Here is a 72,089-nt window from a genome sequence, read left to right on the forward strand (position 1 = left end):
CAATCTCAGGAGCAGCTGAGGGAGCATTCTGAAGATCTGTTTATACTTGCTTCATCCGCGTCAGTGTGAGGGTTCGCTGAATGCACATGATCTAAATTTCATGAGCAATCACGGCGCATGGACCCTCATGTTGGTCATCGTGTACCTCCAGAATTTTGTGAACTGCACAGTCCTATGTGCACCTGTGCTCATTGCCTGCACAAGTGCTAGACAAGAAAACATGGGCTCATTTGAGAAGCAGTAGTGCGAAGTGAGTCGTTACTATATGCACTTAAACAATCCAATATGAAAAACACACAGAAATAGCCAAATGTGCACAAATTCAGTAATCGTCCAGACCCTGAGCAACCATGAAAGTTTATGCAGGAAGAAATGGAAATATTTCCTAGATGGATATGCAAAGGCAAAGAAAAAAACTTCTGTATCCACGCAGCATCTGTATGTTTGTACTAAAAACAGATTAGGGTGTGCATCGTCTGTACACAACCCTGTTTGCAACCATTTGCACCTGACTATAAATGAGCCTCTAGGAGTCTCTAAAGGAGCATCCATTACACAAGTAGGGATTTATTACTTCAAAACCAAATAGGAAATGGTTCACTGCCCACATTGTGACCTTGTACCTTGTCTGTTTATGTGAATATGACGGCAAATGGAGTTAATGTAGTTACAAAGAGATTTCCTGGACCACCTGTTTCTATATATGTAAACCAAAAACTTAAAGCTGAAAGTTAATGTAAGGAGGTTGAGTATAATTAATCCATTCAGATGTACTGTATATAATATCCAGCGTCTGTCAGTCTGTATGTATGTATGTACAGTATGCATGTATGTATGTCCACTTTTCACGAGAGAACTACTTAATGGACTTAGATCAGGTTTTTCTCTACAATTTGCTTTAATATTTCATTTGATTTTGTGACTTCTCTCATTGCACTAAGAATCATAGTTCGCTTGCAGGAGTGATATATCATGCTAATTCGAGACAGAGGCTGCAGGCCGAGGGGAGGGGGAAGAGTGATGTCAGGAGTAAGGAGCCAGGCGGGGCCCTCCTCACTACTGAAGTTTGTCCTTTTCCACTACTATGTGGATGAAGCCGCGGTACTAGTTTTTGATAAAAAGAAATATTCAGCCTATCTGCCTAAGAATGGCAGCAACACTTCATTTGTTCTAACCTCAAAACATTTTGTTCCATCTGTAAACGTTTGCTGTGAATATAGCACAAAAATGCCACACAGTGATCTAATCCTTAATACATATGAAGCAAATATAACCATTGTCTCCTGTTCACGAAGGTGAGTATTGAGGTTATAATGAATTACATTTTTTTGAAGACTAGTTACAGAATTTTGTGTTACAGGCAGTATCTCAGAGTTCATATTTATCGTTTCCATAACTTTGTTCAAATATATCAACCTATGACGAGTTATGAGGCTGTGGAGCAAATTACCATTAGCAGATTAGAAACAGGAACTCATAACTGTGATAAATATATTTTGTCAAGTCTCGACTTAAATTTAACAGCTTCTTTACCAGTAAGTGTTGGGTTCCTTGTTATTTGACTTTTGTTCCATGATTTTGTTCTCACATTTTTCTCTGAAAATAATTCAGAGTTAAATTTAGCCTTTGGCTTTTTTCACACCTGTTTAATCCCCTCAGAGAGTCACACCTCATTCCATCTCATAACTATTGATCTGCAAATGTTTATGCAATTGTATAACACTCTTTAGGACTTCAAAACTGATAAACTTGCCAAGAGTAATCTAAAACATGTTAGGGGATTTTCTCAGAACACATGCCTGTAGTCATAGCCATTATTCTCCATGTACTGTATTTACACAATTGTTATTTCGGTTTCTGTATAGAGTTTTAAGTTTGCTAGTTAAACCTTGCCTGATCTCTCCTATCGAAAGCATTAATGATGAAAAGATAAGACTCTTTTTCCCCGTGTCCACATGTTGGAAATTCAACCTCTGAAGTTCACAGTCTGAATATTCATAATCGGTGAATATCCAGTTTATAATTAGGCTTTACATTAAATTTAACAAACAGCAAGTTAAGCTGCCTAGCCGCTGAGGTTTTATTGTGAAACACACACTGAGGAATAGTGCGTAGCTCCGAAGATTGCATGTGAACTATTTTTCATGCCACACATGCTAAGAAAGATGTTTAGCCTCTGAGGTTTCTTTATCTGCCAAACGCATGTTTATACATAGCTTATGAGGTTATACATAACAAGTGATTATTAGTCATGGTCATTATTTCTAAGGATTGTGGGTGTCCAGAAGAGAGGACAGGCATTCCAGACAGGATAACTAAAGATTTCATACCCAGCCAATAAGCCATAATTGAAGGACTGGGAGAATGGGCATACCAGGAGTGGGTCATTCCCCCATTCAGCAGGTAGCAGTGTTTCTCAGGGTTAAACCCAATTAAGACAACTGCAGGTTGGCATGGGAAATGCAGCCCTGAGCAGCCAGAGGGAGCTGCTGTGGGAGGACTGCCCTGGTTCCCACACAACCCAGAAGTACTCCAGACGACTTGGAGAGCAGACCGGAAGCAGTTCCTGGGTGAACTTCAAATGAAAGTCCACTGCCTCAGTTTGATTAGTCAGAGTTGGGAGGCAGTGGGTGACACTCATTGGAGGAGAGAAGGACAAAGACAAAAAGAGACAAAGCAATTAAATCTGTTTATTGGCTGTGATCATTATTGTATTTGAGTTGGGTAGATTGAAAATCATTTAGTTTGAAAAGGAGTAGTGTTGTGTCTTGTGTGTCTGGGGTTTGTGGAGTTAATGGCGCCCCTTGCTTTCACAGGGTATATAACTCAAAGCTTTGCAAAACATAGTAAGATTCACTGTTCAGTACCCATGGCAGAAAAAAGTTGCTGCTAGCATCTTAGAAGTCAGAGAAGCAGAGAAATGCCAACCTACTAAAAGCACTGGGTACAACACTAGCCAGGAGAGGCAGCACAGTAAAGGGGTCCAGATTTACATATTTACTAATTACGTGCTTGAGATCAAAAGAATACAGTTTCCTGCAAAAACTGTATGTCCAATGACCATCAAAAAAGGCAATATCAGTCACTAGGAAAAGCAAGAATTGATCTATCGCTCAAATATTTCACTTTTGGCCAGTTTTATGTAGTATATTTAAGAGTAAAGAGTTCCAGTGTACTAATAATATTAGCCAATGGTTAAAAAAAAAAAAAAACTAATATTGCATACAGAATAGTACTCAATTAGTTACCTAATACTTTTGGTAAATCTGATTAACCAATAGAACTATTTTCTGAGGACATTTCACAAGTGAAGCCAGGTCCCACAGCTAGAATAAATATAAAATAGCTATTCTATTTGCAATCAGTCTTCATATTATTCAAACATTTCATTTAAGTGTCTGAGCTGTAATATTATGCCCTTTTGGAGTACTTTAAAACTGAATATGAGGGCTAATTGTCCTAGAGAGTGCTTCTTCTTCTTCTTTTGGCTGCTCCTGTTAGGGGTTGCCACAGTGGATCATCTTCTTCCATATCTTTCTGTCCTCTACATCTTGTTCTGTTACACCCATTACCTGCATGTCCTCTCTCACCACATCCATAAACCTTGCCTTAGGCCTTCCTCTTTTCCTCCTAACTCTTTTACTCACCATCCTCGTCACACCCAATGCAAATCTTAGCATCTTTAACTCTGCTACCTCCAGCTCTGTCTTCTGTTTTTTGGTCAGTACCACCATCTCCAACCCATATAACATAGCTGGTTTCACTACCGTCCTGTAGACCTTCCCTTTCTCTCTTGCTGATAACCGTCTGTCACAAATTACTACTGACACTCTTCTCCACCCATTCCACCCTGCCTCATGACTTCAGCTGAAAATTGTAAAAATACGTCATTTAGCTAGTGTGCTAGAAACACATGGTAAACAAAAAAAAAACAACTGTGATACCTTTTTTTCCCACATGTGGGCAGATTGCTGAGCCCCACTACCACATACATATCTCTGCCCAAAGCAAAGAATCTGAAGGTGAAACCAAAATGTCTACGTACATAACATTTGTTGATGGTTTGAACCTTAAAGCTGCTTAATAATGTTCATGTTTACATTTTACGTTTTTTACTGCAAGCAGAAACTCTGCTGTCCAGAACAGTGCAGTCAATTGGGAGATGCCTGTTCAAATGAGGTGCTTTATTTGGAGGTAGCAAGTACAGTGGAACCTCGGTTTGCGAGCATAATTCATTCCGGAAACGTGCTCGCAATCCAAAGCACTCGTATATCAAAGTGAATTTCCCCATAAGAAATAATGGAAACTCAGATGATTCGTTCCATAACCCAAAACTATTCATATAAAAATGATTAATACAAAATATAAAGTAAAATACATAATACAAATTAACCTGCACTTTACCTTTATATAGAATCATGTCTGGTGTGAGTATCTAAACTCATGTAGGATTCCACCCAACGGGACAACACGCGGAAGAGCACCCCAAAGCAAACGCAGTCTCCCAGCGCTGTAGCAGTTCGCCGTATAAGCGCATCCAAAAAGATCACAGACATGCTATAAGCGCCTGCCGTCAATGGGTCATACAAGGAACATTATAAAGATCCTGGTACAATAAATAACAGCGCTGTTGCTGTTTCAAGCTGAATAAGGCTGGTGTTAAAGTACTGAGACTCAGCTTCGTGTTTTGGGGAGCAAGATGGAGACTCGCACTTCACAGCGCGCACACACACACAGTCACAATGCTGTAGTAAACAGATGTTGACTATATGAGTAAGGCACACAGACTCAGACGGAGAATAGGAGACGATTGCCAGAGAGAGAGAGAGAGAGAGAGAGAAAAAACGCGCTGGGCGGGCGAGAGAGATAGATAAGGAGAGAGAGATGTGCTGGGCGAGCAAGCGAGTGAGATAAGAGAGAGAGAGAGAGAGAGAGAGTGCTGGGCGAGCAAGATAAGGAGAGAAAAAGAGAGACATGCTGGGCGGGGGAGATGAGAGAGAGAGAGACGCGCTGGGCGAGCGAGATAAGGAGAGAGAGAGAGAAGAACCATCAGCTCAGTTGTGATCACATAACGCTCAGCAGACAAAGTGTATCCATACTACTCATATTGCAAGACATCGCTCGTTTATCAAGTCAAAATGTATTAAAAATTTTTGCTCGTCTTGCAAAACACTCGTAAACCAAGTTACTCGTTAACCAAGTTACTCGTAAACCAAGTTACTCATAAACCGAGGTTCCACTGTACTTATTTGAAGAATGAGACTGGCAGTAGCAGATGCTGAGGCCAACCTATTAGTGATCCATTTGAAGAAAATATATTTACATTTTGTTAAGCATTACATAATGATGACATTAAATTAAACTTTATGGTTTTTTCATCTTTAAATTTACAGCTTTCCTATGTACTATACTAGATGGACTGAATGACCACACAGAGCACATTATCTATGTATAAGATGAAACTCTTACTCAAGGAGACTTTTTGACCTTGCAAAGAGATATAGAAACCATGATATAAAGATTGTAATGATTTCTAACAAATGATATCAAATGTATTCAAATTCATCATTTATATTTGTATTTATTTACTAAGGGGTTACTCCATGCTCACTTCGCACACCAAACCCCCAACCCCTTGGGACTGTGCTACGCGCCAGCCACTTCGCATCTCTGATACTCTCGTTGTGAAGAGGGGGGCTGAACACACCCTAAGGAGATGCGGTCGCTCTTCCGAAACTCCCTTTTAAACGGTGATACAATGAGAAACAAATATAGTGGGTTTTTTTACCTCCTCTTTGCTCGATCAGCTGCTGGCTTGCTCCGGCTGCTGTGCCATGTGATTTGCATCTTGCATGGTGCTTTGAGCATTTTAAAGCCTGTACAGCAGCTGTCCTACTCTTTGTCTTTTATTTCTGGCCCCGGGTGTGGTTGAATCTTTTGGCACAGAGTCTCGTCTCGCGGGACATGAGTTCTTGATATTTTTCTAGTTTATTATTTAAACATGGAATAAGAATCTGAAAATCTAACAACATCACATTACAGTTCGATAAATTCTGAAAAGAATGATACCAAACATATATATGTAGGTTTTAAAATAAGCCCAATTTAAAGCGTGGCAAAAAAGTGACATAAAATCATTGTACAAAATCTTTGCACTTTTAGGCTTAGGATTTTATATATAGAGAGAGTAGATTTACTTATTTGTTATTGATACTGAAATCAATCAATTAATCAAATGGCAATCTTTCCTCTCTCACTCTCAGAAGTGTGAAGGATTTTTTTTATATATATTTAGCAAATTTTTAGCATATACAGTAGGTAAAATGGTAAATAACAGTTAAATATTGGCAATTACCTATGTAACGGCTTAACATACATATTCATGTAAAGTATTAAATACCTCTTATTATATGCACACTGTGGACTGTGCCTGGCAGTTTATCCCGGCCAAGTCCCCCAAACCGCCAAATGGAGCCCTCTCTGCAGTATGGAGGTGCCCTGAAGACCAGCAGGGAGTCATGGACTTTGTAGTTTTTATCCTCAGCCCTGCTGGATACCACAGGAGCCACAAGAGGGAGCTGCAGGGAGAACCAAAGACTTCTTTTTGCCCTATGCCCCTATGTGAAAAAAAAGGACTTTTATATGACCCGGAAGTGATATGGAATTATGGACTGAAGGATGAGAAACGCTTCCGGGTCAGGAACTATAAAAGGATTGTGGGAGCTCCCAGACAGCGAGCTAAGCTGGGTGGTAGGAGGGCAACGCGGCTGGGAGTGGAAGATTGATTTATTGGATTATTGATTGTGTTTGTTTATGAATAGTGTGGAGTGGAGGGTGCTTAGTGCACATTATTATAATAAAAAGAATAATTGTAGCACTTTTACCAGGTGTTTGGCGTGGTACCTGAGGGTTCAAGGGAGCGCTAGTGACCCCAACTGCGACAACACATATACAGTATGTATAGTGTCTCTATAGAGATTGATTGTAGAGCTGAGTACTCTATAGCCTAGAAGCATACATTTCTTCCTTTTCACATACCACAATACACAGATAATAAAGTAAAAAATGTCTTTGCAACCTCATGTAACAGCTGTATCAGGTATGGAATGCAGCCTGAGGAATCACGATTAAATAAATGGTGCCTTATTACCTCGGCTTCAGACCAGGTTGATAAACTGTGTAGAAATCTGTTAAATATCTGCACTGTGATATTAATTGCAGGGTCCGATTATGCAGCCATGTGCGGTAGGTCTGCTTTTTGGTGAGATGAGCGTGATTGCTTTGGTTTGGGAGGAGTAAAGGAAAAGAGAACAATAAAAAAGGTTTTGAGGTTGTTGCACTTACCAGCTGTCAGCGTCTCTTTTTCTTAGACATTAAACATAAAGTTTTCCCTTTCGCCACCGCCTCCCTTCCTGCTTTTACCCGGTGAGCCTCCGATTGCGTGGACTGGTTGGCTACAATCCTTTGGAGTCTATCTTACTTACTTGGGGCTTGAGGATGTTTCGGCAGCTCGCAAAAGGGCGCTACTCGTTCATTGCATGGGAGCGGAAAGGCAGTGAGTGCTTGGGACTTTGGGACCAGCTGACACATACGATAGTGCAGATACACTTTTGAATGCCCACTTCTTTGCACCACAAAGTGCTCTACTACTGAGATTTATTTTCAGACAGCGCCGCCAGCTTCCTGAGGAGACTGTGCATCAGTATGTCGCAAACTTAAGAGGACTAGCTAGCTCATGCAAGTTTGGGGCATTACAAGAGGAAATGATCCGCGACCAGCTAATCGAATGCACCAATGATTAAGTTCGCGAAAGACTTTTGCTTGAAAAGGATGATTTGACATTACCAAATGCAGTCGCAATAACATTTAGTGTGGATTCTGCAGCTGTTTGTGCGGCGGAGCTTTCGAAACGCTTTGCTTCTGCCTCCACATCAGACAGTTACACTCAGCACTCGCAGACGGACGATTCCGTAGCATCAGAAGTCAACGCAACAGACCGAGAACAGACAGTGCAGTTTGTGCAGCCCGCAGGCGTTCAGGACAACTTCAGCAGCACTGTGGAAAATGTGGATCACGATCACACGCGACCAGAGCTCAAAGCTGCCCAGCACGCGGTAAGACCTGTCGCAGCTGTGGTAAACAGAACCACTTTGCTAAGGTATGTCTTTCTTCTCCAATCAGTACGCACAGACAGACCACAACTATAATTCACAACGTGATTTCAGGACCAGCAGCTTTCAAGTCATGCACAGTCATTTTAAATGGTGTGAACATTTCCCTCTTGTTGGACACTGGTGCTACAATGTCCCTCTTAAATATACTGTACACACATATAAACAGTTTTTCAGTTCTATGGCCTTGTCTCCACCTACCACTACTGCCAATGGTTATGTGGACTCTCAGATCTCCCCGATGGGTTCAGTCTGTTCAGTATGGCAAAGGTGGTCTGCCTAATGTTTGTTTTCATGTTACAAAAAAATGGGCAAATCTGATGAGTTTAGATCTGTTTCTTGCCCTGGGATTTTCTGTCTTAGATAAAAGGGGCATGCAAATCTTACAGGTAACCTCACTACAACAACAAAAATGGCCAGGACTCTTTACAGGTTTGGGTTGCCTCACTGCCTACACTCACAAACCTTTACTCAACCCCACTGTCACACCAGTTATACAGCCACTCTGCCATATCCCGCTGGCTTTCCGAGATGGGGTGTTCACTGAGCTGCAGCAGCTACTAGCAGCTGGCATCATTGAACCAGCCAACACCCCTCCATGGGTCTCCAACATAATAGTAGCTAAGAAGAAGTCTGGTGGCTTGCGCATCTGCGTCAGTCTTCGTGCAGTAAATAAAGCAATAATTCCAGACAAATATCCACTTCCCTCTTCAGAAGAACTCACAGCACAGTTTTATGATTCTATCTTATTTTCCTAATTGGATCTTAGGCAAGGCTATTTGCAAATGACCCACCACCCCAGCAGTAGAGACCTCACAGCTTTTGTGACACATGATGGCATGTTTCGTTATACAAGAGTACCGTTTGGGTTATGTTCAGTACCAAGCAGCTTTCAAAAAGTCATGTCCTCAGTGTTTGCTGGCATCCCTGGAGTGGTCATATACTTCGATGACATTGTTGTACATGGGCCCACCGCTGCTGTTCATGACAAACGTCTTCACATGGTCTTTTCAGCTCTGTCTAAACACAAACTCACATTGAATGTGGAGAAGTGTGTCTTTGCAGTGCCAGAGATAGAATTTGTTGGATTTCAAGTATAGCTGCTGGCATATCTCCACTCCAATCAAATGTTGATGCAATCCATGCCATTCCGAAGCCTACAACTGCAGCTCAGGTGGCTTCCTTTCTGGGCATGGCCAGTTACTATTTGAAGTTTTTGCCCCAGTATTCTGTTACTACAGCACCATTGCACCAGCTCCTGCAGAAGGATGAGCCATGGGTGTGGTCTCTTGCTTGTACCAAGGCTGTTCACCTCCTGAAATCACATCTTACTTCCCCTCCAATTCGAGCCTACTTTGACATCTCTAGTCCCACGTTTGTCACCTGTGATGCATCTGCTATAGCAGTGGGGGCCGTGCTGTCACAAAGTCAGGGTCAAGTGGAGAAGCCCATAGCTTTTGCTTCTCGTGCCCTCATTGAAACAGAGCGGAAATACTCGGTGGGTGAACGTGAGGCACTGGCATGTGTCTGGGCATGTGAAAGATGGCACCTTTACCTGTATGGCCAACATTTCACACTAAGAATAGACCATCAAGCTCTCACTACCCTGTTGTCGGCATCTGGCACTGGACACTGCCCATTGAGGTTACATCGTTGGTCTGACCGTCTTCACCAGTACCACTTTACTCTCCAGTTCACTCCGGGGCATGAAAATGTTATTGCAGACCTTCAGTATCGCTCAGTTATGGCTTCAGCCCAGCCTCCTGACTATAACCAAATGGAACATGAGATTGTCCAGATGATGCACATGCCTCTTCAGGCCACTATATCTCTCCAAGAACTCAAGGAGTCCTCTGCACATGACCCAGTACTATACCAGGTATGCCACTTTATCAGGAATGGTTGGCCTAGCATGGCACCTGAGGATCTGTTACCTTTTGCTAAAGTGAAAGAAGAACTCTCCTGCTGGAATGGTTCTTGTGTGGCACGAGGGTTTCGTACTGTGGTTCCAAATGTGCTCCGTACACGTGTGTTGCCACTTAGGTATAGTGAAATTAAAACAGAGATATCGTGACTTGGTGTGGTGGCCTGGCATAGACAGGGACATTGAGACTCTGGTTAAAGATTGTGTGGCCTGTCTGGTAAGTGGCAAGACAGGTCTCCAGGCCCCTCCCCCTTTGCAGCCTATTGCCTGGCCCACCCAACCCTGGGAACATATACAGATGGACATCTCGGGAGAAATCCATGGTGTCCCTCACCATCAGTGACATTTGGTTGTTGTGTATGACTTACACTCAAAATGGCCAGAGGTTACTGCAACTGGCACAGTAACATCCTGTGTCGTCATTAACATTCTGGAATCACTGTTTTCTCGCTGGGGTCTCCCTAAGACCATTATTACGGATAATGGGCCTCAGTTCACAAGTAATCAATTTGCTTCATTTCTGGAATCAAAAGGCATTAAACATGTTCGCACTGCATATTACCATCCACAGTCTAATGGAGAGGTGGAACGTTTCAACCAAACACTAAAAAATGGCCTTAGTGCACACCAGGCACAAGGGTGTTCTTTTGATCAGGCTCTGCTTAATACCCTCTTGCACTACAGATCATCTCAGCATAGCACAACTGGAGTCTCGCCTGCCTTCCTCATGCTAGGTCATGAGTTTACCCTACCTCTCGACATACTTCGCCCTTTTTTCGGTCAGAGTATTCCCTGTGCCCTCCCTTCAATTCCTCACGTTAAGCACTCTGTCACCAGACAGCAACACAGAATGAAACAAAGGTTTGATCAATCAAAATGGGTCAAGGAGGTCAGCATAGCAGTCTCAGACTGGGTAAGAGTTCGGAAGCCTCATCGCAATAACAAAATGGCCTCTTTCTGGTCCTCACCAGTACAAGTCACCCGACAGCTTGGCCCAGCCACATTTGGTCTTGCTGACGGTTCTCGGTAGCATGCCACATGTCTTCGAAAGGTGTCACCACCATCATGTTTTGTAGAATTTCTTCCTGCTGACAAAAGCAATGAAAATTCTTCTGCCATTCCAAACGCATGGCTGGGTGACTCTGTTATCCAGCCTGATGTTGCACAAAATGAAGCCGAGCCTGTTATTCAGCCCCAGGAGCCATCTCCACGTCCCACTCGGTTGCATTCTCACCCTGGACACTTGCAGGATTTTGTTACTACATTTCATGTTTAACTGTTCAGTTATATACTTAGATTTCTTTGCTGTTGGTGGGAGGAGGGAGAAATGTTATATATCTGCAATGTGATATTAATTGCAGGGTTCGATTAATGCAGCTATGTGCAGTAGGTCTGCTTTTTGGTGAGATGAGCTTGATTGCTTTGGTCTGGGAGGAGTAAAGGAAAAGAGGACAATAAAAAAAAGGTTTTGAGGTTGTTACACTTACCAGCTGTCAGTGTCTCTCTTTCTTAGACATAAAAAAATCCTAATCGGAAGAGACAGTCTCGTTCTAGGAAGAATAATCCCCTAAACCTCCCTCCATTTTACAAACAAGATAAAGGTAAGATTGGCTTTATGTTAACTGCAAAACATGCATTTCTGCCCTACCCAAATCAAACATCTGCAAGAACAATATTCAACCATAGTGTGCTGCAGGGGCATGTGACCATGCTTATTGTTTTTACAAGTGTCACAGTAAAACTGCCTCGAGGCTCTCAGAGGAATCTATGATCTATCTATTCTTTTTGAATTTAAAGAGGACGTGAAGGTGTTCTTGAAGTATGTGTTGATAAGTAAGACCTTCAGATGAACTGCATGCTCTGTGTATATGGCTAGGAGCTTTACACACCTCTAAGACATGATTGCTCCTACGTGTAAATAAATCAGCACTAAAACCATAAAATAAACCTTCTTTTCATCCTTTAAACTTTACTCTTATATTGCTTGAAGGACTTTTCCCTCCAAAGGACACCAGTTATTACATTAATATGTTACATTACAACACACGGGCTCGATTACATAAAAAAAGTTAATTGACTAAATGGAGCAATCAGTAGGGTAGCTTATGCTTATTGTAAAGTAATAGTTTTTTTTTTTTTTCATTTCTTTTTTTAGAGCAAATTAACACTTTCTAACGTGATACATTTTCCTTACATTTTTTGGCACACTAAGTGTTTTACACAGTTCCATATGAACATATACCATATTATACACATAGTTTATCTGACTAGCATAATTTTAATGTGATATGTTAATCAGGAAGACTCAAATGTCTTGCTGTTATCTCCACTGTAACTAATGAGCAAACTTTCCCAGTCCCAAATTTCAGTACTAATTTCAATAATAAAGGAGCATTCTGTGGATTATGCCTAACATTAAATAATATGTCCCAGACTAAAAGAGGTGAAGATCAGCTAAATATGGGCAGTGGCTAATGTTAAATATGTGTGAGCTGAAAAGACAGAAACAAAAAAGAGAAATGCAACATTCAATGCAATATTTTCATTAATGAAATATAGGATATAATTACTCAGGATCAATATGTCCAGTTAATGACTATTGTATACTGCACTTGCACAACTTAGGATATCAAAAATACTTGATATTGTGAATGCAATACTTCTTCAATATCATATATTTGGTCATTTTTTTCATTTGTTTTACAAATTCGTAAAAATAAATACAAATACAATAAATGACATTGATTATTTTTCCAAAACTAAATAACCATTGGCACTTAAGTACTACAGAAACCATTAGTGACATACAGAAAATAAAAATGAATGTATTTAAATGCATTATTATTATTATTATTATTATTATTATTATTTTCTGCGGTGGGCTGGCACCCTGTCCGGGGTTTGTTTCCTGCCTTGCACCCTATGTTGGCTGGGATTGGCTTCAGCAGACCCCCGTGACCCTGTAGTTGGGATAAAGCAGGTTGTTTAATGGATGGATTATTATTATTATTATTATTATTATTATTATTATTATTATTATTATAAGGTATGTACTGTGTGTACAGTTTTAATAATATTATGAACAGCTTATCAGTTTAATTTTTATTGCTCAATAAAGCTTTTCTTTACAAGCAGGTTTACTAAAAAACATTGTGTCTTACATCATAATAAAAGAAATAATTGCAATATCACAGATTTGTCAGGTAATTATTGTGCATCCAAGAAGTACACTGGATAGACTAAAACATCTGTTCTGAACAGTGCGTGTTTAATTAACTTAACATCTATCACCAGTTAACACTGTCAAATTACAAATCCTAATTCTATTTGTAAATCATAGTAGAAATACATCCTTATCAAGTGGAGACCCCTGCAGTCCCCGCATAGGATGCTTCCAGATCCAAAGTGGCCCCTTACTAGACCTCCACAAAACCAGCAACAAAAATACACATTTGATTTTTGAAAAAAGAAAAAAATATATATATATATATATATATATATGTTTAGCATTTTTAGGCTAAATGAATCAGTGAGAAACTAGTGTTTCTCGTCATGTGACATTGCAGGTAACAGACGGACAACTGTGATAACACTTGAAATCTGCACAGTAGACTATGAATCTGGCTAGTAGACAATGAAGAGATGAATCAAGATAAGAATAGAAAAAATATAAGAGATGTCCAAATCAAGCAACTGGCAAAAATCTATTGACAAACTACTGAAGATAACATTTATGTTTAAAGCATCAGTGGAAGAGGGAATTGTCAAAATGCTCTAAGTGCTATAAACTAAGTAGGTTACTGTATGGTACGTCACAGAATTTCTTTCTTTATCCTCCCTACCCACCTCTTCTTATTCCAGACAACCACAAGCTTATGTATAAAGAAGTGCTGTGCAACCTGACAGTTCCAGATCCAAGTAAAATAAGGACATACAGTATTTGAATAGAAATAAGTAAATTATAATATTGGGATCTGTAAATATGTCATATGTTAACTCTGTATCAGTTGAGACTGCAGCTACCAAAAGCCCTCTTCTGGCAGTTGCTAGCTGTGTGATAGTTGCGAACAAGGGCATGAGTGACCTCAGTGCTTCACTTCAATTCCACCAGGCGTTGTGCTGATGCTGGACTCTGGCTAAAGTGAGGGTCAGTCGGGGTACACAATTCCTATTTGAAAATTAGCATCACAAGATTAAAAACCATGGACTCCTGAATGACAGATTGGTACACCTTGAGGATGGACAGCAACCACTCACATCAGTCCTGCTGGTGCTCCACTGTGAGTTTGGAAACATCAGTGACCAGGGTGTGTAAGAATCACTCAAGAAGGCCATCACTCTAAGGGTGCAGTGGAGTGGTCCATTTGTTGTGAACTTACAGACCTCCTTCGTCACCTCTGATTCATAATTACAACACTAGTCACCATACAGTGCCCTGAATCGACAAAACATCTTCTCCAAAAGCCTTCTAGCGCAGGTACAGTAGTTATGCACTTACTGAGAAATGCAAACACCTCTTGCGGTGTGTAAAAATAGTCCATGGCCATGAAAATGAAGCAGTTTCCAGACACTCTGAAGCACTTGATTGTGAAGACTGTGGTACAACCAGTTGCCAGAGAAGCCATCAGGAATCAGATTTTCCCAGCACCGACAGAGCATGCCATCCTGTAATTCCATTAAGTCCCACTGAGAGACATATGACTTCAAGACAGGGTCAGGAGGCATGACTTCTGCCCATGAGGGACACTGCCACACCTTCAAACCCAGCTTTGAGTTTGTTCAACTCACAATCTAAGTCCTGTAGATGCTCAAACTCTTCTGGGCCAAGGCCTTGCATACTGGAGACTTCATTACGTTTGATTTTCAGTATCAGTGGCTCCCTGGCATTCTGTCCAAGCACAGTAGCAGCAAACACTTTGTAGGATGGAACAGCGATAGAGAGCATCTGCATTGGAATGGTGGGTCCCTGCCCTATGCTTGATGTTAATAATAATAATGATAATGGATTTTATTTATAGGGCACTTTACATTAGCAGTAAATCTCAAAGTGCTACATAAAAAGTTTAAACAAAGGCAAAACAAGATAAAAACAAAGATAAAACAACAATAATGATAGCATTCCTGTTAATAAACTTTCCTAAATAGAAAAGTCTTTATCTGTTTTTTAAAACAGCCCACAATCTGCTGTGTTCTTAGGCTCTCTGGTAGGGAATTTCAGGGCCATGGAGCAGCAGCTGCAAAGGCTCTGTAACCCATTGTATGAAGTTTGGTCACAAGGAGGCGAATGCGGCAGGTATTTGAAAAACTGAGGTTTCTTGCAGTGGATTGTAGTTTAAGGAGTTCCTTAAGATATTGTGGAGCATTTCCATGGATACACTGGTGAGTAAACAAACAGAATTTTTCTTCAATATGGAGATGGATAGGGAGCCAATGAAGTGACCAAAGAATTGGTGAAATATGTTCATATTTCCGCACCCTCATCAGGATTCTTGCAGCACTATTTTGAATTTGTTGGAGCTTTTGAAGGCTCTTGCTGGGGATCCCGATGAGGAGTGCATTACAATAATCCAGCCTGGATTAGACAAAGGCATGAACCAGCTTTTCAGCATCACAGATGGGAGAGGAAGGGATGGAGTTTGGCTATGTTTCGGAGATGAAGGAATGCAGTTTTACAAAGGTGATGGATATGTGTTTCAATTGACAGAGGGGAGTCCAACTTGACACCCAGATTTGTAACTGAAGGGGAGAGGGTAATGGTATGGTCAGAAAAGGAAATACAATTTACAGAGGAACGAAGTTGATGGGGGGTGCCAAAAGAGCTTCAGATTTAGTGCTGTTTAGCTTGAGGAAGTTCTTTGACATCCAGGCCTCAATCTCATCCAAGCAAGAGAAAAGAGTTGATGGAGGCGTAAAAGAAGTCAAATCCAGTCTCACATAGAGCTGCATATCATCGGCATTACAATGGAATGAAACTCCATGCTTGCGGATGATGTTGACCCAGGGGTAGCATATAGATACAGTGCATCCGGAAAGTATTCACAGCACATCACTTTTTCCACATTTTGTTATGATACAGCCTCATTCCAAAATGGAGATCACTTTGGTGCCCTAAACCTTTTTGATTTCTTTTTGTCTGTTCTTTAACAACACATTAAATCGGGGTTATACTGTAAATTTTTTATTTCGGTCCCTTTTAGATACCTTGTGAGCGTAGCCTTAAAAAATCTTTTTTTTATCTTTTTTATGTCAACAATTGCATCCAAAAAATGTTCAATTCGTGAAAATGTTAAATATGAGCATATCGCATTGGGGTTTTACTGTAAGCGTTAACATGATACAAAGTTATTGTCTGTTATACCTGCATTTTTATCACTCTTTAATATTGTTTTATTATCAGTATACTGCTGGAGTATTTGAATTTCCCCTTGGGATTAATAAAGTATCTATCTATCTATCTATCTATAAAGGTGGCTTGCATACACCGATCCTGCTCATTTGGTTAATATAGATAGTCAGTGTGTATGTATAGTTTCAGTATAGTAAAGTATAATATCTGTAGCAATATAAAAGTAAGTAAGCTTGATGTTATAGATGTTTTAGTGTCAGGCGATAGGTCTCATCAATGTCGTAACAGCCGTGATACGTTCTGCTATATCTGTGGCGAATATACACTTGTGCCCCAGAGACGTTGGATGACTGCTCTTGTGAAGAAAGCTTATCATCTGTATTTCGTCTGCAAAACTGGTGATCAAGACAAGGAATGGGTGCCTCACATTTGCTGTGCAACATGTGCTGTCAGTCTGAGAGCCTGGCTCAGAAGCACTCAAAAGACAATGCCGTTTGCTGTTCCGATGATATGGCGAGAACAGAAAGACCATGTGATGGACTGTTACTTCTGTTTCACTAATGTGTCTGGTTTCTCTGCCAAAAACAAGAAGTCAATTGAATATCCTAATCTGCCTTGAGCAATGAGATCTGTGCCATATGACGAGAGTCTTCCAATTCTGAAACCACCAGAGGATTGGACTTTAGATGAACCAGATGAAGAAACTGCAATGCAGTTGCAGTCACTGACAGTGACATTGACCCAGATTTTGAACCGTGCTCATCAGGTGAACCACATCTGACAACACAGTCCGAATTGAACGATTTGGTCAGAGATTTGGGTCTGTCAAAAGCAAAAGCTGAGCTGCTGGGTTCGAGACTGCAGGAATGGTGTTTGCTGTCACTAGGTATGGAAATTTCTGTGTTTCGAGGCCAACATCATGATATAACCAAATTTTTTGCACAAGTCGACAGTCTCTATTTCTGTTGTGATATTGAAGGATTGTTTTCGGCCTTGGGTTGTGATCACAACCCGAAAGAGTGGCGTCTCTTCATTGATTCGTCAATGTTAAGCCTGATAGATGTTCTGCTACACAATGGCAATGTTTATCCTTCATTACTTGTTGGCAATGCAGCACACATGAAAGAAACGTATGAGAATATGAAACTGTTGCTGAAGCACATCCAGTATATCAGGTACAACTGGAATATCTGTGGATATCTTAAAGCCATTGCTCTGTTACTAGGACTGCAGCTCGGCTATACAAAGTACTGTTGTTTCATCTGTGAATGGGACAGTCATGCCAAGGAGTTGTACTATTCTCGACAGAACTGGCCACGGCATAAAACGTTAGTTCCAGGACAGAAAAATGTGGCACATGAATCGCTTGTCAACCCTGCAAAGATATTTTTGCCTCCTCTTCACATAAAACTGGGACTCATGAAGAATGTTGTGAAAGCACTGAACAAGGAAGGCAAAGGTTTTCATAATTTAAAACAGATATTCCCAAGAATAACTGACGCCAAGATCAAAGAAGGCATTTTCTTGGCCCCCAGATCAAACATGTTATGAGTGACCAGCAGTTTGAAGATCTGTTAGTTGGACCAGAAAAAATTGCCTGGAAAGCCTTCAAAGATGTTGTTGACAATTTTCTGGGCAATTACAGAGCCCCAAACTACATTCAGCTGGTAGACAAACTTCTTAAAGCATACAACACAATGAAATGCAACATGTCACTCAAGATTAATTTCCTCCACTCACACTTGGACTTCTTCCCTGCAAATCTTGGTGCTGTCAGTGACGAACATGGTGAAAGGTTTCACCAAGAAATTGCTACAATGGAGAAACAATACCAGGGCAACTGGAATCCGTCAATGCTTGCTGACTACTGTTGGACACTGCAGCATGATGCACCAGACATTGAATACAAAAGAAAATCAGGAGCAAAATACTTTGAATTCTGTTGAATTTAATAGCTTATCCGAAACATAAACGTGACTAAATACGTTGATGTCAGTAAACAGTTAAATGTGATTCAGTAAAACCAAAACTATATTTGTGCATACCCAGTAGGTACCTGTCACAATCAGCAAATCTTTTCAAGAAGCAAGACTTTTCAAAAAAATTGTTGTGCAGTATGAGAGGATTATGAGCTCTTTACATATGGTGAGGTGTTAAACATCAGCTGAATACATATGTGCAGAGGAGATCAATACAGATGACTTACGATTTATTGTTAGAAACATCCAGGAGTTTGTGTTGACAGTATGTGAAAACAGAATCAAGACTGTTTGAGCATTTCAGGTTTGAAAACCCTTACACTAATCTGATGCCTGGCCTTTTTGCTTTTTATTATGGTGTCATCACTATTCTTGCAGAAAGCATTTGCCTCGGAAGCCAGCACCCAAGTGAGAGCTTAACTTTTTTTTTATTTGTGAGTGTTTTTTTTAAAAAAAGGTGAAGATAAATATGACACCTGCAAAGGAAGTGGAAGGTGGACTTTGGATTAAACATGAAAGTGCACAGAGGGCCAATAAAATTCACTTTTGGAGGAGAAGAAAGGAAAGGAAAGACTGGATTGAAATGGAAAAAAAATGTCCTTTATCTGACAAAACTCTGGAAAGTAAGAAGACTCTAATACAAGGGTAACATTTTATTGATAAACGGATGTGCATTCAGAGACAAGGAGCAAGGGCTGAGGGGGGAGTGGAAAGATCTGGTATCTAAAATTAAGGAGAGAGAGAAACCCATAGTGATTAAAGAGAAATACATTTGCATTATGTTTTACATTTACTAATTTTGGCTGACGTCTTTAACCAAGGTGACATAACATTTATGATACAACCAGTAATGGCGCATTGTACGCTAACGTGCAGTGAAGACACTTGACTTGAGCATTCCTAATTTTCATACTCTTTCTCTGTACGTTTAGCATTCGTTTTCTCAGAGGTTGATGCACTTGCTGTTTCCTGAGCAGCTCTTCTTTTCTCCACCCTAGTGGCCAGCTTCTTCTCTTCTTTTGTCAGCATCTTTTCATGTTAAAACTGATTAAGTCGGTGTTTGTGTTGCAATTACTTAGTACGTTTTCTTTCATTTCTCATGTAAGCTGGTGCAATCTGCTTAAAGAACGATTTAAGATATGAAGAGGTAGAGGAAGTGAAAGAGAAGGTGGTAGGGATGAGAATGGCTCCCATACACATGCGTTGCATGGACACCCTGTGGACCTCTGCCGAGAGTTGATTCTACAATAAAATAAAATAAAAATAAAAAGAGGAATAATCTTGGAGGTCAATCATCACCCCAAAAGCGGATAGTAGACGCCATATAGTATATGTGGACCAAATTTCAGGTCAATAGCTCAAACAGTTTGCAAGCTACAGGTAGCGTATTATATATAAAGATTTGTTCCATTTCTTTTGGTTTTCCAGTTGTAGCACAGGCAGGTCAAGTGACTTGCTTATGGTCAAACAGTGTCAGAAGAGGGGTTTGAACCCACAACCTCAGGGTTTGAAATCCAAAGCCTTAACCACTACGTCACACTAAAGGAAAGAACTGACAAAGATATGGGAAGCAATTGGAGGAAATAAACTTCCAAATAAATTGGCAGATTTATCCCGACTCTCTGCTCATGTAATTTTAGACACCAACTTAAATCGGAGCCAAATACAAAGCTCCAAATGCCATTGAGTAGAATGCACACAGAAAGAATTGGAAATACATGTAATGTGGGATTGCCAATTGGTTGTAGAAATACAGGAAATGGTGAAGCAAGACTTACTGGTAAAGTCCAACCTGGATGAAAATGTTTGGAAGATCTGAGAAAGTAAAGGTGGGAATTGTTATAAAGGCTTTGTGGAAAGCCCAATGCACAGACATGGACAAATGTGTTGGTACCATTATAGCTCATTGAAAAAGTGCTGCAACCATCCTGTAAAGTGAAATGAAAAGCAGTTGTCCTTTGTACCCCTGTTTGCCTTTGATAGTAAAACACAGCAAGTGTGAAAAGAGATCAAGTGTTGCTTATTCTGGAAAAGATATTTTAAAATGGCCTGAACAAATTTGTTTGTACCCCTAGATTTTTTTAAACTGTGGTGGGCTGGTGCCCTGCCCAGGGTTTGTTTCCTGCCTTGCGCCCTGTGCTGGCTAGGATTGGTTCCAGCAGACCCCCGTGACCCTGTAGTTAGGATATAGCGGGTTGGGTAATGGATGGATTTTAAACTAGCTGTATTCATTAATTAGTGTTACACATGTCTCTAATTTAACAGTCACTCATTCTACCTATTTAAATGGAGAAAGGTAGTCACTCTTCTGTTTGGTTACAACATGTATCCCACACTGAGCATGGATTGAAAAAAGCAAAGGTGAGACTTGTCTGAGGAGATCAGAAAGAAAATTAAATATAAGCAAGTTAAAGGCAAAGACTAGAACACCATCTCCAAGCATCTTGGTGTTCCTGTGACAACAGTAGCAAATATTATTAAAAAGTTTAAGGTCCAAGAGACTGTAGCCAACCTCCCTGGAGGTGACAGCAAGAGGAAAATCAACCCCAGAATGAGCATAATGATAATAAGAATGGTAGGCAAAAAGCCAAGGACAACTTCCAAAGAGATATAAATTGAACTCCAGTGTCAAGGTGGGCGGCATGGTGGTGCAGTGGTAGTGCTGCTGCCTTGCAGTTAGGAGACCCGGGTTCGCTTCCCGGGTCCTCCCTGCGTGGAGTTTGCATGTTCTCCCTGTGTCTGCATGGGTTTCCTCCGGGCGCTCCGGTTTCCTCCCACATTCCAAAGACATGCAGGTTAGGTGGATTGGCGATTCTAAATTGGCCCTAGTGTGTGCTTGGTGTTTGTGTGTGTCCTGTGGTGGGTTGGCACCCTGCCCAGGATTGGTTCCTGCCTTGTGCCCTGTGTTGGCTAGGATTGGCTCCAGCAGACCCCCGTGACCCTGTATTTGGATTCAGCGGGTTAGAAAATGGATGGATGGATGGTGTCAAGGTCCATCAGTGTCTGAGCATCACTTCTTGAGTGACAGTGGTTTCAATGGAAGTAGACCTAGAAGGAATCCACTGTTGAAAGAAAAACATTAAAAAAGGCAAACTGGAAATGGCTAAAATGCACATTGATAAGCCACAATGCTTCTGGGAGAAAGTCCTTTACACAGATTGACAAAACTGGAGCATTTTGGCAAGTCACATCAGCTCTATGTCAGAATAAAATGAAGTGCTCATAGAAAAGAGCACAATACCTACTATGTAACATGGAAGAGGCTTGGTTTTGTTTTAGGGCTGCTTTGCTGCATCTGGCATAGGGTGCCTTGAGTCTGTACAGGGAACAATGAAATCTCTGGAGTGAAACATACTGCCCAATGTCAGAAAGCTTTTTTTTTCTCAGTCGCGGGTCATAGATCATGCAACAGGATAATCAGCCAAAACACACAGCTAAAAGCACACAAGAATGGCTAAGAACAAAACTGGACTATTGGACTATTATGAAATGGCCTTCTATGAGCCCTGTGATTTGAATCCTATTGAACATCCATGGAAAGAACTGAAACATGCAATTGTGGAGAAGACCCCCATCAAACCCGACACAGCTGAAGCAGTTTGCTCAGGAAGAGTGTGCCAGACTACTTGTGGACGGGCACAAAAGTCTCATTGAGAGATCCAAGAATCATCTGTTTGCAATGATAGTGCAACAAAATATTTGGTTAAGGGTCCCATTTTTTTTTGTACATGTCATTTTCATTTATATTATTATTTGAACTATTCTGTAGAAAGCTCTGTACTGGTGGTGCCCCAATCCCAAGCCATGAATAAAGAATGGTACCAAAACATCCTCTGAGAGCAACTTCTCCCGACCAGGCGCAAATTAATGCACAGGCTGTCCTAGACCAAACTATTTTTAATTATTTTTTTAATTTACTAAAAGAAAACTGCCTCCCTGATGCCCATTGGCCAATAAGAAACATTTTAAATTTAAACAGCTGATTGGGTAGATGTGACCTGGTTAAAGTTAATTTTGTTTTGAGTTCATACCACACCGCTGTGTTATTCTGTTAACTGGACAGCATATTGGCAAAATGCCTGAAAGAAAATATGATAGCGAAGCACAAAAATGAAAAGCACCACGACTGAAAGAACAGTGTAACCAAGAACTGCTAAAGAAAATCCATAAATTGACTGGATATTTCAAGGCTGTCGACTCTTCATCCAGTCAGCAACAAAATGCTGATCCACAGGATAGAGGCTTTGAAAGGCTTTTCAGACACTAGACGGTCAGCACACGCACTAGCAATAAAAGCACTGCATCAGAACTATGCCAGATTTCAAGAGTCACTGCAAAAGTTAGCTGATTACCCGAACCAAACCCTTACTACTCGCGATGAAGCCAGGACACTCTACGCGAAGATGGAAAAGCTAGAGATTTCCTTTTTGTGTAACATGTGGCACCGCATACTGCAATGCCTTTACAAGACTAGCACTACTCTGCAGGCAGTTGATTTGGATTTATGTAACGCTGTTGATCTCATTAGCAAATTGAGGAATTATGTAGCCAGCCTGCAAGATGATTTTGACAACTTTGAGAGCAGTGCAAAGAACATGTCAACAACTGTGTTCCAACACTTACACACTAGACATACAGAGGCACAGAAAAAGATAAAAAACAAGCAGATGAATCCACTGAATCTGACTGTGAGTGATCAGGCCAAGACAAATTCAAAACAACAGTTTATATCGCTGTCATAAACTGACTCGTTGTCGAACTGGATCAGAGGTATCACTCCTACAAAGACACCAAGCAGATGTTTGGATGTTTTGAACAATATTCCCTCCATCTCTGTAGAAGATCTTCGAACTGGATCAGCTAATCTTCAGAAGAAATATGCGGACACTGGAGGAAGATTTTGTGGACGAAATTGGACAATTCAGAGAAGTTATTAAAGAAAACAAGGACATCTCAGCAAGGTCACTGCGGCAACTTATACGAGGAAGAAAATTACAGTCAGTTTTTCCAAATGGTGATATGGCTCTCTGGATATTTATGATTTTGCCTGTAACGAATGCTAGCGGGGAGCGTTCATTTTCAAAACGGGAACTAGTTAAAAATGGACTAAGATCCACAATGGGCCAAAACGAACTGAATCACATGTCTCTGTTGTCCATTGAAAGTGATATTTTGTACAAACTGGATTTTACCAGCCTCATCAAGAACTTCTCTTTCAGGAAAACAAGGATGAAAATCTTCTAAAGGTAGGAAAATGCATATTTGCCATATGATTGTAATGCTGTTGGGTTATTACTTTGTGTTACTGTATTATATTTTTATTTGATATTTGTGATTTTGCCTCAATAATATAGTGTGGCCTGTATACTACTGCCATTATTGCACATGTTGGTTTAGAAAGCTAAAAGCGGTTATTAACTTGCAGATCCACTGTAAATGCCTTTTATTTGAGGAGTTGCTATTTATAGTAAAGGTGGTTCTGCGCATGTTTGTTTGTGATAGTGCACCTTGAGTGGGTGAATTTCAGCTATGTAATATTACCAGCATGTGGCATTAAATATATTTTTTTTCTGGTAAAGCATTATAAGTAAGTGGGGCTGTCTATATCCTCTGCAACAGGGGACCCACACAAAGGGTAGCCTAGGGGCCCATCACCACCTTAATTCGCCTCTACTCTCAACCATCCAAGAACAATTTGGTGACGAACAATGCCCTTTCCAGCACGAAAAGTGATAACTAAGTGGCTCAGGAACAAAACATCGACATTTTGGGTCCATGGCCAGTAAACTCCCCAGACACATTAAGAACTTGTGTTCAAACATCAAGAGGCGGGTGGACAAAGAAAATCCCTCAAATTCTGACAAACTCCAAGCATTTATTATGTTAGAATGGGCTGCCATCAGTCAGGATATGGCCCAGAAGTTGATTGACAGCCTGCCAGGGTGAACTACAGAGGTCTTGAAAAAAAAAAGAAGGGTCAACACTGTAAATATCGACTCTTTGCATAAACAAAATTGTCAATGAAAGCCTTTGAAACTTATGAAATGCTTATACTTCAGTATATCACAGAAACATCTGACAAAAAGATCTAAACATTGAAGCAGCAAACTTTGTGAAAACAAATATTTGTGTCATTCTCAAGCAAAGTCTGATTTTTGTTAAATTCAGAATAAACAATGATGGGTACCAATTGCTTTTGTCAGTTTCAAGTTAGTTAAGAGACAGTTGTGGGTTTTTCTTTTTTCATGGAGGTGTACCAACATATTTTTCTAAGATAAAAAGTTTTATGTTCACAGAGTTTTATTCAAATGATTAACGACAGCATCTTATTTTATGCAAAAGATTCCACCTTTGTTAATAGAACCAATAGAACTCTCATTTCAAGTTAAGATTTTTGCAGTCGGTAAACTTTGTGTCTCCAAGGAATTCTACTGGAGAGAAAGAAAGAAAAGCTGACTAGATTTTAGTTTCAGAATTGCTTTATAAGGTATAAATAAAATAAAATCAGAACAATAAAAATAGTATATATTTAATATATAATAAACAAATATATATATAATAATAATAATATATATATATAATGTAATTGAACCACTTCACTCTTAATAAATAGAACAGTATTGATATCGTTTGTGATGAATTGTCTAAAAACACGAGAATGTTCTTAAACAGCAGTTTTTATTTTATTATTCTGTTAACAAGAGTCAAAAAAGAAAAAAAAAAAAACACTCGGATGTAAATCCAGCCACAAAGCCACTTTACAAAACACAAGTATGACGGCTCCAATCCCTTCATTTTCTTTTTTTTTGGCCAGCACTCCAGATAAACAGAAACCAAAAATGTTGCTGACTGTATGTTTGCTTTTGTACCTGCCAATTACTGTTCTCAACAGTCTGAATATCAGATACACTTGAAATGCATGTATTCTTGATTAACTTCAACCTAGCAAATTAAAGTTATTTGAATGTGAGTATTTTAATGAAGTTCAACATAATAGAATAAATTAAGTGAAATTTAAGATTACTGCCTAAGCATAATCAACCCAATAAACTATTGTAATTGTTACTTGGTTATTTTTTATTTTTACCATGTCTCATTTATTCAAGTTATTTTTGTGGAACTACTCAAAGAAAGAGTTTTAGGTTAATCCAACGAGCTTGTATTGCCATCTCTGCTTGTTTCTACAATCCTTTAACCATTTAGACTGAAATGAAGTAGCACATTTCAGAAAACTATAATGGATAGATTCAATATAGGATGATTAAATTACCAAATGCTTAGTTTACAATACAGCACTTTATCCAACACAACACATAATGCGGATAATTACAGATAAATAGAATTATTCATTTGAATGTAATAATAAAGGTTAACTCAAATACACAAATATCGATTGTTATAAAACTATCCGGGAACAAAACATTCTCAAATCCACTTAATCCAGTCGAGGGTCCTCTGAGGCACACTGGGCACAAGACAATGAAGAGGGCAGGGCATCAGTCCATCAGAACTATCACTAATACAAAAATAAATTTGGAGGAACCTGCCACCTGTTAAAACAGTAATCTTATTCTGGAGTCATTTCTTCATTATGTCTTTTATAATTGGGCTTTCAGAAATACAGAGAGCTACATTCTGCCATACATACCAGGAGAGGAAGACCGGACGTTTATGCATTTGAGCAATGTTTGGTGGGCTGTGGACTCTGGTCTGGTAAGTTTCATGAAATAAATTTTATGTACTGGTTACTATTTGATATTTTTCCCAGAAGGGATTGGGCGGTCTCATGGTCTGGAATCCCTACAGATTTTATTTTTTTTTTCTCCAGCCATCTGGAGTTTTTTGTTTGTTTTTTCTGTCCACCCTGGCCATCGGACCTTACTTAATTAATTTTCTAAACTGCTAAATATTATCTGTCCAGTACTGCAATTCATATAGTCCTATATAATATACTGTATTACGTCATCAAGTTGTTTTAGCTGTCAGTACACAATGCTGCAGCGAAACATTTGGTCAACACTGCCTTTTGTCAGTTTCTGTTTCGATACCGGGTGGCACGGTGGCGCAGTGGGTAGCGCTGCTGCCTCGCAGTTAGGAGACCTGGTTTCGCTTCCCTGGTCCTCCCTGCGTGGAGTTTGCATGTTCTCCCCGTGTCTGCGTGGGTTTCCTCTTTGTGTTCTGGTTTCCTCCCACAGTCCAAAGACATGCAGGTTAGTTGCATTGGCGATCCTAAATTGTCCCTGGTGTGTGTGTGTGCCCTGTGAGGGACTGGCTCCCTGCCCGGAGTTTGTTTCCTGCCTTGTGCCCTGTGTTAGCTGGGATTGGCTCTAGCAGACCCCCGTGACCCTGTAGTTAGAATATAATGGATGGATGGATGTTTTGATACCACTACATCATTGCAATTTATTTTATCTCATATCTAGTATTTAAATTCTTCGGTACTAATACCGGTAATTAGTTTAGATTATGTATTATGCATTTTATTGTGCTCTGGTCGTCGGCGTGAGCAACAATTAATGATTTTCAGCTGTGATTATTAGATGAAATAAAGCACAGGACAGGAATTTTTCATATTAAGACTGAACATTTATAGTTTAAGTTAATGGAACATTTCAATCATGTGAGGTTTTCATTATAACCTCGGTTATAATTTATTCCATTGCAAATGAGCAGCTACTAGCCTGCTAGGGTACTGGCACTTGGACATGACATTGACATTTGACATGTACTCCAATAACGTGTAAGCAGTGTTACAAAATTTTTATTTTTCATTAAATTTTATTTCTAAGCATGTTGTCAAATTTTAAGTTGTGTCTGTACAACAGTGTACAGATTAAGTTTGGCAACAGTTTAGATACAGTTCATATCATAGGCCAGCGGTTCTCAAACTTTCGTATTTCGCGCCGCCTACCCCCCTTTTTCTGCCTGGAATAATTCTGCTCCCCCTGTATAATAAAAGATAGATGAGAATAACCTATGATACAACTAACAAAGGTATGATATTCGTGCGGTGTCGCGGTATCATATCATTTTTACTTCCATAAGATTTGCATGTGTTCAGCTAACTTCGATGAAATATTTGCAATTTGTTATTTTTTAAGTGCTTTAATAACTGTTAAAATGCCTTGTGTGGTTTTTGGTAGTAATTCTAATCCCAAAAACAAATAATACATTATTTATTCTTATTTAATTTTTTTTTTATGTAAAGAAACAATTAAATATGTTTTAATTTTTTAAAATCTCGTAAACGAGGACACCGATGAAGTCAATCTGCGCGAGACGAACGTATCTTCGTCTGACAAATATCATACCGCTGTTGTATCATGAAAATAACCCAATACGCAGTAAATTATTTAACTCAAGTTGGCAATATTAGCTACGCTGCCAATGTGGTGCAGTCGCGCCGCATTATCACCTGATCTACTGTTACCCGAATGTTCGCGACAGATACCGATACGTCTCAAACTTTCTGGATTGAAAATACGCGACAATAAAAGCAGCAGCAGCCGCGCCACTCGTCAAAGAAACAAACTTCAAATAGGAAAGGAGCTCAGAGTGTCCATCTCGAATATCAAACCAAACCTGGACAGGCTTTGTGCTTTAAAGCAGGCACATATTAGTCATTAGATCTATGCCTTAGAAATGTTTTATTTTAATTTTAGTTTGTTGTGATTATATGCTTGCAAATTTAAATTTGAAATAAAAATGTAAAAATTAATTTGATGCCTTGTTCATTTATTCGATGCCCCCAGTTTGAGAACCGCTGATAGGCTTATAGCAAGTAGCGAGCCGCGTACTCTTCACAAATTTTAAGAAAATGACAATGAATAATGAGCTGAGTAGGTCGACCTCGTTACCTCACTCGTTGAAGGATACCCGGGCCGGTTTTGAAACCCAGTCCGCTCCTGCATACCAGAAAGCTAAATGACGTGCAATCAGAGAATTTAGAGTATTTGAAGACACGGTTCCCTCCAATTTACCGAAAAGGAAGTTTTTTTTAGCCGGGATGCGATGCCCCTCTCTCCACGATACATTGATTGATATGCACTTTAATTATAAGTAGCGACGCTTGATTTTAAGCCCCGTGTGCTGATAACTCAAGGGAGTGTCCAAACACGGGACAAATGTATTGGATAACGAAACACACCCTGACTATTTAAAGTCAATCACAGGTGCAACGCAGCAGTTTGAATGCTTCACGAATCATGGAGCCAAGTGGCACGTTAGTGCTCGTCGCGATCGTCCTGATAATGCTATTTGCCTTGTTTCGGAAGGACTCCTCTCGCTATGGCAAGATGCCTCCCGGCCCGACACCGCTACCTTTGATAGGTAACCTGCTGAAAATGAACGGTAAAACGCCACACGAGAGCTTCGTCAAGGTGAGCATCTAAAGACTTTCCTGAACATACTCCTTGCTCAAACAATCGATTTTTTTCGACCCGCTAACTTGCGCATCTTTTCCCCATAGATGAGTGAAACCTACGGACCGGTAATGACGGTGATGTTCGGGCCGCAGCCTGTCGTGGTTCTGGTAGGGCACGAGGTGGTCCATGAGGCGCTGGTACAGCAAGGGGATGCGTTCTCAGGACGAGCCGCCACACCGCTCTTCATGAAAATCACCGACAGCTCGGGTGAGTGGAACATCTTTTCGGAGCTTTTCTTTCTGAGATCTTTTTTCTAAATGCTCTATCTTGTAAACCGTGAGGTTAAGTCCCGAGTGCACATTTAGTGACCGGTAAAAGTTGGAGCTTTCCACAATACCTATAATGGAAAAGTAATCGTTAAATTCAAGAGTTGTGTGGCGAGTATACCGATTTCAAACCGATCCGCTTTATAAATGTTTTTTACAGGAAATGTTCCATTTAGAAATCTGCACTCGATCTGTCCCCACAGTGATCATAACCTATCGCCGATTACTTCGAATGCGTCTATGCGTGCATTTAAGTAATTTCACTTACATTTTAATTGATGCATCATAATGATGCCATGCCAGCATGTTTGCAAAGCCATGCGGGGATTCTAAGTAATATGCAGTCTGTGAACATCCTGAAAAGAGACTTTGATCAGCTTATTCTGAATTTGCCCTGTTGCCCAGGAATCCAGTTACTTTAAGCTGCATTACATTCGGCACGCAGTCCACACTCTCGGCAAAAGGAGAGGAGAGAATGTCTCATGGCTCTAAAAAAAACCTCCTGAAAGCAAAATTCAAATTCACAAAGGATGGCAGTCTGAGGTGCATGCCTGGGAAGTACAGGAATAATCAATTTCTGTAGATCTGCTTTTAACCATCATACATTTACATTTGTAAAAGGGTGCTCTTTATGCTGATTTTTAGGTACATGACCATACTGACACTAAGTTCTGCATGCTTTCAGGGTGTTTCACACAAATTAAATCTATTGTTGATAAAATCGCTATGTACAAACCAACACTTTTTTTTTTTTTTTTTAAACGAGCATGCAAGAAACCAGCTAAGGACATTGACAATTATCCCTCTGTAAACATTCCTTGTTCATCCTTTATCCATCCTGCTATATCCCAACTACAGGGTCATGGGGGGGTCTGCTGGAGCCAGTCCCAGCCAACATGGAGCAAGGCTGGAAACAAACCCTGAGCAGGGTGTGAGCCCACTGCAGACACTATCCTTGTTCCTATGGTAAACACATTTCTTTGGATGATACCACTTGGAATAGAAGAATAAGAATATTTCTAAACCCTGTTTAATCCTTTCTAAAATATTTCTTTTTGGAAATGAATTACTTAATTGGAAAATTTGTTTGAAAATATTAATTGAACTGGATTATACCTATGAACAATTTTGAATGATCCTCTTAATGCAATACCTACCAGGAATTGCTCAAAGTTAAAACCTGAACGTGCTTTTTGTATTGCTGAAGAGGATCCTATAATGCAGGGGTGCCCAACTCCTGGAAGGCTACAGTGGCTGCATGTTTTCATTTGAATAGTTTTTTCTTAATGGACCAGTTGTGCTGCTAATTAATATAATTTTATTTGCTATTTCAGACATGCACCCTTTATATCAAAGACAAGCAATGTTGGTCCAGGATGGCTGCAGTGGCGGCTGACTTTCATTCCAGCCCAATTGCTTCAGTCCTTTTTGCTGATGAAGCACTTATTTCTCAAATGAGACTTTTGTTGCTTCATTTTAATTGCCTGATTTTTGAACCCTTAAATTGCTGGTGTTTGTCTTAAAAAAAAAAAAAAAACACTGTTGCTACTTAGAAAAGATTCCACTATTTTGGTTTAATAAAGTACTGAAGAGAAAGTACGTAACTGAATATTACTCCATTTTAGGCTTCAAATCATTTTGGGTAATATGAAAAAATGGACGGGGGTATGATTCAAGAATGCCCTGATATTGCAGAGTTAAAACACTAACAAGTTATGATATTAACTCCTATTGGCACAAATGGCTTCCTAAATAAGCAACAAGCTGGAACAAAAACCTTTGGCCCTCCAGGACCAATGTTGATCATCCTGGCTGTAGTGCATCTTTATTTGTATGTTCATGTGTGGGGTATTTTCTTGAAATTTAATGTATAACAATCACATCCTTAAAGCTCACATTTAATACAAGATAAATTTATTATACAAGGGACGTTCAAAGTTTCCGCACTCTTTTTTTTAAAAAAAATTTACTAAGGACTAGCAAAATACCTTTATAAACTGAGGGAAAATATACCAATAATTTAAGGATCTCTTTGTATACCACGTTGTCAGTTCGGCCCTCCGGTTGTATTATGACCAAGCTGTGTGCTGAGCTTACTCTTGAGCATGCAATGTACAGTTGGCCATGTGAAAAGTAATAGTGTCTGAAATCTCAAATCTTGGATTGCTGCTGTCCCTAATCGGTTTGAGTTTGTTTTTTCAATTACGACAGTATTTGCAGGACTTGTGTTGAAGTGTCATTTGGCATCTGTCAAGCGTTTGCAAGCATACAACCGGTTTCCTCTAACTTCACATCCAGCTTTTGAGAGTTTAAACATCAAAGTGTCCACTACTGAAATCGTCAGCTGTGAATCTAAGATGTTTAAGAGGCATTGGCAGTTGTCGAAAGGTGTAAAATATTTGGCCATTTTGGTACACTTGAAAGCAACAACTGAACAATTCAGCGGCAGTCATCAACTCGCATGCAGAACCATAGGTGAAGGGCTTAAGCATTTCACTCTTCTAGTGCTCCTGTATAGTATAATTTATCTCCTGTACCATCAGTCCACACCTTGAACCTGTCCCAGTAATTCAATACATAAGAACACAATATTCCTCCGGATATCAAGAGTGAGCCTGATATGGCCGTGCAATATGTAACAGAAAATGGAAAAGGCAGGTGCCATCTCCGGGCATGGAAACCACTCAGTAAGTGACAGTTCTTTGATCAATGGTGATCACCTCGATAGACATGGTAATGGGGGTTGGAATGATAAAGGAAATGGGTACCTGAACAACGTAAAGTCTAAAATACCTACATAACTATATAATCGTAATAAACAAACAATAAAACGGCGGAGAAGCCGTGGATTAAATAAAAAGGCTGCAGTTATCAGCAGGGTGACGTGAATCACGTGGTGAAGCAAGAAAGGGAATGAAGAGACCGGAGCGACGGATGGCCTTCTATAGGCAGGCAGGCAGCCAACCACATGGGAGGCGTTGGGATGGGGGACCCAATGCCGCCTCACATGGCGACCGAGCTGCAGGCCATGGACACTTGTATGTAAAGTAGGATTCAGTTAGCGTTGGGAACTCGCATACCAAATTTCTTGAAGATGGGGCCCATAAGTAACAGACCGTTGGAAAGTTCAATATGGCGGCTAACAGTGATGTCATACCACTGAAATAAGTACGTACATCGATTTTGGTTAGCGCAGGGAAGCCGCCTAACGAATTTCGTGAAGATGAGGCCATAAATAAAGTTTAACATGGCCGATGTTGTCGACAGTTATGACCGTTATGCGTATAATTTTGAAATGAAACCTGCTTAACTTAAACTAAGGAATGAGCCTGCCAAATTTTAGCTTTCTACCTACACGGGAAGTTGGAGTATTTAGTGATGAGAGAGTCAGTCAGTCGGGGTTTTGCCTTTTATTAGTATAGATTTCAAAAACGAATTGCATCACTTTCTACATAGCCACCTTTGTTTGCGATGCAATTTTCCCAGCGTCATACCAGGTTTTTAATGCCCAATTACTACTACTCCCGCCTTCAGTTCAAAAGTGCAGAAACGTTTGAATGTCCCTCATACATTAAGCCAAGTGAATGTTAATGTAGATAGCATTAGTGGAACAATTCATGTTAAGTAATTCAATAAATCAATGGTTTAATATATTCTCTTTCCAGATCTTTGTGGTGGATTTTAAATGGTATTTTTTCATACTTTTCAGACATTAAACACTAAAGCAATATTTTTGAATTATGCAAACCAATTTTGGTTGCAAGAATATTTAACTTGTCATTTCTGGATGTACAGTTTTTTAATTTTTAAAGCATTGTAAAATTTCAATGTAATATTAAAACCTTTTATAACTATGGACTGTATCCTTGTTTGGCCAACACCAATCACAACAGCTAAACAGAGTAGGAAAAATGGAGAAGGCATTAAGAATTTAATACATCAATGGTCATGCCTTACAGAAACCGACCTCTCAGGGGGCTCAAAATCCTTTCCAGGTCATCTGGGTTTGGTTTCCAAAAACTCTGTACTGGTTCTTAAATGGCACTTGACTGGGTTGAGAGGCTTCTCATAGACCTATTGCTTGATTTATACATTGGTGATTTCTGCAGCATTAGATGCAAAACGGGAACCAAATAAAGCTGGCCAGTTCACTGCAAAGGCCCTTCATGTACATCAGTGCTGACATGATGAAAGATTTCAGGTATCTATTCATGTAATATCTGGGCTGACGAATTCTCAGAAACACAGGTAGAACTTGAACTCTGCATTGAAGGATGCAAACCAAACACTGGATCCATCTATCAAAAGCAGTAACTTCTGTGCCTTCGTATTTGATGGAGGAGGGTATCCTCATTGGAGATGAATGGGATTAAGATGGACATGCTTAATCTTTTCACTGTTGCAGATGACTCTGAACTGAATGTGACTGGAAACATTTTGGTCTGCTTCACAATGTCTGGTCTGTTAATTTGAATGTTTTCTTTTTACTTGCCAGTTTAAGATATGGCTGTTTCTTTGAAACTTTGCAACAGTGACAATGACTCTGGGATGCTGACCATAAAGGCAGATGACTGTTTGGGGTGTATGTAAGGAAGAAGCCAACTGAGGGCCTGTAAGGTGTTTGCATTCTCACACTCTTCCCTCTGTCTCTTATCCTCTTATACAGTTGCCCATCTGACCCTTCATCCTTCTGTTCTGGTTAGATTTAGTTTGGCTTTTATCAAAACAGTAATGGACACCTTTTGCATGGAATCTTTCAATTCTTGGTTTTTTGACTCTAGATATACCATACCACATTCTAAGCCCCCTTAAATCCTGAGCAGGTCGCAGACATTGGGAGTCCTGGTGCCTATCCTAGCCAGTCGAGAGTGCAGGGCACAGACAATCCCTTGGCCAGGGTGCCTGGCCATTGCAGATGGTCCCTAAATATGTTCCGAGCATTTTGTTTTCTCTATTGTGTTCCACAGGTAAACTCCTATCGTGCAGAATGTCATATGGTTTGAAAATTTCTCTTTTGAACATCTTGATTTGCAGGACTTGCAATGACTAATGAAGAATGCTGGAAGGAGCTCCGGCGGTTTTCAATGACAACACTAAGGAATTTTGGGGTTGGAAAACGGAGTATTGAGGAATGCATCCAAGAGGAAGCTGAAAGCCTTGTGAAAGAGTTTCAAAAGTGTGAAGGTGAGAAATTTTGAATAATGCAGAGGTTCAAATACTGAAATTGCAAAAGTCAACCTAAGAAATTTTGAGTAATATGAGAATAAGCACGTGATCAAGGAATAAGTGTACTAGGGACCGTAAAGAAATAGTGAATGGCCTTAATACATTTCTTTAAAGTTTGTGTGTGAAAATGTTAGAAATCTAATACTACCTACATGAAATATTAATTAAATACTTAATCATTTGGAGGACAGAGTAGAATCCATTCGAACAAGTCTTATGAAACCAGGACATTTAGCCCAATAATACTCGGTGTGTCTACTGCCTTTTTTTTTTTTTTTTGAATGACTGCAACTTGATTTAGAGTCCCATTTCTATCATGTCACAGAATTTTCATTGTGCGACATCAGTAAACCACCAGCGTTTAAGATGGTAAATATAGCTAATAAACTGACCTTTTGGATTATAAGGTTTGAAAATTAAGCATCCCTGGAGCAATTTTCAAGTTAATAGCCTTGCTCAAGGGCCCAACAGAGTAAAATTCCAGCTGGCAGCAATGACATTTGAACCAACAACCTTCCAGATACCAGCACAGATCCTTGGCCTCTAGTGTCATCTGCAAATCTGGCTCAAACTTGCTCTAATGTAATAACTTTGAACTAAGGGCATGGGACATGCATGTCCTTCATGACATTTACCTTTAGACTGTCTACTGTTGCTACTTTGTCCCAGTAAAAATGGAACCTACACCTGAATTTACACAGCTACTTAACAGCTTTATACTGAGATTAACAGAGCAAACCAGTTTGACTTTAAGGCAACAGAATCCATATAGTGAGGCTTTCATGTGGATACCAGTTAAATAGAAGAGGTTAAGGCCTCCTGTTTTGGTGAGGGTTTGTTTTCACATGAAGCCTGCGAGTACATGTGCCAGATTATGGCTGCTAGTATAAAGAAACATTCTCAACCAGTTAATCCAATTCAAGATCTCCGGGCCAGAGTCTATTCCAGCAGCACAGAGGCAGTATGCAGACCTGAATAGGGTGCCATTCTATCACAGAGCTACCTGTATAATATTAGGTTGAAGATGCATTGGATGAAGATTTATTTCAAAAAATAAAGTGGATTCAAATACTTGCTGCTGAATGGAAAATTTTGCCATTGATTGAAAACACTTTTGATCAACTCCGATGTTAAGACAGATTCCACTGAAGAAGATTAAATGCTGAATATTAGCTAGAATAAAACCGTGTCGGGTAACTTTTTTTACAAGGGACAAAGTACCCAACAGCCATAATTGAATAAAAGTGGAGTTCACTTCTGGATAGGGTTCCATTCCACCATAGACCTCACTAACAGTAAGGTTAGGTTGAAGATGTATTGAATCAGTATTTAATTAAAAATAAATAAAAGTGGGTTCAAAGACTTGCGTCTGAATTAAAATTTTGCCATTGTTTGAGAACACTTTTTAGTAATCAAATCCATTACTATAATGTTAAGACAACCTACTGGGAGAAGCTTAAATGCTGAATGTTAGCATCAATAAAACCGTGTTATACAGTATACACTTTTTATGATGAGGGGACAAAGTGCCTAGCAGTCATAACTGAGTAAAGCTGGTGTTACTTTTCCAGAAAATGATTTAACGAAAAGCGAAATATGCCCCTGTGAACTAAAGTATGTAACTTGAAGCAGTGTCATTCAGCATGAGCAGACATCTTAATGGTGGTATTCTAAGTGCAACAGCCATTTTATGAAGGAAATAATCCAGTCCTGAGAGACCCTTCATACAGTTACTATTCATAACCTAATTACAATTAATTTGAATGTACAAGCATCCCTTGCCCCATTTTTTAAAAAAAAAAAAAAAATCCTTTTTTTATTGCGATAACACCAAACTACATGTTAAATGACAGTTTAATAACATTAGTAAGCATTCAGAGAAATGGCTGTTTCGCAATCCTGTTTTGGAGTCGGGTTTTCTAACATTTCACTGTCAATCCTAAGCAACACATGTAATACGGCGGATGAACCAAAGCACGTGAGTAACAAGCCCACTTTATTGCAGCCGGTGGGTCAAGTCCCACCCCATTCAGACCATGAGCACAATATCTGAGCACCGCAGCTGAGCCATGAATATAACTGAGATTGGAGATTGTGTGTCAACAACATTCAGCCCCACTGCATTGATTAGGTGCCGAGACGGTACCAGTAGAACACATCATATATTCACATTTCACAAAGCAGCTGTTTTAAAGCAAGGGAAACCCATATTTTAAATTTGTAAAACCGTGTGCTTATGTTGTGTAGTTTTGTTTTCTGGAAAAACATTTTCTGAAAAGCAATGGTTTTGCACAGAAATCAAAATAAAATGTCTGTTGCTGCATGCAGTGGCTGCCAGTTTGCTGGGGCAGCAGCAGCAGTGATCATGGTCAGATTGCATTGCAATGTGGTTTCTACCTCTCATCATTAATTGGCAGTACTAACTGGTGAATATTGTCAGTACCACGATTAGCTAGGGACCAATCGGCTGAAGCAGGAACCTTGCATTCGTTTTCGATCACTTATATCAAAATCGAAGTCTGATAAGTCATAGTCCAGTTCAGAGATAATAGGCAAAATGTCTGTGGAGTATTTTGTTTTAAGCATTCACTTTGATTTCTTGCCAGATGTCCGTCCCATTGTTGCCGTTGTTTGCGCCTTGCTCCTTGCAAGAGTGCAGGAAATATCGGTCAAATCAATTAATCTAACGTTCCTTCAGGCAACGAGAGTCCAACTAAAACAAGTTGGTTTTGTCAAAGTTTACAGTTGATTACCATCGTCCGCTCCTCCTTTTAACAAAAGTTGACATCAGCCCTGAAAGAGTTAATACTGGTGTAATGAATCCAAATATAAGTAGTAGTTGAGATTCTCGAAACCTACTCTACTCCACATTTTCACTTTACTGGACTATAAAATTCCGTCTACTTTACCCCCCCAAGTCAACGTTCAAGAAAGCAGAAATACTGTGTTATTATACTTGAAGGGACTCTGGCAGCTGTGGGTATTTTAAAGGATATCTGGTATTTTTCATAGTCTATTTCTTCATAATCATGGTATACTGTACATTAGTTTGCCACATGAAACTGTTTTTCAGAAGTAAAGCATATTTTATGACTTTTTTTTTTTAAAAAAAAAAAAAAACACTAGCCTGCTCTTGCACCTTTAACATGGCAGTGAAGAGTACCAGGGTCTAAATACGAAGAGAAGCATTAAAACATAGAATATCTACACTTTGAAGCAGCAAAGGTTTTAATTTAAGATTCCACACCTTCCACATTCATGAGGCATGCCTGTGACAACCAAAGTTAACTGGAAATTTATATTCGATTCTTAATGCTTTACATCAACCTGATTAAACTTTGGTAAATTGGCCTGTGTGTGTGTGTGTGAGAGAGATTTGGGGGGGTGACAATGTAACATTATGTAGAATAAACAAGATTTCTCATTGATACTGCAAATTGTTAAACATGATGCTTTTTTAGTCAATACTGTAAGTGTGAGGTAATGCACTAAAGTAATAAAATCAACAGTATTTACTCTAATCACATCTTGGTCAGTAATGGTTCTCAAATGTTCAACTGTCTGAATGCATGTCTGTTATGTACAGTGTGTGTGTTAGTTGTCAATAGACGATAGGAAGAGCATGTCTGGCAGTCCTTGAGGGAGGGCAGGAGAGATGGGGCAGCACAGGTCTTCTGAAGGAGGCCGAGTTCCTCAGTCTGCTAGTCTGAGATATGATTGCCCTGTATGGTTTTTCTGATTTAAAGGGTCAAGTACATGATGGCCTGGATATGTTGTGTCCCTAGCGATGGCTCTAGCCTTATTCCTCCGTTGGCTAGTGTACACATCATCCAACTTTGGTCGGACAATGTCCATGATCTGTTGGAAAGTCTTCACCTCAAAGTATGAGGTTACGATCTTCAGCTGTGCAGCTGGCATACCACACAGTTTGAACCTTACGCCAGAACGCTTTCAAACAGGGTTGTGTTAAAAATTAAGAGCTATTGGGATACACTGACCTGTTTTCAGCCTCCCGAGAAAATGCAGATGTTGAGCTTTTACAATTAAATATGTAATATTAAGACCACCATGTAAGAGCCTGTGATATGTAAACTCCCAGGAATTTTACACGCTCCACTCTTTGTTTCACCTTAAACATAAACAGATCTGCATTTCTTTTTTTTTTATTTTTATTTTTTTTTTTTATGTAATGCACAAAGATGTCCTTTTGTTCTACTTGTGTTTAGGACTAGGTTATTATCAATACACCATTTGGTGAGATAAGGAAAATCATTCCTGTAAGCTGTCTTATCTGTAATCCTGACCATATTCAAATTTCACAATCCTATTTGAAGACTATATTGGGGGCACAGTCATGCAGGAGGAGCGTGAAAAGCATTTGGCTCCACACACAACCCTGTAGTGCACCTGGGTTCAGGAAAAGAGTGGAAATACTATGGTTTATAATCCTGACACCCTGTAGACTTTGAGAAAATGTTCTGCACCCAAGAGCAGAGTGAAATGCAAAGGTCTGCTATTCAATTTAGTAACCTATTTAACGGGGAATTAATAATAGTGTTAAATGCACAACTAAAATCTGAAAATGGCATCCCCTCATCACACATAGCACTTGATTAAATAGCTGAGGGAAATCACGGTGTCTCTGCAGAGCCTCACTAACTTTTATAGATGTTCACTGCACTGTGGCAGGTTCTTAAGGCACTGCCATGTATGATTTCAAACAGCCCAGGTAACTGCTGAATCCATACTTTTCGTACATGCAGGGATTTTGACAACCCAGTCAGACAAGACTCCCCCACAAGTAGTAATCTGAATCCACTGATCTCCACTCAAGTGATCTTAATAGCCTTAAACGGCTTACTGTTCTCCCAAGGCCATAGTGTTGCATACCTGCACCTACACTAACAGTTCAGTGTCTCTGGCCATCTTTAGCTCAGTCACTCTCCTTAGTTGGTGGTTTTGTTTTTTCTGACATTTGTTTTTGGTCACATATCTTTATTTTAATTTGATGCATTGCACATTAATTTATCTGTTTTTGGTTTAGTAAATTATGGCTGCATGGTTAAACTATGTACTATTATACTGTAAATGCATGTTTGATCAGGTGGACTAGCAAGAAGGACTCTTCTACTGTAGATTATAGCGGCAGTTCCCAACCTGTGGGGCACGAAGATGTGAAAAAAGAAAACCATCAAATATGAAAAATGCATCTATTGAAACCAAAACAAATTAAACTACATTCTGATGCTAGAAAAATAAAAAATAGTTGGATAAATGTCGATTTAAAAGTTAAGTAGGTATAATTTGTAGAAGTGTATCGGCAGCAAAAAATATAGGAATAAATTTTATTAGGGTTTCAAAAAAACGTTGGTTGCGATTTAAAACTGTTACGAGTTTCGCAAATACTTAATTTTTTACTATAATCCAGCATTTCTCAACCTTTAACAGAAAAGCATTGAGTTAACAAGATTTGTTGTGTCTTCTCCTTAAGGTTCTCCTTGTGATCCCATGTACTTTCTGAGCACTGCTGTGTGTAATGTCATCTGTTCAGTTGTATGCGGAAAGCGTTTTGAATACCAGGATCAAAATTTTATAGGATTGGTGTCTGATATTAATGCCATACTTTATCATATGAGCACTCCTTTAGCACAGGTAAAATATTCTTCTTGTATGATATACTGTACTGGGAAAAATGTTCGTTCTTCAACTGAAATTTTTCTTTTGGTCTAGTTGTACAATGTCTTTCCGAATATACTAAGATTCCTGCCTGGACCTCAACACATTGTTCTTCAGAAGATAGAAGACTACAAAAAAAAGATAGCTGCAATAATTGAGAATCACATGGAGACGGTGACTGCTGGCAGCCCCCGGGATTTTATTGATAGCTACATCTTGAAAATGAAGGAGGTGAATTTTTAAGTCATTCAATCACTTGTAGCCTGTCATTCCATCACCTTGTGGTTGTGTCCTGTATTACCACTATTTGAAAGCTGCAAGGTAGCAAAAAACTCGACAGGTTGGAGTCGGAGGTTGGATCAGATTATGGGAATCCATCCCTGTTCTGACCAACTTTTTCCTATAGGGATGTAGGTGAGCCTATCTGAGTAGTCTGGTGTCCAAGCTGGAAACCAACTCTGCATGATGAGCCAGTCCGTTAAAGGAGTAAGAGGATGAGGAGGCAAAGGAGTCCCAATGAAAAGTTAGGGTGCCAGCCAAGCCACCCAGTTTTACGGATAGCTAGGATACAAAAAAAGCTAAAAAGAAATGTGTGCAGTGGCACAACCGAAAACCGGTGTAACAATTGTCATCTTAGTCTGTCTGTTTTCTTAAACGATTCAGCACTCAAGTCTGTGTTGGTGGCTCTGACTTGTGGGGCTGCTTCCCTCCATCTTCTAGGAGCATTTGGCTTTATTTGGTTACAACTGGAAGAGGTGGGGCTTCTGAGGTATTATATACTTTTATATTCGCCAGAATGTGATCCTCAGATGCCCAGATCCCCCAAACATTGGTCTAAGCCATAGCCAACTTAGTGTTTCCCAAACTCGGTCCTGGGGACCCTCTGTGGCTGCAGGTTTTTGTTCCAACCAGCTTCTGGTTTTAATTGAACTCCTGAGCTAATTAAGTGATGTGGTATTTCCCAAGTTTTGTGTTTAGGGAACAATGTAGAAAACGAAGCTTGGTAAAAAAAAATATATATTAAAATGTACCAAGCAGTTATGGGAATGTACTTTTTTTCTTTTTAACAGTATTTTCATCTTGATTTTCATTCTACTTTTCAAGATGTTTTAATTGTTTAATCCATTATTTACTAATTAGTGGGTCTGACACTAAAGTAGTTGCAGCCTTTGATTATTCAGTGCTGTTTGCCTGGGGCTCTGCTCATTTTAAATTGTCATTAAGACACAACGAAGGGGGTAAAACTGCACAGAGAAAAGGCAAAAAAGAATGAAATCAACAAAAGAGTTAAGCATTTAAATTAAACAGCAACAGCAGAAATATTTCTAAATGTCTTATAAATGTAAAAATCGCACTGCTCTGCTTTTCTGAATGTAGAATAAAAGAAAAATAATTAAATGAGCTCAATGCTATCAGGTGTTGTCACTGATTAGGAATCTGGTTGGAACAAAAACCTGCAGTCACAGGGGGTCCCCAGGACCGAGTTTGGGAAACACTGGCTTAGACAGATGCTGAGCAAGAAAAGCTGAACATCCAAATAATCCTAAGTAATCTTAGGAGACTGATTACTGCAAAAATCATGGCTGAAGGGAAATATCCAATTGAAAATAGCAAGGATCATTGGGCTTCTGAGAGAAGGAATAAAAAAAAAAAACTTGGCCAAAATGAAATAAGACATAATAACAGAACTTAAACTGACAAGACCAGGCCTATTGCAGGAGAACAGTCAACTACTGATGGTTTCCAGAAAGCAATACTTATTAACTCAGAGCAGATAGTGTCCTGATTTCTCCCTAGCATGCATCTTTTTCGTTTGTCTCGACTCATTTATGCTACTATTCGTTACTTCCTTTTCTGTAGAATCATTCTATGATTGAGCTTATGCTTCATGTTTATCAATAGTCTGCTTATACATTTTATATTTGTCTGTCAGACGCATTTTCCAAACTGTCTTACAAAAGAGGTCAACATAACTGAGTAAAATTAGGGTGTGGCTTGTTTGTTCAGCAAATGTAGTAGGACAGGTAACAAGTTTGCCACAAGTGAAAAGATGTAATAACTAATTTACAATCATTTTGATTTTAAAAACTTGTTACAGACCATGTTAGACATCACTGAACACTAAAAATAAATGACACCAGGTTGACAAGATCATTTTTCTTTCAAATAAGTCAAAATGGAATATGCAGTACAATATAAATTTAGGTGCTCCCACCCAACAACTCCAGGACCCTCAGTCCAGACCCATTTCTATTTGTATGGGTAGTTTGGCATAGGTTTTTCTTCACAACATTCTGGGTAACTTCAAGTCACAAAGTCTTTAATGACTAAAGGAAGTTGTGTTCAAGAACATACTGTGTAATGAACTGGTAATCCATTCTTGGTTGATTCCTGCCCTATACCTTTTATATTGTTTGAACTGGCTATGCCACTTCGATAAATCAAATTTAAAATCTGGAAAAATAAATTTGACTGGAATTTAACCGAACACTTTGCAAATCCATTTTTGCAGGTGCCGAGATCACAACCAAATATAGTTTTCCTGCAACCTGTAAAACTGATTGTTTCATTAAAGTGTTTAAATTGTTGAGCTCTGTTTTGGAGCAAATGTCTGTTACATGATTTTTAAATTTGGGCAACTGAGAAAATAAACTTTAAATGGCTGTGTCCCCAGTGAAGACTAAATGAGATTTTTCCCCATTTCCTTAAACCCCCTAGGATGATAATAATCCAGATGCACATTTAAACTGCAAGAACCTGCATGGAACAGTTTCGAATCTCCTTATGGGTGGAACAGAGACGACAAGCACCACACTGCGCTATGGACTTCTAATTCTCATCAAGTACCCCCACATCCAGGGTAGGTCTCAGTTTCCTAGTGAGACACTACAGAATCACTGTATGAAATTCACCAGTTAAAAGCTTTTCTGCATGAACTCTTAAGACTCAATGCAAGCGTTTTTGCCTTGGTAGGATCCTAGGGTGACCCTGTACTCGCTTTCTTTACTGTATAGACCTTAACCAAATCCCATTTATTCTAACCAGCCTGGCCACTGTCATAGTTGACTACTATTGTAGTTCAATTAATCCCCCTTCTTTGATTTCTATAACCCCAGACAATTAGAACACCATATCAAGCAAGAGAAAAAGTTGCTTTTTATTCATAAATTAAAGGTTTCCAGTTGTACCCAAAATACAAGTAAAAATGTTGGCAAAATAATACAACATGGATAGCAAGTAGTTCATGTTATTGCTTAGGCTCTCTATCTTTATTATGTTGGTTGATGTCTGGTGCAATATGGTTTGGCATAACCCTTGAATGGAATGGCTGAAACAAACAGCATGACTTTCTACAAAAATGGAGCATCGGAGAGACGGGCCATGCTTCTGCCACTAATTAATCCTTTCCTTGACACACCTCTTACACAAGTGGGAGTGTCAATGATTCAGCTCTTTAGAACAAATCTGGCCTCATTCTATCCCTATCTATCTTCATATTTGCCACAAGCTTTTTCCCAGGCTGTTCATTCTGAAAGGGGGAAAAGTGTTCATAAGACCCCACCCTCCATGGGCTTATAAATTCAGTTCCTTCCACTTCAGGCTTTTTTTTTTTCTGCTGGGATAAGCTCATTAAATTGTCCCTACACACCCACACTGGTCCACTCTTGCCCCATCTTACTGTAGATTGCCTAAAGCACTTAATAGAACTTCTGATCAGTAATAACATTCCCTAAAACTCCAGGGTGTTGGGTGAATTACACTCACTGTCAGATTTGTGGTTTGTGGGTTTTTTGTTTTGTTTTTTTTTTTTTTGATATCCTTATTAAAATGCTAAACCTTAATACCTATTGGCAAATCACAATAATTTATTTCTGTATATTCTCTAAGAAATTAACTCCCATACCCAAAAAAGACGCGCGCGCACACACACACACACTGGGTGTGAGTGGCGGCAAGGGGTATTGATGAAAGAGATTTTGGAAAAGGCAATTCAGACAGAAGACCCACTTTCAGGTAGGTTGGGTGTGCAATGGGCACCACAAATGGTGTAAATACAATGCACAAAATCATCTTCACAGAGCTCAATGGGCAGTTTATCATGGCCACATCCAATAGGGCAGGGGTCCTCAATCACGGTCCTGGAGAGCCACAGTGGCTGCAGGTTTTTGCTCCAACCCAGTTGCTTAATAAAAAGCACTTATTGCTAAAGTAACACTTCTGCTTCACTTTGGTGATTTTGAGCCCTTATTGCTTAATTTTGTCTTAAACAGCTATTTTAATTGCTCCTTATTATCAATAACATGCAAATGACAAGAGAGAGCAGCATTTCTCCATTTAGCTTATTTACATTTACACCTGTGTGTATTTATCTGCACTATTGGGTTTAATTAAATACTTGGAAGAAAAGTGAAGGACTGAGAATTACTCGTCCATTTTAGCCTTCAAATCATTTGCATGATAGAAAGGGAAAGAAAATCTAGGATATGAGAATGACCTGACATAGCAGAGTTAATTTAATTTCATAGCTTGTTAGTGCTTTATTGGCAAGAATTGCTTTCTAATTAAGCAACCAGGTCAGAACAAAAACCTGCAGCCACTGCGGCTCTCCAGGACTGGGATTGAGGACCCCTGCACTAGGGCAAACTGTTTTGTTTTTGCAAATTGCACCTCACCAAGTGCAGGCACAGAGCAGTGTGACAATTCTCAAGGCAAAATGCAAGACCCGATTATGCCACTCTCTAAATACAGATCTTTCACTTATGAGGGTAGATTTTTTTTTTTTTCCCCAAATACATCAAAACCAAAGTAGAAACTAATTAACAGAACTAGAACAGCTGTCCATCCATCAATTGTAGAATCGCTGCCAAGTTGTAGAAAAGGAGGTGGACAAGCCAGACCAAATCGGTCACAGAGACCTCTGCCAACATGACACCCAAGCCGTTCTATTTCTGAGTCTGTACTGGGCAGGACAATCAAAGTGCCCTTCTACCCTATTGTTCCAGTGCTATTTAATCTGAGATGACTTCATGGCAGGCAAACAACTTTACAGTAGAGCAGTGGTTCCAAGTGCCACATGAGGTTACGGAGAAGAGAAACCATGGTACAGGAGTGGTACAGCTAAATAAATAAAAAATAAAAAAATCTATATCATCTTGACTTTAGTACTTTGTTTTAAAGTATTTCAAAACTGTATATTCGGGTAGGGAGTTTTGGTAAAATTAAGAAACTTGGACAATCTTGCCCAAAACCAGGAGTGTATATCATCTAATCAAAGACTGAATACTTTATCTTTCAGTGAAGATCCAGCACGAGATTGACACAGTGATTGGAAGGGAGCGGTGTCCTGCCTATGAAGACCGCAAGAATATGCCCTATACAGATGCTGTGGTACACGAAATCCAGAGGTTCATTGATCTCATGCCAACAAGTTTACTGCACTCCACCACCAAGGACACAATCTTTCGAGGTTACACCATACCTTTGGTGAGACTCCCACTCCCACTTGAAATCTGCTACCATATTTAACAAAATTATGGTTACTATTTCATATTTTTCCTATAAAATTCACAAGTTACCATCTAGGTAACATGACAATCCATTCCAACTTAAACATGAAAATGTAGTAACACTTTAAAACAATGACTGTACCATTAACAATACATTAACTTTCAGTAGATCCCATTTTGGAGATATGTTATATAGGGCATTATTGTGATGCACTTACAGTATTGCCATTCTTGTCTCATAGCTCAAAAGACATATTTGACACCCATTTGTGTCCAAGTCATCCAGGAATGAGTGAGTATTGATGAGCCAAAAATCTTCAATGGGGTTTTCTCCAGTAAGAAGTTTGTGATACATGGCTGATGCTGTTGGGATGGCCTTATGCCTATGCTGGCCACAAAAGAATAAGGAATTATTTAGTTGAATTAGAAGGTATGGTGTAATCGATGGAAGCCATCATGAATATATTAATAAATTAGGTAAAATTTTCTTTTAAGTTTAGGGGCAGTTTATATGACGCATTAAGCAACAATACAGCTCTGTTTTGTTAAACCAGTAGTTTACCCTATAGCTTTAAAATGACTTAAGTGAAAAATGTATGCATTTTATGATTATTTGATTAAAAAGTACTTAATAAAATAGCATGGATTTAAGCTGACGTCTAATTAAAAGCAGCCATTAAGGAGTATAAATAAAATGCATTATTATTACTTCGTGTATCTGCCGCTCACGTTGTGAAGAGGTGGGCTGAACACACCCCAAGGAGATGCGGTTGCTCCTCTGAAACCCCCTCTTAAATTGTGATGCAATGGGAGCTCATATTGTCAATTTGAGACTGCATGATGAATAAGTTAACCAGATGAAAACATGAACTTTAAGCAGATTAAATCTATTCTGTTAAACCTAGAATTTGATCTTTTAAAAGAATAGTAAAGAGTGTAAATCGGAACATTTTTTAATTTTCCAAACAAAAGTAAAGTTGAGTTAATGCTTACATCTGATGACATTGTTGAATCAAGGTATGGGACCTCAGACTCAAGTCATTGCTGCATCTTTGTGCTCAGACTATTTGGGGCGCCATCTTGTGATGTTTGACCTTCCCTCTGCAGTGTGTTCATGTGGGTTTCTGTGTGGACCTTTTGGAGAAATGCAAGCTCGTTGTTTTTGTTACTTTGCCAAAAAGGCAATGAAAGATAAAGGCCATTTCTTGTGGAAATAAAGAGCAAAATAAAAGCATTACATGTGTAACATTTCACTCCAAATGGATTTCAACCAAAAAAGTAATTTTGGGCTGACCAGATTGTTTTATTTTAAATAGACTAGAGGGCTCTGCCCCTGCTCGCTTCACTCGCGCACACCCACGTGTTTGGTTTACTGAATATACTATACAATACAACAATTTATTTTTGTGTAGCCCAAAATCACACAAGAAGTGCCACAATGGGCTTTAAAAGGCCCTGCCTCCTGACAGCCCCCCAGCTTTGACCCTCTAAAGACCAGAAAAAACTCCCCCCAAAAAAACCCTTGAAGGGGAAAAAATGGAAGAAACCTTTGGAAAGGCAGTTCAAAGAGCCCCTTTCCAGGTAGGTTGGGTGTGCAGTGGGTGTCAAAAAGAAGGGGGACAATACAATACACAGAACAGAATAAATCCTCAATACAGAATAAAATTCTAGAAGTATGGAGTAGAATTTCACATTAGATATCACATAATATGATTTTGGATTTGTTTAGGGTCCTGGAGACTTCATTCATCAAGTGCCTCCCCTATTTTGCCATTCCACATCTGAAAAAGCACTAATCTGATGAAAGGACTACTCTTTCCCATGATTTCTCGGATCCTCCATCGGGGATGACTTTACCTTAGGCAGGCAATATACAATTTAAAGAGATTATTTTCTTGGGAATTGTTACATATGCATTATTTTTACTTTAAAAACCTTTGTAAAAACAATACTTGGCCTTTATTTTCAGCCCCGGGCGTGGTTACATCTTTCTCGCCAGACGTATAACGCTGCTCACGTTGTGAAGGTGAGGTGCGGCTGAACGTACGCTAAGGATATGTCGTCGCATCATCTGTTTTCCTGCTGCTGGCGTTTTGCTTGTCTCTTGTCATTGTTTTAAGAGCTGGGTGCACATGATACTTGTCTGCCAAAAGCAATCCAACAACTGCTAGGGTTAGATGTCTGTGGACTTGTTTTAAATGATGGCTCACTGCTTGGTCTCGCGTGAAGTTCTAAAAACAATACTTGTCCTTTATTTACGGCCCGGGGTGTGGTTAAATTTCTTGCAGGACGTAAAACGCTGCTCGTGCACGGTTAGGGGAGTTGCTGCTGTCCCGCTGACCTTCAATCTTTTTAAAGCCTTTACAGCCACTGTCCTTTTTCCTACTTTGTGTGTCTGCTGCTCGCGTTCTGATCGTTTCTCCATCATCTTAAATATACACCTGACAGAATTGTGTTTTCCAAACTTGTTCTTTTTAGCACTTTCTCTCCACTGCTTTTGGGTCTCTTTTCTCCGTGCTTTTCTTCCTCCTTCGTTTAGTCGTCAACGTTTCATTTCTACCCTTTTCATTCAATTTCCACCCTATTCATTTCTACCATATTGACCTTCTACACTTTATATGCACTGAGAGCCCTGGAGCTGTGTGTGCTGCGTGACTGCCTTTACACTACTGATTTGTTTTTTCTCTCCGTGGTCTTATTTGTTGTTGCTTGTAAGTAGGGCGTGTCTTGTAAGAATCTCGTTCTATGTTCCCGTGAGACGCACCATGGCAAGTCTTTCATCTCACGGGTCTTAAATGTCTTCCGAGAAGATCACATATCGTAGGCTTGCTTTTTCTTTCCAGGACAGGATTTCTTTTTATAATAGAGAGACAAAGGTGAAAGGGAAGTTTTACTGTATGTCATAATTCAGACAACTGGCTTTCCTTTGACTGAATTCTTGCACTTGTTGTTTTATGAGTTGGCAGTGCTTTCATGTGGAACTTCTGGCTCAGCAATTTGAATTTACCATGTCGGAGAGCGCATTTAATAGAGCATTTTTATTTTAAAGTGACTTTTTTGCGTGATACCACACATGATAGTATAATGATGAGGACATTTTAGGAACTCAAACTTTTTGAAAACACATCTTTTATCAATGCAATTTTGTTTTGTTGTCATCCAGGGTACAACAGTAATTCCTTTGCTTCACTCTTGCCTATATGACAAGAAGTACTGGGAGACTCCCCGCTCCTTCAATCCAAATCACTTCCTGGATGAAAATGGCTGCTTCAAAACGAATCCGGCTTTTGTAGCATTTTCTACAGGTAAAGGAAAGTGGTTCAATCATGCTTTTATTTTTGTCATCTTTGATAGTAAGCATTATTAATAATGAGAGATTGCAACCTCAACTAGACTCTTATCCACCTTCTAGTCCTATCATCCATTTACATTGTATATACAGAAACAAAAGTAATTTGAGAAAAAAAAATAGAAAATAGATTTCAGGTATCTATTGTCTAGATGTGTGATTATAAAAAGGCATGATATCTTAAGATAATTTTTGTCCATTGCAACATGTATTACTACTTTACAAATGACTTTCAGCAAGTAGATGTACAATTGACATACAGTCTATATCAGTGGGGAACTGCATTAAAAGTTACTGCGTTCATGAGTTGCTCTGCTTTCTTCGGCAGTCTTCTGGAGCAGATGTGAGAGGCCTGTCATATAACTAGTAACATGGAGCTGGCAGCATTTTAACATTGCTGTCCGTCCACTCCAGTATCCAGTGTGCTTTTTTTTAAATATCTATTTTTCTTGTAGTATCCTAAATATATGCAGCTTTAGTTGATTGTAAATTACGCTGTGTGAATGTGCCATGAAGTGGACTGGAACACCATGTTTCCAACACCAGTTAAAAAAATTTAATAAATGTGAAAAAATCAGTATGTGTTTTATTGTGGGTGGCATGGTGGCGCATTGGGTAGTGCTTCTGCCTCGCAGTTAGGAGACCCGGGTTCACTTCCCGGGTCCTCCCTGCGTGGAGTTTGCATGTTCTTTTCTTGCATGTGTTTCCTCCCTCAGTCCAAAGACATGCAGGTTAGGTGCATTGGCGATTCTAAATTGCCCCTGGCAGGTGGTGTGTGTGTGTGCTGCGGTAGGCTGGCGCCCTGCCTGGGGTTTGTTTCCTGCCTTGCACCCTGTGTTGGCTGATATTGGCTCCAGTAGACCCCCGTGACCATGTAGTAAGGATATAGCAGGTTGGATACTGCATGAGTGAATGGATGGATCATTGGGAAGGACCCATAGTAGTAATGCAGTTGCATATGGGAGAGTGGTTAAGGGTTTATTACTAGTTCAGTTCCACTTCCCCTTCTAAATCTTTAGACTCCATGTTGGCGAGATGTAGCAACAATAAAGGTAGGGGAGAGGGTTTAAACTTTTTACTCCTTTAGAGTTTTAACATTCTTAATGTCTGAAAGCAGAAGCAAAGATGTGTGACAATCTCTCTATAATCCTGCATGTTTAACAGCTATTCCTGACAGACACACCCAATGCGCAACTGTGTTCAGGTGACACTCTCAGTTCTTTCTTTTCTGTTGTTTGTCTAACAGCAGGGTCATTCTGAGCCTTTTTCAGTGTTCCTACTTTCACTTGAAGCTATTGACCTTTTAAAGTTTTGTTGGCACGCACAGAGAGAACCTATAGTTTTACTCACTGTCCAGTACCATTTTGTTAGATAAGTACTTGTGTTCAATCAGTGGGGATGCACATACTGTATATAGCCAATCTGTCCATATTCATGTCGCTTGCATGCATGCTGATGTCCAATGGTTTGATAAACTTGCCCGAAGTACTGAAAGTCCAGAAATTACCGTTTTTAATTAATGACTGACATTTTGCTTGTCTACTTCAATACTTTGCAAGTACTTCCTCTTATGCGTGGTTTAGACTAGTTGCCGCTGCAAAGATTTGAAAGTTCAAATAAGGGTATACAGTCTTATAATTCTTATCATGAACTCTTCTCTATAATACTTTAACAACTTAACATCTGCAATAAACTGTATTATTGCTTCTAGGATGTCTATCACCCTAGTTCTGTTAAGTCATAATTTTTTTTTTTTTCCCCAGGAAAGAGAGTGTGCATAGGAGAGGGCCTGGCCCGCATGAGCCTGTTCCTGTTTTTCTCAATTCTCCTACAGAATTTGTCTTTCTGCTCCACTGGAAACCCTGAAGAAATTAATCTTGCTTCAGATGAAAGTTGCTTTGTTAAAGTCCCGCAACCCTACAAGCTCCTAGTTTGTCCTCGGTAGCTAACAAAGAATATATGAACAGACTATATTTTGAGGGCATAATCTTTTTATTATGGCGGTGATGTAAAAAATTTTGAAGGTCTTTTAGCAATCTATTTCTGGGATTAATCAATTCATCTATCCACTGAGCCAACAAGTGGCTTTTTATTATAGCTCTCTATAACTGAAGAAATGTCCTCATAAACTAGTCATTACCAATTGTTTAAAATGTTAGTTTTTAAATATACTTTTAGCAATTTTACACATACTTGAGAGATTTCAATGTAAAAGTAATTTATATTGGTAAATTTGTGTGGATAATAAAATTTTAATTTTAATTGTTCTGGATTTTATCACTTAGTATCTATCCAATCTTCTGAACAGCTTTTCATTAAAGTACAAGGTGAGAAAGTGAGAGCAAGGCAGAAACAAAGTCTTCACAAGACACACACACGTGCACAGTCATACTGAGCCAATTGGGAGATGCTAAATAACCTAAACTGCTCATCTGTAGCATGCGAGATGGAACTGGACTCTCTTTACATTCAAATCACCAGAGTTCAATTAACACTTGCATAGTTTTCATGTACAAACTAACACTGATTTTTTGCTGCGTGCACAAAACTGTTATTAGATTTGTTCACATACAATGCAAAAAACACCTACTGCGATAGCTATGTCTGTTTGCCTGAAACAATTCTCATCCAAGTGGACCAATTTTGTTGAAATTTGACACTTACTCTTAAAGGAAATTTTGTCGGGAGTGTTCATTTTTCATTTGGGATATCTGAGCTACAACAGATGGCACCAATCCATTATCCAACCCACTATATCCTAACTACAAGGTCATGGGGGGGCGGGGTATGGGTCTGCTGGAGCCGATCCCAGCTAACACAGGGTGCAAGGCAGGAAACAAACCCCGGGCAGGGCGCTATATATATATATTTATTTATAAATAGGGGTCATTCAGGAAAAAAGATTGGTTCGTAAATGTGTGTGTGTGTATATATATATTTGGGTTTGAATACATTGGCTTGAACATATACATCCGTTTTAGATATGTATATGTATATGTGTGTGTGTATGTGTGTGTGTGTGTGTGTGTGTGTGTATATGTATATGTATATATATGGGTTCAGATATATACATGGATTGAGATATATACATTGGTTTTGAATACATCTGGTCAGATATATACAGTGCGTTGGTTGAGATGTATGTATGCATAGATCTTTTCTGATATATAAATAGAAATAAATGAACTGAATAGGCAGATAAAAAGAGAAATAATAAGCTATAACAGGAAGTAAGAAATTTTAAGTTCTAATGTGGTTTTCTATATATATGATTTGAGATCGATAATACTCTGTTATACATTGGTTGAGATACATCCGTTCAAAGATATATATTATATATCAGTGTTGAAGTAATGATAGATATATATATATATATTGGGATTTACAGGCAGGCACCCATGTTTAGCATCTCCCTTTCGCTTCATCATTACTTCAACACTGTTGTAATTTTTGTGCATATTTTATACAAATAGCATATGCCTGTCTGTCGCGTTTTGTTTCATATGCCGTCTTGGTTGGGGGTCCTCAATTTCAAAGCACTTTTTTTGCTTTCATTATTTAAAACACTCCTACAGATACCCGCCTTGGCTCATTGTACCTGCCTCACTTGGTCCCTCCTGTCCCACCCGTGACAGATTCTTCTCAAAAGCCGAGTTACTGGAAAGCATTGATCCCAACCGAAGTACGTCCCAATTTTTCACCTCAAGTCATGCTGGTTATCATTAACCGAAAGCTGCCCGGTGATATCTGTTATTCCGTATTGGCAGCACGGCGATCTGCTTCAGCAAGGAACTTAGTTCCATTTGTTGAAAGGTTGTTATGAAGGAAAACACTGAAATAGTGCTGTTTCTTCTGAATGTTTATCAGGGATCAGAATGATCAGAATATCCCTGTTTCACAAATAACTGTTGTTTAACTACACTGTAAAGAATTGCTGTAAATTTACAGTGAGTTTCCTACAGTATTTTCCTGTTTTATTTACACAGTAACATGCTGTAATATTTTAAAGAATGGCTGTACATCTACAGCAAATGGCTGTTTTCAAAACTTAATACAGTAATATACCAAATACAGTAACATACTGTAAACTAGTTAAGGTACAGTAACATACTGTACAAGCAAGGCATTCTGGGATTGGTTTGACTGAGGAAGTAAGAGCGGTGCAAGTTGAGAAGAGGTTTTAGTTCAGAAAACCACATTAGAACTTTTAAAACTTCTTGCGTCCTGTTATGTTATAGCTTATGATTTTATCTTTTCTGCCTATTCAGTTCATTAATTTTTAATACAAAGTATTATTCATTTTGCACTTTCCATTGAGTGAGACCGGGAACAGTGTGTGAGGCGGGAGAATTGAAAGTTCCAGAAACCATTCATTGCCGTTTTGACTTGATGAGCCTCTGTCTCATTTTTTTGTGCTTTTTTTTTTTTTTTTTGTCTGTGAGTGAGTTCGTTAGTTATTTAATTTGGCAATCGTTTCACATCCTCGGCATCTGTGTTTTGTATGTGTGTATAATTTGCATAACTTTGTTAGTTTGTACTTAAAGTATCGAATAGCCTGTATAGGCTAACACAACTGTTTTGCCCAGCTTGTAGTGGAAAGCCATTTCGTCCAGTTAATGCTTAAACAATACCTTAATTTTTAAATTATCACAAAGTACTCTGCATATACATTTTTGCTCAGTGTGTCATTAGACCACGTACATTCATTCTAAAGTAAAATGTCAGTTAGACATCCTGGCATTATAAAATAACAGATGTTACCGTGCACTATCATTTTACATATAAGGACAAAGTGATTTTGCACAAAGTACACAAGTTCCAAACTCTTAACTCGGTAAAGTTTAAAGTTAGTCAAGGCAGTTGTGGCAGCTTAGCTATTTGTTACCAGTTAGTGTCCACTAAGGAACCTGCTTAAAGCAATGAGTTGTTGCATATTTTTCTGACTTAAATAGATTAACTAACTGACATAAAATGCTGCAGCGTCAATTTTGTGATCATGGTTTTGAAACAATATTGCTGTTTTGTCAGCACATTAAAATTTACAGTTATGTTCCTGTTATTTTATAGATCATGTATCCATCTACCTTACAAAAAGTGAATCACGCCAGGAAAACATCTTAGTACATTCCTATTAAACTTTAGAAGCACTGATTTATTATTCAGGAAACAATATAAGGAAACAAAAGCTGAAATCGGAACAAAATATATTCTCTGATTTATTTTCCAATGGCAGATACATTTATGAGAATAGTGTGTTAATACTGATTCAGAATCGTTAGGCTTAATCTTACATGAAGTTGCCAATTGACTTGGATCAAGAAAGCAAAAACCCGAGATTCTTGCTGTTTGTGTCATGCGTGCAATCCTGTTACTTGTCTGTAGGTCAAGCATTGACCACATGTCGTTAGTTTAGCTGTGCAGGATTTTAAATGCTTAGGTCAAGTACCAGAGCAGGAGACAGTGTCGGCTAACACTACATTTGGTGGATCTGTTGCAAATTTTAGCAGGAGTAGCAACTTTTGTAGATATTGTGACTGTCAAACATTCCAGTCACAGAACAGAAATGATGGTGTTTGTATCTGGGAAAATTCAGTCGATTCTCATTCATGGCAATTCCAATGTACAGTACATGTTGTCACAAAAATCTTTCTTGTAGACCAAGGAGTTCACTGATTGACATCACAAAATTTGGGTCACTTATGCATTAATCAAAATAATCTGCCTGCCTTGTGTAGTCTGACTATAATGGTTCTTCGTCATTCTTTTCCAGTACTAGAATGATGTCTGAGTTACAAAAATAGATCAAGCAAACCTTACTGTGAGTAATACCAAACCTACCTGAGGAGCCACTCAATCAGTCAGTTGAGAAATGTGTAGGCTGAGGAGTAGAAGATTTAATGTACGTGAAAGAAGAGGATTTCTTAAGAGTTCATACAACCTGTCCAGTGCCAAACTGTTCAGCGCCTGGAAAGATCATGGTAAGTCTGACAATAAGCTAATTATATTGTTTGTTGTGACACTCTTGAACTGAGATTTCATTACATTTTTCAGAACAAAGAAGCAGCATTTTGGTTCAGTAATTAGTTTGACCTAGGTGGTCTCAAAATTCACCACAAATGCGCTCCTCAGTAAGAAAATGGATGGACTCGCGCTTCAAGCAGATGCGAGTTAAATATTTTTTGAAAATCCTATGCATGATTGCATGCGTGACTTATATGTTGTAATGTCTGCTTGAATGTGTTGTCAATTTTTGTTTTCTTTTACTTCAGGCATTTGCCACTTCAGCAGATGTCCAAGGAACACTCAACTTGCCTTACAGTCCTTGAATTATAATTTTTGGTATGTAGACATGATAGTGCAGATATCTAATTGTACCTGATAAGTTTCTTATGTTTCAGAGTACTCTTTAATGAATGTAATTTTTATTCTTAGGTCAAACTCCAATGCTCACCATCCACTGCTGGTTGCTTAAAGGTCACGTTGTATGTGAGGGAACACAACTCGGCTTTGTCTGTGGCCGTGCTGCTGCGTTTGCTTCATGTTATGATTTCAACCTCCAATATAGGAAGAGACTGCAAGCACCCTTGATTTTGTTCAAAGGTAAAACATTGGTTTATTTTCCATACATACATTTTCATTAAAACTGACTTTCACTTCCATCAGACTTTATTACACACTTCCTGCAAAACGTTTGCACACTCCTCTTAGACACACAGTAAGTTTATTCTCCTTCTCATACCCTATTAAACTTTTGTGACACACTATTAACCATCCTGACACACACCATGATATTTTTTCTATAAATTAAATCGGTTAAAAGTGAGTATTGGCAAATTGTTATGTACTTGAATCTTTTTAAGAGAATGCAAATTGTTGAGAGTGCAGGAACTAAGGAACTGTTTTGAAGATGTGTTTTAGTCATGACAAAGTGAATGATTGATTTTTTTTTTTTTTTTTTAATTTTATAAATAATTAAGTACATGTTTTTTCTTTTTGTCATTTAGATAATATTGACATGAACCCTGAACAAATGTTCAAGGCCATTCAAGGAAAAGCTACATCCAAGAGGACTAGCCAAGTATAACAAGAACACAGTAAACCCCCATTTTTCCTATACACTTTGTAAGATAATGGACTTTGAATGGAATTTGGTCTGAGTTCATCCAAGACCTATTTGCCTAAACTGTCAAAATTTAAAAGTGAACAATTTTGGTCTAACATGGTGTTCATATTCTATAATTTTGGTCTAACATGGTGTTCATATTCTATTATAATGTGAAAGTGAACATTGGTGCTACTTTCAAATTTAGTACTGAATGCTGCACTATATGTTTATTGCCAGTGTTTCCCATCTCTGTTGCAACCATTTGTGTTTATCTGAAATAATGAAAGACTGCTAACAATTAAAAAAACTGGTAATGTAAAAAGCTAATCAAGACCATAAAAATAAATTGTATTGAAATGTTTCAAATGAAGCATTATTTGTTTAATCTGTCAGTAAATACTGCAGTATAATGTCATTATCAATGCTGTAGTGACACTATAAAATGCTATTCACAGCATGACTAATGTAAAGATAGAATACATAATAGAAAATACAGTTCTAACATTTTCTCATGTAATTTTACAGTAAAAATGTCCTTGTAATTTTACAGAAATACTGGCTGCAGAGTTGCCAGCCACTTACTGTATGTTTACAGTGAAGCTGCTGTAGTTAACATTTACAGTATTACACTGTGATTTCATGCTACAGTATTGTACAATTATATTACAGTATCATACTGTAGTATGAAATTACAGTGTAATACTATAATTGTTAACTACAGCAGCTTCACTGTAAAAGTACAGTAAGTGGCGGGCAACTCGGCTGCCAGTATTTTATTCTAAAATTACAACGAAAAATTTTTGTGTGTTTTTATAGTAAAACTGACAAAACGACACACATGCACACGTACACGCGCACATACGCGCGCACACACTTAACCAGTAATGTGTGGGACCCACGATTTGTGAGTGAGTGTATGGGTCAGGGGCAATCAAGAGACGCTGGTTTATCATTGACCGAAAGCCGCCCGATGATTTCTGTTATTCCGTATTGACAGCATTTCATTAAAGGGCGATCTGTTTCAGCAAGGACATTATTCCTGTTTTCTGAAAGGATGTTATGGAGGAAAACACTGGAATAGCTCTGTTTCTTCTGAATGTTTATCAGTGATAAGGGATAAGAATGATCAGAATATTCCGGCTTCACAAATAACTGATGTCTGTTTTTATTGTAAAACTGACAAAACCACGTACACGCACACAACACACACACACACACACACACACACTCGGACTCTCACAAATCGTAGGTCGCACACACTACTGATTAAGTGTATCTGTCCCGGGCGATCATTTTTTCACCCCATAAAACGTTAGTTCATCAAAGATAGAAAGCAGCGCGGTGGTTCCTATTATTCCTTATTGGCAGCATTTCATTTAACATAATATAAAATCATATAAAATGGTAAAGAATCTGCGTCGTAGACTTATGTTGTGTCATATTTCTTCAAAAAAGTCTTTAATTAGTTTGCTTGAAAAAAATCTTACGCCACACCTGTGAACCGTTGAAAATCTCAATCAAATAAATATTTGAACAGGTGCTCTAAAATGTGCCTCGTAGAATTCAGTGTCCCTTCTCAAGTGCACTGAGATGTGATTGCTGTGGAACTCCTCTTGTTCGCGTGCCTTTGTGTGCCGTTTGTCATGTTTTAACGCATGCTCTGTGCAAAATGCTGTCATATCTGTTAGTAAACACGCACGCGCAGCGATGTCCTGATGTCTGCGTTCTAAGGATGCAGGTACATTAAACGCTATTGACGTTTTCCCGGGGTGCTCTGTGATTTGAGAGAGGACAGTAAACTTTGTTAAAATGATATCGAAAAATACTAGTGGTCTGTTGTATTTTCAGTCGTTTTGGCGTATTTACTGTTCTGTTACTAAAAACTTCTTCAACGGGGCTCATCAAAGAAACATGGATAGTAAGATTTAGTAAAATATCAGTAATAATAATACATTGCTCGACACCCAGTAACACATTACAAAGACATTTAAAAGAGAGCTCGTTAAAATAAATGTAGCAATCCATTGTCATAAGTGACAGCTTGCTCTTAAACATTTACACAGATGGTTTTTCCTGGGGATAAAAAAGGAAAAAAATCCACGGGAAAGGCTTTGTTGTTGAACTCAAATTTCACCTCCGCCATGTGAGTCATTAAAACTATTAGAATGAAAACGCATGTCTCATCCACTGGTCGGGACGCTCATTTCCATGGCTGCTACAGAGCCGTAAAATGTGTGCTCTCCGACTGCTGATTACAAAATGAGCACCGGAGAGATAAAAATATGTAAAATTGATTTTAAAAGGTCGTAGATATAGTTTTCTATATGATCTTCTCCACTATGTGTCTGCATCCTATCCCCTACAGGGAACACTCGTTTCCATGGCTGGAGCAGATCCATGGGCTTGTGTGCACTCTGTCTGCTACTTTCAAAATGAACCCTGGATAATCTGAAATCCATGGTAAAAGATCGATGAAAGTCTTCATCACTTTCAAGTCTACTGTGTCCCAATATGCTCTAAACTCAAAGGGACATTCACTTCTACAGCTGAGGTTTTGCCTCAGTTGTGAGCCCCAACTGTTGCTTGCAGAATGAACATTGGACAACTAAAATTTATTGGATTGGCTGTTTTTTTCATTATATATTAATTTATTCATTCGGCCTCTGTTTTTTTTTTTAAAAAAAAAAAAAAAAAAGCAAGCAAATTTTCCCTTAGAGGACAAATAAAGTTCTATCTGAAACATGAGACTTGTACAAATTTGTCAAATGAAGTACCAAATATCCAATACACATTTGTATGACAAGTCAATTAAGAGTCCAACAAACAGCATATTAAAGATATTAAAACATTTTATTGAATCTGTTCTGACAATTTATAGTCTTAATTAAAATAATGATTATAATTATCAGAAAATGTAGCCATTTTAATGTCGGCATAAAACCAGGCCAGTAACATCTTTGTGAAATAATATCAATAGTTTTATAAATTTCAGAATGTACACTGATAGCACTGGCATGAACTTCCTTACAAGTATCGTTTGTCTCCTAAACTCAACAAATAACTTTCATATTCCTCCTGTTGCCCTGCTTGTCATTTTTGACAATAGTAAAGGTCATCCACTTGAAAAATTATATTCATGCAGCAATTAATAATATGGTTATAATGTAAAACACTTCAGATAAACTGGCAAAATGTACATTTTCTTTGTTTAAGTTGACTTCTTCAGTGGATCTAACACTTACAACATGGGTCACTACAACACACATACACAAATATCTTTTAGTATTGTTTAAAATAGTTAGTATCTGTCCTCTATCCAAGCCACCCATTTACAAAAGAGATTTAAAGGCTTGGGCCAGATGACAAAAAATGAGACGGAAAGAAATGGCAGTCTAGTGCTTGCCACACTGACACTCGCTCATACTACTACTGTTTAAAAGTGCTACCCAACCTGATGCGAACTACAGTGGTGTGAAAAACTATTTGCCCCCTTCCTGATTTCTTATTCTTTTGCATGTTTGTCACACAAAATGTTTCTGATCATCAAACACATTTAACCATTAGTCAAATATAACACAAGTAAACACAAAATGCAGTTTTTAAATGATGATTTTTATTATTTAGGAAGAAAAAAAAAATCCAAACCTACATGGCCCTGTGTGAAAAAGTAATTGCCCCCTTGTTAAAAAAATAACCTAACTGTGGTGTATCACACCTGAGTTCAATTTCCGTAGCCACCCCCCAGGCCTGATTACTGCCACACCTGTTTCAATCAAGAAATCACTTAAATAGGAGCTGCCTGACACAGAGAAGTAGACCAAAAGCTAGACATCATGCCAAGATCCAAAGAAATTCAGGAACAAATGAGAACAGAAGTAATTGAGATCTATCAGTCTGGTAAAGGTTATAAAGCCATTTCTAAAGCTTTGGGACTCCAGCGAACCACAGTGAGAGCCATTATGCACAAATGGCAAAAACATGGAACAGTGGTGAATCTTCCCAGGAGTGGCCGGCCGACCAAAATTACCCCAAGAGCGCAGAGACGACTCATCCGAGAGGTCACAAAAGACCCCAGGACAACGTCTAAAGAACTGCAGGCCTCACTTGCCTCAATTAAGGTCAGTATTCATGATTCCACCATAAGAAAGAGACTGGGCAAAAACGGCCTGCATGGCAGATTTCCAAGACGCAAACCACTGTTAAGCAAAAAGTACATTCGGGCTTGTCTCAATTTTGCTAAGAAACATCTCAATGATTGCCAAGACTTTTGGGAAAATACCTTGTGGACTGATGAGACTGTTTGGAAGGCAAATGTCCCGTTACATCTGGCGTAAAAGGAACACAGCATTTCAGAAAAAGAACATCATACCAGCAGTAAAATATGGTGGTGGTAGTGTGATGGTCTGGGGTTGTTTTGCTGCTTCAGGACCTGGAAGGCTTGCTGTGATAGATGGAACCATGAATTCTACTGTCTACCAAAAAATCCTGAAGGAGAATGTCCGGCCATCTGTTCGTCAACTCAAGCTGAAGCGATCTTGGGTGCTGCAACAGGACAATGACCCAAAACACACCAGCAAATCCACCTCTGAATGGCTGAAGAAAAACAAAATGAAGACTTTGGAGTGGCCTAGTCAAAGTCCTGACCTGAATCCAATTGAGATGCTATGGCATGACCTTAAAAAGGCGGTTCATGCTAGAAAACCCTCAAATAAAGCTGAATTACAATAATTCTGCAAAGATGAGTGGGCCAAAATTCCTCCAGAGCGCTGGAAACGACTCATTGCAAGTTATCGCAAACGCTTGATTGCAGTTATTGCTGCTAAGGGTGGCTCAACCAGTTATTAGGTTCAGGGGGCAATTACTTTTTCACACAAGGCCATGTAGGTTTGGATTTTTTTTTTCTCCCTATATAATAAAAAACATCACTTAAAAACTGCATTTTGTGTTTACTTTTGTGTTATATTTGACTAATGGTTAAATGTGTTTGATGATCAGAAACATTTTGTGTGACAAGCATGCAAAAGAATAAGAAATCAGGAAGGGGGCAAATAGGACTTCCAAGATACAGCGGTGTGAAAAATTATCAGGTTTATTTGGATTTAAAAAACCTAAATAATAGTAGTAATAATTAATAATATCTTACATTTATATTGCATTTTTCTGGCTACTCAGAGCGATTTTCGTAGACATGCTTAAATAGACCGTGTAAGCACATTTTTTTTTTTTTTAATTAGTGGATGGGTGGATCAGTAAGGACATAGTAGACAAAAAAGTGATTATAGGAGACTTCCTTCAATCTTTTTTAATAAATTTGTGGACAGTTTTGTAATTCCAGTATTTATTTACAAGCAGAAGACGGGGGCACACATTTCTATAGAATAGACAAAGCTGTGAAAATAAGTTCCTCCTCCGCTAGAAGGGATTAAGAGACACACTCGATATGAAAGTGCTATAAAAGACTGTCTGATAAGCTTATTAAAGAAACTATGCGCAAGTTTAACTGCCTGGTGTTCATTTTGTAATGGACCACAGCAGATGAGGAATGCCACAGACTGCTACAAGTTTTTAAAATACATTTGAGTTTTAATCTCCCATGAAAAACGGCACACAGAACTCCTATGTGTTTTATAGGATAATTGCACCTACTGTGAAAATGAGATTCCTTTCCAATGTACAGGGGTGAAAGGGTGGTTGTGATAGGAAATGTATTTATTTAAAGCCCATTGTGGCACTTGTGTGATTTTGAGCTATACAAAAATAAATTGTATTGTATATCGGGTAAACCAAACACAGAGGTGGGCGAACGAAGCGAGCAGGGGGCAGAGCCCCCTAGTAGAGTAAAAAAAAAAGTGCGGAAAAGTTTTGCACATCCGTCGTATTTGAGTCTCAAAATAACCTGCGCATTTTAATGGCACAGTCTCTCCATAAGCAACAAACCTACATGTTTTACTAAAAACTATACCTTTCTGTGTAAATATTCTTTTTAAGAAATTCTGACTGATTACATTTTTCCATGTACTTTGACTGTTTCTTTACCTTTAGGGTAAATATGGAGTAGACAAACTTTTCTGAATCATCTGAACTTGGTTTATAAACTGCTCTTATGGACTTTTCTTTAGTTGCTTGTTTAACATTATTCATTTCTTTTTTCTGATCACTTTCTTTCTGCATGCACGTGCGTAATTTGCAAAGTTTTTGCAATATATGAGGGATGTTCAAAAAGTTTCTCCACTTTTATATTTTCATTGGAAACGGTGAAGGCAGGAGGAGTAGTAATTGGGCATTACAAAGTTGGTACAATGCTGGGAAAACTGCATCACGAATGAAGGTGACTATGTAGAAAAGTGATGTAATTTGTTTTTGAAATTCTTAATAAATAGAGTTTTAAAAAAGTGAGGCAAATTTTTTGAATGTCCGTCATTTATTTTTCTGTCTTTCCTACACACTCGCTGGTTTTATGTGTTGATAGCCCACATCTGTATCGCCACTAGTTATTTTCTTCGCTTTGATTTCTTCTTTGCTGGTTCTTTCTCTTCTGTTTTGTAAAATAAAAATGTTTGGTAAAATTAATGTGACTTTATTTTAATCTAACCGCTTGGTTGATTCTGCTTGTGCTGCTTCATAAATTCTTGCAACTGTTAGCACTCTGTGTGTTAATCCTTTTTGCTGTAGCAATTTGTCACACAGGCTCTTGTCGGCACACTTCTCTACCAGTTGATCTCTCAACATGTCTAACTCGAAAGCATCAGTTCACCATGATTTTGCTGACTCTCCCAATGAATTCAAAAATACATCGACCAACTGCTTCTTTTGCTGACTGAGCTCTTTGTCTGAACTTATGGCGTTTTGAAACAGCATTTCACCGCGTCATGAAGTATGTGTTCAAAGTGGCAATAGTCTGTTAAAATGTGTTTTTCTCAACTGGGAGATGCATCCAGCAATTTTGGGTCTCATCACACCTGCCAAAAAGGTTTGCTACACTGAATTTACACCTGGAGATCCCTTACTGCAAGGGAGCAGTGCAACCTCCATGCCACCATGCAACACCCCTGTTTAATACATGCTTTAATGCATTTCATCATGAAAATTATATCAAGTATTTATCTTAGCATTCTAAATGTAGAGATGGGAAAATGATACCAAAGTGTCAAAGCTTGCTTAAGTCATTCTGAAGTGTAGTGAGTTGAATCACTGTGACCCGTGACGTTTGAAGCTTCGAACGCCACCAGTGCTTCACAGCGCGCTTTATTGGTTTGACAGTTTTGGCGCTAAATTCATAGGTAGCCTATATAAAAATGCATCATTTTCATTCAATAACGTTGGGTTGTGAGGAGAGAGAGATTTTGGAGAGCTTTGATGGCAGATGGCGACTAACAGTGGAAAACTGCATTCAGAAGTTAAATAGTACAAATGTACATGAGCCTTAGCAGAATAAAATGAACACAGACTTTTCTGACCTTTTATTGGTGACTTGAGACTGAAACCGTGAGTGCTGCTTCACCTGAGGTCATGAGAGCTTGCCTTGACCTCAGTTAACCACCAGATGTCGCTCTTCATACTGGAGCTGAGGCTTCAAAGCTTTTTTGGCACAAATAGAAAAAAAGCCTCAAAGCTTCATGAGGCTTCATTTTCCCATCACTATCTAAATGTTCAGAGGGCAGTAATATCATGAAGTGAATGTATTCTGTGTGGCGGTCACTGCCTGCGGCTCCTCTCACTGCAAGAGGAAGTCAGTTTAGGAAGCACGTAGCAATTCAAAGCTGGGCCAGGGAACACTTAATACAAAGCATTTAATGTGCTACATTAGTTATGACGGGGTTTGAGAAAATCTAGTAAATAAAACATTGATTTACGACATGGTAAGGTTAAACTAAAGACAGAAAAAACAAAACTTTAAAGTGCAAGTTTCAACTTTAATCTCAACATAAACGATGAGAATAAAGTGGAACTGTCAAGAATAAAATGGAAATGTTGACGTTAATCTCGACAAACGGCAAGATTAAAGTGGAAATGTTGAGAATAAAGTCGACATGTGGACTTTTTTTCGACATACACTTTTTTTTCTTCACTGAGTCCGTATTGTTTTCCTTCTAATTTCTGAGGTCCTGTTTTTTAATCTTACATAAGCATACAATGGAAGCTTCAAAGGTGTGCCCGGCAGTGAAGTCCCGAGTACACCTTGACTGTTTTTTTAAAGTTGCATGGTTTCAAAAGATAAAAATCTGCATTTTAGACCTGAGCAGCTTTAGCGCCTATTCACACACAAATCTTTGATCAAAAGATGCACTTTATAGTAATACAAGTCTCTCTCTCTCTCTCTCTCCCCACACCACATAAATATAGAAATTCATTGCAAGTGATTCTTTCCACAATACCTAATGGAAAAATAATCCTTAAAATTCAACAGTTAAGCACTGGCAGGCATACTGATTTCTAACAGATCCGCTTTTTAAATCGGTGTTTTCAAGACATTTTTTTCCATTTAGAAATCGGCACATCGACTACTGAATTCTATCTGTTTATCCCCATAGCTGCTCCTTTGAGTTCTGCTGACCCGTACCTTACACTTTTACGAATAAATATGCAACGATGGCTATTCAGAACAAATGCAATAAGGGAACCCATTTTTGTTTAACCAAAAAAAATTTTTCTTTACGTCCGTAATGGGTTAAATAATAAACATGATTTAGATGGTAACAAATTTGTGAAATACCAATGAGTTGTGCTTTTTAAAAGGACTCCTCTTGCATACAATAACACTATAGGTACTGTACATGTTTTCTTATCTTTTAGTGTTCTGCTATGTAGGTTACCATATATTAGAGTTTTTTCTACATATTAGGTGGTTTTTCTAAGAACAAACTTCATATATGCAAAGAACCCATCTCATAAGAAAATATTGCTTTGTCAAGCAATAGTTTTACATGGAATCACACAACCCAGTAAAAAACCATAAAGTGCCATTAAAGAACCAGGATTTAAGAGTTTAGAGCACTCTAGCATTGAGGCTCACAAGCAAAGCTCTAAACATCCAGTGCTGTACTGGTGTTGTAAACCTGCAAAATGTTTGACAATGTGGAACTCAAGAATTTTGTAATTTGCTTAAGGAATGTAAATTCTGTTTCATCCCTCTTTAAATTTGTTGTAGAAAGAATTGTTTGATAATATAAATTGGAAAATAGCTTGGATAATTCCTGGTAGTATTGTATTGAAATATTGTAAAAAGAGTTCATTCCAGATTGTTCATAAGTAGTTCAAGTAATTTCAAAGTATAAACAGGAGCAGGATGTGGTATAGCGGGTCCACAGCTCTCTCAGCAAAGGCCAGTTTTAAGTAAATCATCACTGTGCTCGAGGTTTAGCGAGGGGGCGTGGTAGTTGTGGCTGAAGCAGTTCTCGGGGCGATCTGAGGTGTTGGTGTTTCTCAGCTAAGTGCACAGGTGAGAGACTGCCCACATCCATGATTGTTCCTGGGGCTGCTAATTTGTTGCAGCTGCTATGCCCTCTTGACATATATAGAAGCACGAGCCGGCTAGGAAAAAGAGGTAGAACAAGGAAAGAAAGAAAGACAGAGGTGGCTGGAGAAAACAGGACGCAAGAGAGAGAGAGAGAGCTGGTGCAGGTGAGCAAGCGAGCGAGTGAATGCTTGCAGGCAGCTGTATGGAAGCCTGGGTGTTAGGCCGACACCCGGGAGTTGTAGTAGTGGTTGCTCCCGCTGAATGATCGAGTAGCAGGTGCGACCAGTGAAGGGCGACTGGCCGGGTAAGGCCGGGAAGGCAGCGGGAGTTGGGAGGCTTTGGTGGTGGATTCCCCAGCGTGTGCGTCCTGGTTGTTGGGTGAAAGCCAAGTCTCGAGTCTGGGATGAATGCGCGACTAAAGCCAGGATCAGGAGGCCTCCAGACATGTTTGAAAAAGAGTGAAAGACAGCTGCAGAGAGACCGTCTCACCTGCTGCGGCGCCCAGATGGGTGAAGTAGGAGAGACGCTAGGATTGAAGACATTGGGTTCTGAATGGTATTTTAAAGGATTGCTTCCAGCATTGTTTTTAACCTCATCGTCTTTTAAAGGATTGTGTTTTTTCTATTTTTACCTTAATGTTTGTTTTATGGATTATTTATTTATTGAACACTGTCTTTTAAGACACTTCACTTTACTTTGAACAACTTGTTTTGATTGTTTATAAATTAAAGCACTTTTGCACTTTGTACCATCCCCTTGCTATGTTGTTGCCTCACTGTCTAGCTCATCGGTAACATTATCGACTGTGTAGGGTTCAAGGGCTCCCGAACACTTATTGCTCAATTGACATTTTTCAGCTTCATTTTAGTCCTCTTCAAGATTTTGAACTCTTAATTGCTTATTTTAGTCTTACACAGCTGCATCCATTCATCCATCCATCCATGTAATCCCAGGTCTCCTTACTGCAAGGCAGCAGTGCTACCACTGCGCCACTGTGCCTACACAGCTGCATTCACTGTTTAATTGCTATTTATTAGCAATAGAGATGCAAATGACAAAGGAACCAGAAGTTCTCCACCTAGCTTGTTTCTATTTACACCTGTGTATATTCATTTTGCACTATTCGGTTTAATAAAATACATGGAAGGAAACTGAAGAGAGTGAAGAACTGAAAATTGCTTCTCCATTTTAGGCTTCAAATCATTTGGATGAGTTAGAAACTAAGGGCCTCATGTATAAGGCTGTGCGTAGAATTCACACTAAAACATGGTGTATGCCAACTTCCACACACTTCCACTCCATAAATCCTGGTCAGCATGAAATGTAACACACATGCACACACCTGACACTCTACTTCGAATCCTCCCAGAATTTAGCATATTTTAATATATTGTATATCTATAATAATAAAAGGAAAAGCCCTCACTGACTGACTGACTCATCACTAATTCTCCAACTTCCCATGTAGGTAGAAAGTTGAAATTTGGCAGGCTTATTCCTTACAGCTTACTTACAAAAGTTAAGCAGGTTTCATTTCGAAATTCTACACGTAACGGTCGATAACGGTTGAACTTTCGTATTTATGGCCCCATCTTCACGAAATTTGGTAGGCGGCTTCCCTGCGCTAACCGAAACCGATGTACGTACTTATTTCGATGGTATGACGCCACTGTTGGCCGCCATATTGAACTTTCCAACGTCGCCAATTTTCAAACTTCACATGTAGGTAGAAGGCTGACCCCATCTTCATGAAATTTGTTAGGTGTTTATTACAATTATAGTTATTGTTTAGGTATTTTACACTTAATTTACATTGCTCTGGTACCCATTTCCTTTATCATTCCAACCCCCATTACCATGTCTATAGAGATGATCACTATCGATCAAAGAACTATTACTTACCGAGTGGTTTCCATGCCCGGAGATGGCACCTGCCTTTTCCATTTTCTGTTGCATATTGCACGGCCATATCAGGCTCACTCTTGATATCCGGAGGAACATTGTGTCTTATGTATTGAGTGACTGGGACAGGTTCAAGGTGTGGACTGATGACAGTACAGGAGATAATTATACTACACAGGAGCACTAGATGAGTGAAATGCTTAAGCCCTTCACCTATGGTTCTGCATCTGAGTTGATGGCTGCCGCTGAATTGTTCGGTTGTTGCTTTCAAGTGTACCGAAATGGCCAAATATTTTACACCTTTCGACAACCGCCAATGCCTCCTAAACATCTTAGATTCACAGGTGACGATTTCAGTAGTGGACACTTTGTTTATGAATGTTTAAACTCTCAAAAACTGGATGTGATTTTATCGCTTAAACCAGTTGTGTGCTTACAACGCTTGACAGATGCCGAATGTCACTTCAATACAACAAATCCTGCAAATATTGTCATACTTGAAACAAACCATGAAACTGAAACCGATTATGACAGCAGCATTCCAAGCTGTGAGATTTGAGACAAGATTACTGTTCACATGGCCAACTGTAAGTTGCATGCTCAAGAGGAAGCTCAACGCACAGCTTGGTCATATTACAACCGGAGGGCCAAACTGACAACATGGTATACAAAGAGATCCTTAACAAATAATTATTGGCATAAATTTCCCTCAGTTTAAAAAGTTTACATTTTCTTCTTAATAAAAATTTTAATGCAGTACTTCACTGCTGCGAAGCGCGGGTATTTTGCTAGTTTAATATAAATATCACCTTCTGTTCAGTGTTTGGTTAAAAGACAATGGCCAAAGCACGTGAAAAAAGAATTTCAGCAAATATGAAGTGGAGGCAAGGAAAAATGTACTATTTGTTGTCTTACTCAGGGGTATAAGCAACAAAAGCCTGGCAGAGACCCTCAAAAGTTCAAGTTCAGAAAGTCGCACAGTGTCCGAAAAAAAAAAAGGAGTGGTCAGATATCACAGTCCACGTGAAAAGGCGAGTCGCAGCCCACCATTGGCTCAGTCCCGGAAGTGATGTCAGGTGAAATCCCCCGGGGATGGTCTACAGGCAAGGGAGAAAGAGAGTCAGTGCACTCTGCCACACCCCGGCATGCCTCCGAACTGCCTTCACTCAAGCCCTTTAGCTGCCTCCCATGCGCACGTGTGTGACATATATATATTGTGGTCCCCGGCTGGGATGCCCAGGAGGAGGAGAGGAGGGCTTGTGCCTCCTCCGGACCGCGAGGGGGCGTCTGTCCTGGTTATATTGGGGACCACAGGTACAGGGCTTGGAAGCCCAGCCCTGTAGGGACCCGTGGTCACCGCCAGGCGGCACCCCGATGCCGGTTTACCCCGTGTGGTCTTTGGCCGGGGATGGAGCCCGGCCGGGACGCCTTGGAAGACCGGAGGAGGGCGTGTACCTCCTCCAGACCGAGAGAGGGCGTCCGTCCTGGTTATGCAGGAGGCCTCGGGTAGGGGGCTTGGAAGCCCAGCCCTGTAGGGACCCGTGGCCACCGCCAGGCAGTGCTATTGCCCAGTGCACTATTGATCCCAGGAAGTGCGGGGAAAGGGGATACACAGACAGCTTCCGGGTGCGCAGCCAGCACTTCTGCCACACAGGGGTGTGGCCAGGACTAAGTGCCGGGAAGCAGCTGGAGCCCATCCGGGTTCCCATAAAAGGGGCCCACCTCCCTCCAGTCATTGGTGGAAATCGGGAGGCAGTATTGACGGAGCTGGAGAGAGGACAGGAGGCGGCCAGGAACAAAGGCACAGAGACTGTGGGCCCTGGACTTTGGGGGATTCAGTGCCAGAGGTGCTGGGGTGTTGTGAGTGCACGTGACTTTGACATTGATTGTAAATAGTGTAAATAAACATTGTGTTGGGAGCAAAATATGATGTCCGTCTGTCTGTGCCGGGGCCAGCGTTCACTATATATAGATATAGATATCTATCTCTATCTCTATCTCTATCTCTAGACAGAGGAGTAGCTTCAGTGACAGACTTTTGTCACTGTCCTGTTCCACTGACAGACTGAGGAGATCGTTCCTCCCCCACACTATGCGACTCTTCAATTCCACCCGGGGGAGTAAATGCGATCATTTAATTTTATTTTAATTCTTTTCATTTTTATTACTATTTAATTTAATATTGTTTCTTTGTATCAGTATACTGCTGCTGGATTAGGTGAATTTCCCCTTGGGATTAGTAAAGTATCTATCTATATATACTGTTTATAGCAAAATCCCCACGCTTCGCAGTGACAAAGAACTGCTTTTAAATTTTTATTAAGAAAAGAAAACCTTTTTAAACTGAGGGAAAATATACCAATAACTATCTGTTAAGGATCTCTTTGTATACCACGTTGTCAGTTCAGCAGTCCGGTTGTAATATGACCAAGCTGTGCACTGAGATTACTTTTGAGAATGCAACATATAGTTTTGTCCAGGAGGAAAGCAATGTTGCCTCAAATTAATTGCAACCTTTTGTAGGGTGTGTCCCTGAGACTTCTTACTTCTCATCGCGAAGCAGAGCCTTACTGGAAATTTGAGGCATTTGAATTGAAATGGGAGATCAGAGGGTATAACGGTGATGCCAGGAATACATTCAGAGTGTGGTGCTCTGCTGTTTTTTTTGTGTAGCTGCCTTCGCACAGCTTCTTCGCTGCTTTATAAACGAACGCCATATAAGGCCATCGTTTCTCCTTGCTTCGCTGTTCTGTACTGTTTTATTGTTCATTTATTACGATTCTTATAGTTATTGTGTAGCTATTCGAGACTTACTTTACTGTTCAGGTACCCATTTCCTTTATTTAATCCGCGGCTTGTACGCTATTTTTTGTTTGTTTATTATGATTATAGATATTTATTGATTCCCTTCTTTAGCTGACTGCCTGCTCATACAAGGCCCTCCGCTGTTTTTTTGTGAAGCAGCCTTTACACAGCTTCTCCGCTGTTTTATAAACGAACGACATATAAAGCCATCATTTTTCCTTGCTTTGCCAAGGAAGCTGCCTTTTTATTTAATCCACGGTTTCTCCGCTGATTTATTGTTCGTTTATTACGATTATTATAGTTCTCTTTATATATCATGTTGTCAGTTCAGCACTCTGGTTGTAATATGACGAAGCTACACAAGCTCACTCTTGAGAATGCAACATATAGTTGTCCAGGAGAAAAGCAATCTTGCCTGAAATCAATGGCAACCTTTTGTTGGGTGTGTCCCTGAGACTTCTTACTTCTCATCGCAAAGCAGAGACTTACTGGAAATTGGAGGCATCTGAATTGAAATGGGCGATCAGAGGGTGTAACGGGGATGTGAGGAATACATTGAGTGTGTAGAAACTCTAGAGACAGCATGTGTATTAACTTGTGGATTTTTCTGTGAGTATTTGTTGGCAGCGTGATGAAGTTGCTTCTGCAAGACCGCGTTGGCTGTGGAGCTCAGCTTGGAGCATATTCTTTTCCCACCTTGTCAATTGTGTAATGCTTTTTTTTAACAGGTTTGATGCCTGGAAGTGATCACTCGTACTGCATTCAGTCAGTTCACGTGAGCTGCTCTCTTGTGTGATGCTGCGATGTCCACGGCTTTATTTAATGTTAGCTAAGACCCGGTACTTAAGTTTCTCGCTACAGCAATTTTAACTCCGTTACAAAGTGATCGAAAGTCTCATTTATACCTCATGTCTTCTCATTAAACTTGTATCTCGCGAATAAAGTATTCAGCGTTTTTCTTCAGCGCTCTTTGGGAGCTCTTCCTTTTCTATGTACTGCGGTCACAGTCAGTTCATGTGATTACGTGGGAGGCGTGATGATGTCACACGCAGCTCCGCCCTGCCCCCCCCACGGCCATCGAGCTAACGTCCATTACAGTATATGGAGAAAAATAGGTTCCAGTTATGACCATTACGCGTAGAATTTCGAAATGAAACCTGCCCCACTTTTGTAAGTAAGCTGTAAGGAATAAGCCTGCCAAATTTTAGCCTTCTACCTACAGGGGAAGTTGGAGAATTAGTGATGAGTGAGTGAGTGAATCAGTGAGTGAGGGCTTTAACTTTTATTAGTATAGATACATGAGGCCCTAAAAATCTTATTTTAAGAATGAGCTGAAACTCCATAGTTAAAGCACTAACAAGTCATGATATTAATATGATTGTTAATTGGCAAGGAGGGTTATTTAATTAAGTAACTGATTTGGAGCCAAAATCTGCAGCTGTATAATACCATTGACATAATGCATCCTAGTTTTCATTTTATTTTTTTTTTAACTTGACTTTTAAAAAAAATTAATGGTGTATTTAAGCTTTAAAGATTTAATATTTGTCAAAATTCCCCCAGGGGACAGAATTCTGTCTATTATACAAGATAAAACAATAAAAAACTATGTATACATTTGTTATTGAGTAAAGTTCATATTAATATTAAAGCAAATAACATTAGCTGGAACAGTGAGTTTTTTTATGGTGGCTGGAGTGCCACCAATCCTGCCAACAACCCCCAAGTTCTCCATGCCAGGTGGAGGACTTGCTTGTATGGCTGGATGCAGTTAATGTCATACCCAAGACAAAGCAATTGCAGGCTAAGGACCTTGCTCAAGGGCCCAATGGAGTAGAGTCGCTTCTGGCATAACGTCTATGAAAGGTCAGATAAATGTCAAAGCAAAACTTTTGCTGAATTGTGTAAATAACTACAATTTGGTTGCATAAATGTTTAATTTGTCACTTCTG

At 39.3% G+C, this 72,089-nt stretch overlaps 1 protein-coding gene and 1 long non-coding RNA gene across 2 annotated transcripts; both read left to right on the forward strand.

Annotated features, from left to right (window-relative positions):
* Nucleotides 1–28,583: 28,583 nt before the first annotated feature.
* Nucleotides 28,584–50,856, forward strand: LOC120538767 (cytochrome P450 2C20-like). The gene is made up of 9 exons (XM_039768224.1): nt 28,584–28,799; nt 28,889–29,051; nt 34,145–34,294; nt 39,828–39,988; nt 40,067–40,243; nt 42,731–42,872; nt 45,309–45,496; nt 48,683–48,824; nt 50,632–50,856. The coding sequence occupies exons 1-9, from the start codon at nt 28,626–28,628 to the stop codon at nt 50,811–50,813; spliced, it is 1,479 nt and encodes a 492-aa protein (XP_039624158.1). The 5' UTR covers nt 28,584–28,625; the 3' UTR covers nt 50,814–50,856.
* A 2,484-nt stretch (nt 50,857–53,340) lies between these two features.
* On the forward strand, nt 53,341–56,039 carry LOC120539748. The gene is made up of 3 exons (XR_005635667.1): nt 53,341–55,207; nt 55,301–55,468; nt 55,873–56,039. It is a non-coding gene; the product is annotated as an uncharacterized LOC120539748 (long non-coding RNA).
* Nucleotides 56,040–72,089: the final 16,050 nt, after the last annotated feature.

Source organism: Polypterus senegalus, chromosome 11, assembly GCF_016835505.1.
Source record: "Polypterus senegalus isolate Bchr_013 chromosome 11, ASM1683550v1, whole genome shotgun sequence".
Classification (NCBI taxonomy): domain Eukaryota; kingdom Metazoa; phylum Chordata; class Cladistia; order Polypteriformes; family Polypteridae; genus Polypterus; species Polypterus senegalus.

Excerpts from the sequence above, each read along its gene's own strand:
- LOC120538767 (XM_039768224.1), top strand. The coding sequence starts at position 28,626 with ATGGAGCCAAGTGGCACGTTAGTGCTCGTCGCGATCGTCCTGATAATG. Across the intron at positions 28,800-28,888 it reads CACACGAGAGCTTCGTCAAG|ATGAGTGAAACCTACGGACC; the intron begins GTGAGCATCTAA and ends TTTTCCCCATAG. Across the intron at positions 34,295-39,827 it reads AGAGTTTCAAAAGTGTGAAG|GTTCTCCTTGTGATCCCATG; the intron begins GTGAGAAATTTT and ends CTTCTCCTTAAG.